The sequence below is a fragment of the Cupressus sempervirens genome, chromosome 6, assembly GCF_028749045.1.
Source record: "Cupressus sempervirens isolate cs-2001-9-10 chromosome 6, ASM2874904v1, whole genome shotgun sequence".
Lineage (NCBI taxonomy): Eukaryota > Viridiplantae > Streptophyta > Pinopsida > Cupressales > Cupressaceae > Cupressus > Cupressus sempervirens.
The window spans coordinates 265,285,766-265,357,854 of NC_143123.1; positions in this window are offsets into that span (position 1 = coordinate 265,285,766).

Here is a 72,089-nt window from a genome sequence, read left to right on the forward strand (position 1 = left end):
CATCTTGTTGTGTGATCTATCTTCGCATGCTTTATATATTCATTAGATTATATCATGTACTTTGTGATTTCATTCATTTCATAAGGATAGATTTCTTTTGTGTCATCTTTCCATGTTTAGTGTATGAGTTTTATTACTCGTGGCTCATTTTGATATGGATTCATCTTCTCCTCTCATTAGGAACCTCAGTGATCCAATTGTTTCTCATAATCCCTATACTTCTATGGAGCATGACTCTTCTCAATCATCTCATGATGAAGATGAGGCTTTGAGGTTTCCTCTTGAACAAGTTGATAAGCTTGCTATTAGGATTGGTAAAATGCATGATTGACTTCTTCAAGAGAATCACAATATTGATACTATTGTTGCTTTTGATGCTCTTAAGATAGTGACATGTAATTATGAACAAGGTGTTAATTTTTTGTGCGGTCTCACTCACCTTGTCCATTTTCATGTTAATCATCTAGTTTAAGCCACATCTAAAATAGGGATGACTCCATCTGTCACTATTCTTGAACCTACCTTGCCTATTTCCACACTTATCTCTATTATTCCTACTTATGTTGCTCCAATTGTGACTACTTATTTTCAACTGTCTAATCCTCCTAAATTAGTAATCCTCGTATTCCTTCTTTGCATGTGAATGTCCCACCTACTTCATTGCCCACTTCACAAACTTTCATACAATAGTGTCCCTTTCATTTATCCTAATCCTTCTACAGTTGTTCCTAGTGTCCCACTCGTAGTTCCTTCTATTCTAGTTAATTCATACATGCTTGCTAGTGTATCAAATGTTTATGTTCCACCTATTTCCTCTAATGATTCCACAATCATTAGTCTTTCTCAAATTGGTTATTCTTTACAACAACAACAACTTGCTTCCTTTACTCGATCTAATTTTAATGTACCTACATCTGATATGGGTAGTCCTTTGTCTTTTGACATTATCCATACTATTGCTCCTCAACAAGCTCATATGACTCACCTTAATACTTATAATGGTAAAAGTGACCATGTGATTCATCTTAAAACTTTCAAAGTTTTATGTAGTGATTATGCTTATGATCACAGGATTTTAGCTAAGTTGTTTGTTCACACGTTTCATGACAAAGCTTTGCAGTAGTATTTCTCTTTGCCATCATATTTTGTTGATTTATTTCATAAAATTGCTAATGCCTTTATCCAAAAATTCTAGATTAACATTGGTCTTTAATATGATACATTTTAGGCAAGGTCCTAAGGAAAAAAATGATTGATTTTATTGGTAGATGTAAGAATTTGCATGCTCATATTTCTCATCATCTGCATTATATTAATTTTTAGCATATGTTTATTGTGAATTTATAAAGAGACATTAGAAATAAGATTCTTCTTACTGGGCTTACTTCATTTTCACAACTTTGTGCAACACTCCATCGTTATCAATTACAAGTGAGTCAATTTGAGAGCACCAATCCAATGACTTTGTACCTGTTGATAAGAGTGATCCCACACCTAATCATGACAAATTACAAAAATCTAACACCTATTTCAAGATTAATAAAGCCGCAAATATAGTATATGAACAATTAGTTAGTGCTTCTTGAGGTGTCGTTGCTTCTTCGTCTATTTTTTAGATGAATCATAAGTTTACTTGTCTTTCTAAATCTTTACATTTTATTATGCGAAGGTTGGTTAGTGCCAATATTATTACATTTTCTCCTATTAGACCACTTCTTTCTTCTACTACATCAAGTCCACACTTTGATCCTAAATCCTTTTGTTAATATCATCATCAACCTGGCCATGATACTAAGGTGTGTTATACTTTGAAACATAAGATACAAAATTTTATTGATTCTAATGCTTTGTCTATTAATAGTCATGATAATAGAAATAAATTTGTGGCACCTCCTAATCAAAACCTTCAAATCTATACCAATCCTTTACCTCAACACGCTACTAATACCATTGTTCAACCTTCTTCTTCTTCTTCTCCTACTCTAAATGTTACTTATGATACTTTAAGGGAAGAGGATGATCATACTATTAATACTATGGAATGTGTATCTCAACCTCCACCTCCATCTAAGAAAAAAGTCTCATCTACATCTAATGATCAACCTAGATGTAAACCTAATTGTAAGTACACTAAAGCCCTTAATTTTTCATTTAATGATTGATATTTTCAAGGCTTTTGATGGTCCTCTTTATATTGCCACTCAGATTGCTAAGTACCCTTCTTATGGGTGTCTTGTTGACCCTACTTCCATGGTTAATGTTATCACTGAGGAACATTTACATGCTAAGAAAATACATCATGATTTATATGATTCAATTGATACTTGGATTCAAACTTGTAATAGTTTCTTATATCCACCTCAAGGTTCCATTTCTTTGTTTGTTGGGCTTTGTGGTAAAGTGGTGAATAACACTTTTTGTCATTCCTAATTTTGATTAGTTACAAGTTAAGCTTGGTTTATATTGGTTGACTTCCATGCAAGCCATTGCTTCTCTTATTTATCAATGCATTGAATTTCCTTGTGATGGTGAGATTGAGATGATCAATCGTAGTCTTTATCATCCTTTTAGGCCTTGACATTACACTACCATTCATTCAATTTGGCCTTATATCTCTACTACAGCTCCTACTCATCCTGATTACCTTTTTCAATCTTATCAAACTCATAAATGTTAAAAGATTGATGAGTTGAGTATGCCTAGGAATATCTCTCAAGGTCATTTGTCTACACCTTCTACACCTATTTCTTTTGATTCTTCTATTTCTAATGGTCAGCCACCTCCTACATCTAATTATCCTTCTAGTGTGGTTCCTCCTTCTAGTGTGACCCCTTCTTCTAGTGTGGTTCCTCCTCTTAGTGTGGTTTTGCCTTCTAGTTCACAACCTGTTTTTCCTCATATTAACTTGGCTATTGATAGTAAGCAACCTATGGTTGTTTATCCTTCTTCCTCTCAACAAATTTATAGCAAGACTATCTTATGCCTTGTGTTGTACTTACCAAAAGTTTGGATCGAGTCCACACTCTTGTTAAAGTGGGGGCTAAATGTACCATCTTAAATTGGAAGCACTTCAATTTAATGATGATTTAGCACCCATTTAATGTGAGATCATCATCTCTTTGCATATCTTCCTGTTTCCTTCCTTTTATTCTCCTTTCTCCTAGGTGGAATTGGGGTAAGACATAATCAATCCCCATTAAAGATACTATTTTCATGGTATAAAGCTCAAGGTAGGATCTAACTACCTAGGTCCTCCCTTTCCTTCATCCAATCACTTTGAAGCTCTTATCCACATTGAAATGGCTATATCTTGGATTATGCACCCTCATTTCTAGGATCCAAGACCTATTTTAGGATCCTAAAGGAATCTCAAGGGTTTTGGGCCCTAGTTGGCAAGGCCAAAGTGCACCCTTGCCAAATAGGGGCACAATTCACCCTTGTTGTCCAATTAGGGATATAAGGTGCCCCTATTTGGGCCCTATTTTGGGTCCAGTACTCAGCTCCTTTGTCTAGATTGTTCTGGGGTATTAACTACTACGTAGGTCAAGCTATAGGAGTTAGTTGATTACAATCCCTTTATAAACCCCTTCATTCACTCCATTTCATCTATCCACAATCTCATGCATACTAGCACTCAAGCATTCAAGTTTCCATGCATTCAAGTCATCAAGCATCCTTCAAGCATCTCCTCCATTGAAGATCAAGGATTCAAGTGTTTAAGCAATTGAAGGAGTTTGTCTTCAAGATCTTCTTCAATCCATTCAAGGTCCTTTATTGTATCTTCTACATCCACTCATCCTCATTCTTGATCCAAATCAATTGGGAAAGAGAGCTCATTGCATTCAATTAAAGAGATCCTACTATTGTAAGGTGAATTTGTAAATTTACTTTACATTTCTGCAATTTAGTTATTTGAATTTAAGGTTAATTCCTAAAGTGGGCTTTGACTAAGGTAAACCCCCCATGGATAATAAAACCCTTTTTATTATAGGATTCAGATCTCAAATTGTCAAACAACTTATAAATTTGGATACCATTTTTTACTTGCTTCAAAATTGTGAAATCAAAATCAACATCGGATATATTTGTACAAGGTTGTAGAGGTAACCCTTGCAAACAAGGTTGTGAAGGCCACCCTTGCAAATGGAAGTCACCATTGCTAGATCATCAAAAAAATTTAACATTTTGAGCCCAAGTTTAACGTTATTTATTAGTTGTAAACAACATGTGAAGCATAAAATCATATCCAAAAGGTATGCCTTCTATCTTCTTTATCATTTCGTCATATCTTTTTGAATTGGGATTAAAAGGATCAATTTTCTCGACTCCCTCTTTGAGTTATGTAACTATGGTTATGTGATGAACTTAAGGTTTGATATCCTCAATTCACATTTCCCTCTTAATAGTGTGTAATTTTTTAACCCTAGGTAAGTAAAGTGCCCACTTAAAATTGGAATTTTTTGACCAGATGGGTGTAGGGAAAATTAGGGATCTAATGCAAATGCATTTGGTTATTACACATTGTTATTGTAGTCTCAAATTTTATTATTTGGTACCTAGATATACTTTAGTGGTCACAATTACCATGATATCATATTCTTGCTTTTCTTAGCCATCTTAGCCAAACATTTGGAAATGGCTCATATCCCTCTTCTTCTCTACCATATTTATTGACCCTTTAGTGAGAATAGGTGTCTTTACCCAATTTCACATGGCATTTATGTAAGAAAATAATGACAACCTGGTCATCACAATCATTTCAAATTGGAATGGATTCTACTATGTCTTGGGTGATCTAAACCTGTGACTTTGAATGGTCAGATTGTGAATTTGAATATTCCTAAAGCCACACATTTACCCACCTCAAAGTCATCATATAATAGTTTTTTTGTCAATTTATGTCATTTTACACTAACTTTAGTTGAATGCATACACATTATATAACTTTCAATCCGCTTATAAGTACAACACACATTGTACATATGTTGCAAACCAAACAAGAGGATTTCAGCCATGATGACATATACAACTATTGTAGTTGTTAGTCTCAGATTGGTTTTGACAATCGAGTGTCAACACACTTAACCAATTCTCAAGATGATGTCAAGTATAATATAGAAGCCAAGCTATAGTGTTTGTTGAGCCATATAATTCAATAGGTGCTGAGTGAACTTTAGGTGTCGAGTGATCTTCAGGTGCCTAGCGAAGTTCAAGTGCCAAGTCACTATAGGTGCTGAGAAAAGTATAGATGCCAAGTGAAACAAAATTGCTATAAGAGTTGAGTGAGACAAAATTCCTATATGTGTCAAGCATCAACAACTAGTAAGTGCCGAGTAACATAAAATCAACATATGAATTTGTACCTTTACAAACTCAGATGTAAACCATTTTTGAAGCTAACATAGGATGAATCTCAAAGGATCTTGAAGATAAGATTGAATCCTTTGCATTACCTATGTAATCAGCATGCAACTAATAAGAAAAATGGAGAAGGCATGCAAACAATAGGAAAAGTGCAAGAAATGAGCAGGAAATGAAGAGTAAATATTGATCATAGATTCATACCTAACTCTAAGTCTTTGAAATCTTTCAAAGGAAGATGAAACCCCATTGTATATGCGTGAGAGAGAAGTGTATGGGTGAATTATAGTGAAGTACAGAAGAGTGAAAAGACTTAGTGAAGAACAAAGCAACATTGTAGAATCTAGTTGATCAAGAATAGAGTATCAGAACTTCGAAGAGTGATATATCAGTTCAAGCAAGGATCAAAGTAGTCAGAGCAGAATAAGGATCTGGAATCAGCAATTGAGGATTGCAAGTCATAAGGTCAAGATTTTCTAATACTCTCTAGCAATTTTATTAGGAATGAAAATCCTATGGACTTAGGTTGGCTTAGCAGCCATTTGTAAATCCTTTAACAGGGTGGCATTCCAAGTGAATGTACTAAAGTCCTTTAACCAGGCCTACTTTTAGCTGGGTAGTTAAATCCTTTATCTAGGTCACTTTTAATAGGGTGTAAAGTCTTGAACAGGACATGCCTTTCACAGGGCAGACCATTGAAAGTGGTCAAACATTGTAACCTTGAACAATTACATATTACTGCAGTGATACTTTGTGGGTGTCATCCCCACAGTAGTTTTACCTTCTCATTTTGGAGGGTTTTTGGGTTACCAAATCTTGTGTTATCTGTTTTCATGCATGTCTTTTACTTTCATGTTTATTAGATGAATTTGATGCATGTGAATGTAATTAGCTAAAAGATAGTTACTTCTGATTCACACACCCCCCCCCCCCCCCCCCTCTCAGAAGTAAATCTTCCCACTTATAAATTCCAACAGTAGTGCTACTAATAGTTTTGTTGATATTTGTAGGAGAGGTTCAATATAGCTCCTTACAAAATTATCAATGTGTAAAAGGACTATGTTGTAACAAATACGACTACTGCATAACTATTGAATTATGCTTCTTTTTGTATGCTATGAAAACTAGTGTGCAAAGAATACAAAGATGAACCAAGCATTCATAAACTAATATCAAATCAACAAATATGATAGATTGCAAAAAAACCAAAACAAGAGAATGCCTCCTTGATGCTTTTGATGTGGTCTAATGATCATGTATGTGTGCTCAAGATTCAAACAATAGATGAAAATTGTGGATGAATTTATGGAAATTTGAGTATAATAATAGTGCTTTGGCTCTCAAAACAATATAATAAGTTTACTCAAAAGATGGATGATTTTTTAAGGATCAAAGGTTCAATTTATAGGCCACGAGTAGAGGAAATGGATGGAGAGCAAGAAGATCACAAGGGAGGATTACGACATAGGGATAAAGGAGCACATGGATTGTGCTTTCTCAAATCCATAACATCATGACAAGTGTTGCAAGGAGAGAGAGTGAGAAGAGATAAGCTTTGTAGAGGGTTAGTTAACTGAATGAGGTGTGAAATAGACTTTTGTATTTAAAGGTGTGAAAGGGAGATGCAACATAAGAGTGGACTCGGGATTGAGTCAGGAAAATGTAAACCTTTCCTTGCTTTGTACAAGTGATCTGGAGAGGGATTTTAGATATGAATAAGGGGGTGATGTGGCTCAGTTAAGATGGTGAGGTGGCTCATTCAAGGGGCTTGATGTGGCTGGTGGATGGATTTATTAGAAAAAAGGCTAGTAGAGGAGTTTAATTAAATAAATAAATAATTTAATTAAAAGGGGAATTACTGGTGCATGAATTGGGATTGGTTGGCTTTTGGGTTGGAGGGTTAGTTTGTGGTTGAGGAATTTAATTAATTAAATAGAGAGGGGATTTGAGATTAAATTAAATGGTTTGTGCATTTATTTAATTTAATGGAGGAAGGGGAATTTAATTAATAAATCAAACTATTGGTTATCGTTTAATTTATTAACTAGACTATAATTAATTAATTAGAGGATAACATCAAATAATTAAATATTTAATATTTAATCAATAATGCCTTAGAAGATGACTAAATGTGATTACTAATTGTGTGATAAGATCCTAGTGTCTACACTTTCGAGGAAAGTCATTTCTATACACGCATGCAAATTTATTGTTGGCATTTTTTTTATCAAACAACTTCTTGAGCATCATTTTAGGCCCAACTAAATTGTTTAGTTATTTTCTTGTTGGCCAATATGTTGGCTTAAAATTTTATGTGTGATAGGTGTCAATCCATGCGAGATAGTCATTTATGCACATAACATATTTTTAATTTGTCTTTGGGTTATACCTTCAATTTTTGAAAGGACAAAATACTTTCTAGAAATATAATAAAGTCGTTGAGCAGATACAAATGCTTCATTTTTGTTCAAAAAATAGTATGCATAAGGGCTAAGAAAGAATTAATTTTGTGATCATGACACAAAATTAGGTGGAATAAGGTGGAAAAGGGTCATTGGGGAGGGAAAACAGAGAAAAGGGGCTCAGAAGGGGTCCTATTTATGGGTTTGGAAGGGTTGAAATGGATCATTTACCTTCATTTTCCCTATAGATTTATTGTGATTTGGAGCTCTAATTTTGATTTGTGAGATGGTTGCATAGGGAGGACTGACTCACCGAGTAGAGATAGTGTGATGCATGCAGGTGCAAGGTTTAGCAGATAGACTGGTAGGCATAAAATTACACTTGTCATTTATGTATTTTTTAATTTATATTTTGCATTCTTGGTCCCGTGAAAAAGCCAAAAGAGAATGTGGAAGGTTGGGTTAGGATGACTGTGTTGTGAGATAACATTTTCGTAGGGATTCTTGGCAAGGGCACATTCCTAATGTGAATCTATCATGGGGATGTATTCCTACCTACAAGAATGCAATCTTGCATATTTAGAGGAAATTGGGAAAAAAGTCAATGTGGTAATAGGTTAGGGTTTTGACCTTGGAAGAAAAAGGGTTAACACATTCCTACCATAAAGTATTTTAGCAGGATCACTTGAGTAAAAAGGTCACTTTAGGATCACAAATTATGAGAATGTGATTAGGGTGTTGACTATGGTAGGATTAGAGTTTGGAGTGTTCATTCCATATTGTATGGTTGTGAGAATGATTGGGCTAGAGGGTGTTGTGGGATCACGTACTCATGCCTGCGAGAACATGGAAGTGACTTTAGTGGATTCTGTTATGGGGTTAGTTAGGTTATAAAATGGATTAGATGGGTATCAGGGAAGTTTTAATTAATGAAACTAATGTGTAGGATAATAGATTGGTATTTTGGATAGCATAGACAAGGATTGACAATGTTATGTTTTGTGGATGTAGCAATTGATAGACACACTTGTGTCACAAGAGAGGCATGCAACAATATTGTGTCCTGTAGAGAATTTCAGAGTGGTCATGTGTGGAGGTTATTAGACTTGGATATCTAATATAGATGCCCCATCAACACATGTACATGGAAATGGTTACTATCCTATGTAAGGGATGGCACTCAGTGACAACTACTTTCCATATCTTAACAAGGGAGATGATATTTACCTTAAAGGATGTGTATAGGTAGTGCAGACCATGTTCTATCTCTTGATACACAAATGAAGAGGGTGTTGAAGAGAAAAGTCTACGCACCAGAGAGAGATTAGTTAATAACAAAGGAAACTTAAAAGGTTCATTCTACGATTCTTCTATTTCATCTCACATAGAGGTGTGTTTGGTTTCCAACTATAAGGTAGTTAGCTCCTAATTTATACGAGGTTATTGCCTCTTATTTTCTATATGGTTGTAACCTTTTAATTTTAATTGGTTTGGTGCCTTGATTGATGTTGTGAGGGGATCATTATCTTATTTGATTTGGTTCCCTAAAATTTGAAGTATTAATGAGGGAGTTTGTGTCTTCTAAAAATCAGTGGCTTCATAACAGATTATAATCATTTGAATATATGGTTTTATTTTACCACTTGATTAAATTTGTGAGAGATCAAGTCTATATAAGAAAGAACATGCAACTTAATGGGCTATCATTATCGAGTCTTTTCAAAGAGTGCATATGTAAAACATGGCATGAGATGTGTGTTAGCATGAAGGATGATTGTATTCCTTTGGAGGATTCTATTAGCATATTTGGAGAGATTATTGAGTGCTTATGTGCCACACTGATGACTTAGTTTTTCATTGATGTCAACATATATGCTTTCTAGTTATGACAGTTAGAGTTACAGAGAGATTTTTAGTCAACATAGTCATAGGTTGTAGAGTTATGTTTTGCAAGATTATATTCATAATTTTGGATATGTATTGATGATGTATATGTGTTCATGGAAATTAATTCAAAGGTTTACATGAGTTATGACACATTTGTTGAAGTCTAGTTATAGGGAACAATTTAATGGTAGTTGAGTTGTATCGATTCAGCAAGGTGAAATCTTGTTTAGTAGGCTTGGATTTCAGTCAAAGACATGTTCATGTTGGTATGTTTGAGGTAGAATATTCTAGTGATGATTTTTGAAGGATAACATGTGGTTTATTCCTTGGAAGCTGACTTTTGATTATATTCTTTTGGGAAGTTGTAATTGTAGTGTAGTGTGTATTATAATATCTTAAAGAGGTCCAATATTATGCATTATGCATTGGGGAAGCCTCAAGGTTGACTCAATTAGTTTTTAGGACTTGGTATAAAAGAAATGTGTTTCTTTGGTTGTAAAGGTACCACATTATGTTGTATTATTGATGCGGTCATAAGATGTGAATTTGATGAGATCAAAGCAAAGGATGATGTCGATGCTGAGTTGACAAATTCAAAGAATTTGTATTGGAAAAGAAGTATTTGTATCATTCATTTCACCCTTGGATATGTTATCCTAATAATTGCTCTGTGAAAATAGGTCTCGAGCAATTTAGACAGTGGGCTTAGTTGGCTTCCTATCAACTCCCAAAAGGGTTGGAATCTTCTAGCATGGCTTCAAATTCTCCCAAAAGGGACTACATGTACTTAGTGTATTTAATTGGCTCCTAAAAGAGTCTTATCCTTTCACAAGGACCTTTTATATTAATGCATCATCTTGTGGGCATCATCCCACTAGAGTTTTCCCCCTGATCAAGGGTTTCCTTAGTTAACATAGATTGTATTTTTGTGCATGTTTGTTAAATTTTGGTTGTTTATTATATTGGTTATATGCTCCAGATTTGGTAAAGTTAATTTAATTTTTTTATGTACACAATTGATCCACCCCCTAATTGTGTTGGTAGAATTTTTTTTCTAACAATAAGTATTAGAGCGTTAGGTCATTAAACATGAAGTTTACTAGATTAAGGAGATCAATGGGGTTCAAGAAAGAAAGTCTAGAATTTGATGAAAATAACTATAACGGTTGGAAGAAGGAAATGAAGATACGTATGCTATGCATGGGAATTAACTTTGGCTAGTGACAAGAGATACAAATAAAATGATTAAAGAAAAATATTTGGGAACATGCTCTGTTGAACAAAGGGAACTATTCATGTTTAAAACGTATACAAGGGAAGCACTATTGCACTACTTGAATTGAAATTTATCGAGGTAAAGAATTTACAACTTGCTCATGAGATTTGGATTAGATTATAAGCTTATTTTGAAGCTGATCAATATAAAAATAAATCTAAATCAAAGAATTGGAAACACATGTTTGATAGTGATAAGATGCAGAAAGATGAATCTATAAGGTCAAATATTAAGAGGATAGCAAAGATTGTTGCAAGAATAAAGAGTTTTGCAAGAACTATTATAGAAGATGAAGTTGTATGGAATATCTTGAAGTAGTTGTCACCTACTTATGAGAATGAGGTAATATCTATTGAATAAATTATTATTGTTACACGTAACTTTAATAAGGAAACTATGTTTGGAAAGCCATGAGCATTTGAGCAAAGATTGAAGAAAACATAGAACCTGCCTAGAACATAAACTACTTTTAGAACAAGTACACAATTGGACAAGAGAACCTTAACTAAAAGTTCAAGGACAAGTAGAGATTATGTTAGACAATGGAAAGCTAAGCAAGAGGAAGACATGATGATAGATGAAGGACTTGCATTGTTTATGAAGAGAGAACCTAAATGTCAGAAAGCTTTTTCTTGTTGGACTTGCAAAGATTTTGGTTATTTTTTATATCAATGTCCTAAGAGAGAAAGGAAGAAAAAACATAAGAAACTTTACAAGTCAAAGATTAAATAATATTGCTTCTTTGTTGATTAGGATGATGAATTTGATCATAAAGCTATAAATTTCCTAGAAAGTGATGATGAAGATGATGAAATTGGATTTGTTGTTATTAAAGAAGAAAGTCTTGAAAAATAAGAGAAAGCATTAGGATCACATGTAGAAAAGAAAACATCTAATTGGATTATAGATAGTGGATGCTTTCATTATATGACTAGAGATATGAATAAATTTGTTGAGTTTATAGTTATGCTGGATGAGTAGTTAGAGTTGGAAACAATGCGCTATGTCCTATTAAATAAAAGTGATATATTACACTTGATGGGAAAACTAACACCGATGATGTCTATTTTCTTGATGGATTGAAACATAATATTTTGAGTGTTGGACGACTTGTTGATAATGGATACTAGTTGTAATTCAATGAGAAGATGTGTATAATAAAAGACAAAGATGACAAATTGATTGGAACATGTATAAGGAGTAAATGTAATGTTTTTCAAATGAATCCTTATACTAAGATGACATGTTTGGTTGCTAAGGTAGATGATAGTTGGTTATGGAATAAGAGATTTTGTCACATAGACTTTGATAACATTGTGAAGATCAGTACAACTAATATAATAAGAGATCTACCTAAGATTGTGAAACCCTCTACCATTGTTTGTAAAGAAAGTGTGATGGCTAAAGAAAATAAGAACTATTTTCCAAGTAAGGTATTTACTATATTAGTAAAGTTGGAGATTGTAAATACAAATTTATGTTGTCTTACAAGAACAAGAACATTCTATAGTGAAAGGCACTTTATTCTTTTCATTGATGATTTTACAAGGATGATGTGGGTAACATTTCTTAAGAGAAATTTGAAGCTTTGAGAGATTCAAGCTATTCAAAAGTAGAGTATAAAATGAATCTCGATTGAAGATTAAATTCTTAAGATCAGGCAGAGGAGAGTTTATATCAAATGATTTTAACTTCTATTATGAGGATAATGAGATTAAAAGATAAATTTTAGCTCTTAAGATGCCACAATATAATGGGTTAGCAAAAAGGAGAAACAAATAAGTTAGTGAGGCATCTAGAGCTATGATTCTTGAAAATAATGTATCACATATCTATTAGAGAAAAGAAATGAATGTTGCAGTATATATAGTGAACAAATTAAAAATTAAAAAAGTAACTGGCAAGACACCCTATGAACTTTGGTTTGGACATACACTTGTTGTGAAACACTTTAGAACCTTTGTATGTAAATGTTATATCAAAAGAGAGGATGATATAGACAATTTTGATCAAAGAGGTGGCGGAGGCATATTTCTTGGATATTCATTAAAAAGAGAGACATATAGATGTTTTAATCAAAGATTGAGGACTATTGGTGAAAGCACTGATGTGAAAGTTGATAAGAAATTTAGAATTCAGGAGATGCTTGATTATGACTTAGATGATGATGCTAATCAAAGGTCTAGCAATCAGAATGAAAAACATGAACTATTTTATGAAATTGATAATAATTTGTAGGCAGGAGAGCCTAGAGAAGAACCAAGAGTGGAAGTTAGAATAGAACAAGGAATACTAGAGCAGAAAACACCAAGGTATGTAGCAAGGAATCACCCTAAATGACAGATCATTAGAAGTGCAAATAAAGGAGTCTTCAAAAGGAATCATGTAATAGATGAACTCTGTTTAATATCACAAGTTGAATCTAAAATTGTAGATAAAGCATCTAAAGATGAATTTTGGACAAAGGTTGTGAAAGAGGAACTTGAGCATATTGAGAAGAACAAGACATGGGAATCAATCCCTAAACCTAAAGACAAACATCATTGACACTAAGTGGGTATTTAGAAACAAGATGAGTGAAAAAGGATAAGTGGCAAGAAAAAAAGAAAGGTTAATATGCAAAGGTTATTCATGTACCATATTAAATTGGAAGCATTCCAATTTAATGAAGGTTTAGCACCTATATAATGTGAAATCATCAATCTCCTTGAAACTCTCCTTTCTTCCCTTTTTTGTCATTTCGCCTAGGTGGAATTGGGGTAATACCTAATAGATCTTCTTTAAAGTTTCTATTTGCATGACATTAAGCTCGAGGTAGGATCTATCCTCCAAGGTCCTCCCTTCCCTTTATCTAACTACTTAGAATATATTATCCACATTGAAATGGCTATATCTTGGACTCTATGCCTGATTTCTGGGGTCCAAGACCTATTTTGGGATCTCAGAGGTTGTGGTTATGATTGTTAGGGATACAATGTACCCCTGATTGGTCCCTATTTTGGGTCCTCTATTTAGGTCATGTGTCTCAGTATTTTCATGGTGTTAATTTCTAGATAGATTGGTTTATAGGTGTTAATAGATTTTTTAAATCTTATGAAAAATGAGCAATAAGGTTTTATGGAAGTCATGTATGTGTCATGTCTAAAATATGAGGGCAAAAACACACAATTTTTTTTTTTAATAATAAGGTTCACTAGGGTTTAAGAGTTGATTTGCAAGAATAGATTCACTACGTTCATCTTAAATTTAACTATGCAAAACAAATTACATTATCTTAGTAGTCTAACATAACTTGTTATGTTTACAGACATAATGATTAACTTTCTTAACAATTAAACTAAATTTACATTTAACCAAAATTTTACTAAACATTAATTAAGAGTGCAACATGTATCGATTTGCAAAAAGAATATCACTAACTACATTTTACTAATCTAATCAAAACTAATTAATATTTATAAACTAAAACTAAACTATGTAACTTACATAACTTTTGATCTAATTAACTTTCTATCGATTAAATTTATTAAGCATTTTAAATTTATAATAATTACTAACTAATATTAAGGAAAACATATAAATTTATTTTCTTAACAAACTCTTAACTATAATAAAAAACTTTATTACTAACATACCAACCCTAAACATATTAATATTAACATCAATAAAATCCAATACTACTAATTTTATAATTTTAACTAAATAACATGATACTAATATTTAGGATGACAAATAAATTAAATTAAAAACTTTAACTAATTTAAATCTTAATAACACAACTAACTTACAATAATTATTAACTAAACAAGACATTAACTAAATTAATTCCTAAAAAGAACCCATCAATTTCTAAACTCAAACAAAATTAATCTATAACATTAATAATATTTATTTCATAACCTCTTAATTAAACTTAAACCAACTTAAAATTTAAACAATTCTTAATTTAAACTAAATTAATGCAAAATTTAATCTTATAATAAACACTAACTAAAAACAAAACTTAACTAAATTTAATACAAATAAAACAACTAACTAAAAATAAATATTAATAAAAAAACAAAACTTAACTAAATTAAACTTACAATAAATATTAACTAATGAGAACCCATTGATTTCTAACATTTAAAACAAACTTTCTTTCAAACAAAACAACTTTATCTACCTACCCCATTAATAACTACTAACACAAAATTAAACTAACTTAAAATTTAAACTAAAACAAAAAAACAAACTAAACTAACTTAAAATTTAAACTAAAACAAAAAAAAAAACTAAACTAATTAAAATTAAAAACTAATCTTAATTTAAAACTAACTTAAACTAAAAACTAATCTTAGATTAAAACCTTTTGAAAAAAATCTAAACAAACACACATTAATACAAACTAAACTACCCCACCCTACTTTATCTACCACCCCCCACGTCACTTTTCAAAACAAGGGAAAAATCATAAATGTTTTAAAGCTTAAAAAAGAACTAACCAACCTAATACTCTTCCCATCCCACCTTACCTTTCACTCACATCAAACTCTATTTCTACACGCATGCCAAAGAGGAAGTAAGCAGGTAAGTTGGGGGAAAGATCTTTTTATTAAAAAAAATCAGTTTTAAATTTTTTAAAACTTTACAAACCACCCTCTTTAATGCCTTATCCCCACGTCAAGTCAAGATGGATAAAAAGCATGGGTAATAAGTTTGTAAAAGTTAATTAGGTAAGGATTTAGATATTTGTTTTACCATATGTGTTTTTCTTTATTTTATTTTTTGTTTTCTTTTATTTATATATCTAAAAAATATAATATTTAATAAGTTTAAAGAAATTTGAGAGTATCTCTAAGATTCGTTGTCTTAAAAGGAGAATTTTAATTTTCTCCATACAAACTCCAGAGAGTTTTTACTCTCGATTTTGTGTATTTTTTTTTCTCTAAGTGTAAACCTTTTTTTTTTGCAAATCATTTTTTTAACAAGAAGGTGAATATATATATATATATATATATATATATATATATATATATATATATATATATATATATATATATATATATATATATATATATTTTTTTTTTTTTTTTCTTTTTTTTTTTCTAAGTGTTGGAATTTTAAGAACAAAAGGCATAAAGATAAATTTTTGTCTATGTATGAATACCAATTTTATCCATTATTCAAAGGAGGGTGTATATATGTGTGTGTGTGTGCGCGCGCGCGCTATTGAATTTTGCTAAAATATAGTTAAGCCAAGAATTGAATAACTTCTTTAAACAACATTGCAAGATTGATTTTGTTTTCAATAATCACGAAAAAGAATCTACGTTCATAACATAATTTTTCGTTGCAACATATATGAAAATTGAATTTTGCATATAACATCATCATCATTCATCTTATTTTTGATATGCACCCACATAACCAAAAAATACAAAAAATTTCATGAGAAGCAATAATACTCAATCACTATTTTATTGGTAAACTGATTCAAAGGCTCAGCCGAGAAAGAACCAGGAAGAAAACCCGGCATCGTTGCCATTACAAAAAAGTTATTAAATACAATTTTCATAGGATTTCAATCCCGAATTTTCAACAATCAAATAAATTTCCTTCATGTCCCTTATCAAGTGATCCATATCATTTTCTACAATACATTGCTAAGCTCGTGGAGGGAACAGAATCTGACCGGGTGACAAACAAGCATGACTAGGAGACAAAATCAAACATGCATATTCATACTAGGTTTTCACAACATGATTCACAATGAATCAAAACTAGGGAAAGGTGGATTTTTCCAACAGGAGATGTCAGACACAACACCAAAATAGATGCCCAATCGGGGCTATAATTCAAGAAGTTCCATTCTTCCATTTTAACATGCCAAAACTCATATGAGGTTTGTGCTGACAGGTAGGGGCCCATAACACCCTACCCTCTCTCCCTCTTCTCGTCCTGAGAAGAGACTCTACACTGTTGGAGTCCAACTAAAAAGACCTTTCCCGAAATTGGCCACTTCCACCCTATCCAAGGATGAGTAATGCCAAAACACCCATACAAGAAAACTTTGAAATTCAAACAAAAACATGAAAGAAAAACATTCAAGAAACATGGTTTCAAACATTCTCCACATACCCAACATACATACAAGCATACAAATAAATAATCCCAATAGCATAAGCATGAAACAAGCATGAAAAATCTGAACAAAGGAGATGAAGAACTCCTACCTTCACAAAGAGGTAATGGTAAATGAACAATTTGAGAAGAGCTTTTCCTTCCTTGCCTTCAATCTTCCAAGACTCCTCTTTAAAAGTAGAGATTGGGTAACAACCAAAACTACTCCAAGAAGGGCCTCTAAATAAGATCCAAACTCAACCACCAAAAAGAGCAATAACTTCCCCCACTCACCTAAAAATCTAGAAGTTTCTAACTCTACCAATCCTAAGGTTAAACACTCGGTGGAGTTGAGGTGATGCAACTCATGATAACCACTTTCAATTTTCGCACAAAGGCAAAAATAGACTTTTTGAGTGGCCTCAAAAGTCAATAAAAGGGGCTTAGGGGGTGGAAAATGCCCCCAACCCATACCCATACCCCTTGGGTATAAAACTTTCATGTTTTAAAACCTTAGGAATTGATTTGGAACAAAACAAAATCTAGGAATAATTTAGGACTATCAAACAACTCCAAAATGCAGATTAAGCACTAATCTGGGTTAGGGGTGACTAAACTCGATTAAGAAACAAATTAGCAAAAAATGACACTAACTTAATCTGACTTAGGTCCAAAGGTTACACAGATAATCCTAACTAGCATGCTGGAATGCATATGCAAATTCACGAGTGTCAAGTGACACTAAAGAACATAGTTACGAAACATTAACATTTACTAATCACGGAAAAATATATTCATACATCTCACAATACAATTAAGTTAGGAACAACAAGGTTTCCACGAATAGCACATAGGGATTAGTTTCGTTCCTCTGTCCAGTTTCTCGGCTAAAATATCCTGCACACTCATTGCACACATCGGTAGTCTCATAAAATCACATGCGCATATGTATATATGTATCAAGAAGTCACATAAATTAAAACATACATCTTTCAAATCAATTAGGGTTTCTTCCATCTTGCTCATATTCTTAATCATTACAATTTTATAAATCAAAGTGTTAATCCTGCATTTACTTACTTTATCAACATACATGTTCAAAAAGCATTAAATAACGAACTCCAATATCTGAAAGCAAACATCACACAACATGAAATAACATAACATAATATGTTCAGTGTATCTAATAGTGTCTCGATGTACATAGTCATAAGTATCAAAATAATAAGGTATCAACTATGCTACGAAGGGTCGGGGCGAGGCCTCACATCCTCCCCCACTAGGCATGGACTTCCTCCTGGAGTTCATAAAAAAGATAAGGGTACTAAGATCGCATCTGCGCTGTATCCTTCCATGAAGCTGTGACCTCATCATAACAATCCCACTAGACCCTAACCTGATCCAGCTCTCGACTTCGAGGAACTAGGGTTTTTCGAGCAATAATATGGATAGGCTCTAGCACTAGCTACCTATCTGACTCCACCCGTAGCCTCGATAACTGTAGCCTGATGCTCAGCTTGGCGGTTGTCAACTGTTGCAAAAACTCTATGGGACCTGCCCATGTCTCCAACTATCGGCTTTGAAAAAGCCCCTCTCTGACCACTGGATGACTGTCCCTGCAGACACTCTCTAGCTATATGACCCATGCCACCACAAGTGTAGCATGGTCCTCGGGTATAAGATCGTGCATCCTGTGATCCAAATTGATGTGGGCATCCTGACCTATTAGACCCACTGTATCCACCCCTGGAAGACTGCTGAGTCTTCTCTGACTTTGGCTATGGGGCATGTACTTTCTGATCCTGTTGTGACTGCCACTACTTGGGCTTGGAGCCCTGATAACCCTATGAGGGATCTTATTGTTGCATCTACTGAGACTGTTGGCCCTTAGAGGACCTTGGTGTATAGTTCTGATTCCCTTTCCAAGGGGGTTTCTACCGGGTAGAGTTTCAGTTCTGAGACCGATCCTGTGACTCCTGCCTACCTTGAGAATCCTTTGCAACTAGTGCTATCTCCACTACCTATCTGAAGGTGGTAGGGAAGACCATACGAACTGGACCTTGAAGTGAGAAATTCATACCCATGATAAAGCGATGCACTCGTAGTTTCTCGTCCTTCATGCATTCAACATAAGGAAGGAGCTCGAGAAACCTACTCTCATACTGAGCTACTGTAAGACCTCTTTGATATAGAGAATGAAACTCCTCTATCTGCTTCTGTCTGAAATGCTCTGACAGGTACCTCTCTCAGAATCTCTCCAAGAATGATTCCCATGTGAGGGTATCCATCCTCACTCCTCCTATAGTCTCCTCCTGATGCCACCAATTGGAGGCATCTCCTCTTAGTTGATGGACTGCTAGATGAGCCTTTAGATTACTCTCATAAGGACATAATCCAAAGCACCACTGTAGGCTCTGTCACCATGCCTCTGCTATTGTCCCCTCAATGGAACCGGTAAATAATAGTGGCCCGAGTCGAATCAATTCCCTAATATCATCTCCTATATGCCTAGGAGGTCTGTCAAGTGGGGGTCCTCTCTGGTGTATTGACATACCCTCATGCTCACCTTGTCCCTCTAATTGTCTTAGTGGGGGACTCCTAGTCCTCTCTCTACCTTCGGGTCCACCTCCTCTGGGTCCCTCTGCTTCTACTACTGGAATCTGTTGACCTAGCTGAACTACAGGTACTACCTTCTATTGGACTACACCGATCAATGTTTGAAGAGCATCCAAAATGTCCTGGTTCAGGTTCGGTGGTGGAGGTGGTAGTGGTGGTGGAGGTGGTCCATCCTCCTATCCTACTCTACCATTTCCAAAGATTTCTTATCCTAACAAGAAGGTTTTTGTATAAATAGTTACTAGTTTCCAAAGATTTCTTATCCTAACAAGAAGGTTTTTGTATAAATAGTTACTAGTTTTTGGTAATTGCCATGGAACTATGAATGTGAATTATCTTTTAGTATATCCCTATATAATTGTGTATAATTGTGTGTTAGAAAGTGAAGTGAAAGAGAAAAAGAAACATACAATTTTATTGTCATATATATGGAGTACGTGGTTCAGTGTTGAAAGCAAAAACTTAAGATTACACACACACACACACACACACACACATGCAACAAAAGCATATAGTTATATATGTATGTGATTTATGAAGATGCATTGTAAAATAAGGCAAAAGGGCTGAAGCCCTAAGCAATTATATTTGCTAATGTAACAAAGAGTTATTGCTCAATACAGATGTCAGGTTCCAAAGGAGTGGTTCTTTTTCCTATAGGAAAACCAAAAGGTTTTGAGGGTTTCCACTCAACACAAAATCTTGCGTCTCTCCCTTTTGTGAGTTGTCTAAAATTGCTCTGATATCTATTTCTTTCTTTTAATGTTTAGTCTATGTATTCAATTATTTTGAATGGTAAATGTGAAATTGGTTGAGATTATTCAAAAGGCATAACAAATATTCTATTCTAATTCATCGTCCCCCCCCCCCCCCGCCCTTAGAACAACCACTACTTCCAACAAGTGGTATCAGAGAGTAGGGTTCCTTCCTAGGTCTACATATAGGGATCATCCAAGGATAGTTTGGAAGTATCAATGACACATGCAAAAGGTGTCTCTCTTACTAGAGCCCCATTATTTGATGACACCAATTATGTTTTTTGGAAGGTCATGATGGAATTTTTTTATAAACTCTCTAGATGTTCACATCTAGGAAGTTGTAATTACAAAACATACTATACCAAAAGGCATACCTATTGATCCTGATGATAAAAACAAGTATGAACTTGATTAAGGAGCCAAATTGTCTATCTTATGTGGTCTCACAAAATACTTGTTTGTCAAAGTCATGCATTGTCAATCTGCTAATGGTATTTGGGTAAAACTAGAAACCATTTATCAAGGTGATAAGAAGGTTAAGGAATCAAAGTTGGTAACTTTGAAAATATTATTTGATAATTTGAAAATGAATGGGATGAAAGTATAATAGGCAAATTCTTAAGGATTGATGAAGTAGTAAATGCTAGAAGGGGATTAGGAGAGAAAATTGAAGAACATGATATTGTCTCAAAGGTAGTAAGAAATGTACTACCTAAATTTGGGAAAAAGTCTCTACTTTGGAAGAGAAGAAAAATTTCTCTAAAACGATTTTACATTAGTTACAAGGAACCTTAGCTGCCCTTGAAATGAGAAACAACAACAATGCTAGTTCTACTTAGAAATAGTCTTCAAGGCTAAAAAACTAGATGAAAGTGATTTTGATATAACAAATGCTCTTGAAGCATTGCTAGTTAGAAAATTGAAAAATAATTATCAAGTACATTTTTTTTCAAAGTGTCCCTATTGTTGAGCTATCATTTCAAACGATGCTTTAATGACACAAATTCTTTCAAACTTCTCTCTTGAAAAGCTAATCTAGGATCAATTCCAAGGTTCCGAGAAATCTCGTGACCTACTAAAATCCACTTAGTTGAAGATAAATGTGTTTGTTCATAAGGAGGCCTTTGGTAGTTTGACCAATTTTGGATAAGTTGTTAAATCTACTTGCTGCTTCAAAAATTAACCAAAAAAGAGATATGTTTTTGGTACTTTTTGTTTTATAAATAAATGAAATCTAAAAATGCAACTATATGAATTCCGAATTTAACCAAGTGTTAGAAAAGAAAATAACAAAGATAAGGTAATGAGAGATGAAAGAAAATAACATGAAAGGAAAATTCCCAATGGACATAAACTACAGTAACAACATGTATGCAAGTTAAATCATCTAAAATATTAGGTAGGAAACCAATAAAAATAGGAGCAATGCTTCCTCTAATCCACTGATGCAATCATCGATGGAAACTTAGTAAAAACTGAAAGATGTTTCACTTCTCATCAAATCGCAAGGCCATTCATGTGAGACAAGAAGCAATGTAGGAACAATAGGGTGATCTCTTCTCCAACTCAGTATGTCAATGGAATTTGTCAACATGTGACAAACACTAGAACTAAAAGATTGCACAATCAAATCAACATAACAAAACCATTGGCTCCATTATTACCATGAACAAGAATCCACAAAAATAACACACTCCAACAAGAATAACTACACTCATAATGAGAGCACCAATAACATATATTATTACATCAAAAAAATGGCATAGAATGCATGTTACATTGCTAAATTTATAAGAAATCATCTCCTCAATTTGTGTTGAGAGTGAGAGATTTCTTAATGCAAACATATGGTTCTAAACTAATTAAAAAAATCTAATTATATACAAATTGACTCTCCAAATGGTGCTAAGTAGGACTTCACCCTTATTTTTATCAATTAATGGGTGCATGAGCCTTTACATGACTTAAAAATAATGAAAGAAGAAGGAAGTTGTAAGAGGATTTGGGAGTCACTAGAAGCTCTAAAAATGGAAGCTTGGGCTTCTCTATGCATTTGTAGGAGTTAAACTACCGTTAGAATGTGTTTTCGATGCATGGAAAGCTCTAAATTAGCAATTGGCAGTTAACTGTCAGTGTACTATCACTTCTTCAAAATTGCGGTACACCTTTGGAATAACACATCTTGCACACCTTGGTAGAAAGTTCAAAAAATCCAAAACTTTCCCAATTGTCAAAACTAAAATTATAGCTTCTAAGTTTTCTTCCCCTTTATGTTAGAGTTATGTTTGGATGTTTTCTCTCGAATTTCTCTATAATATTTGTCACTTGCGTAGCATCTGACAAATCCAAAGCTTCATACTTATCTTTTACTACAAGCCAGTAATTACTAACTTCTGTATGCGTGGCTACAAAATCCTCAAGTTTAGTGTCCAACTCCAATAGTACCTCTTTTTTTTTGAATGCTTGTCTGATATCTTCTTTTGACGAAGCATCTTCAAAGGTTTTTTGTAATTGTTGGACAACTAATTGCACTAAAATGAGTTTTTCCTATGACTCATCTTCAAAAATGTCAAGGCAAGCATTGTTGTAATACTTCTCAGCTTCCAAAATTTGCTCTTGTGTTTGATCCTTCAACTTTTATATCCCCTCATGTAATGTCTCCATTACTTTCTTATTAGTCATAATTTTCTCTATCCAATCCTCCAATTTATCAAGCTCTTCTACCGAGTACACCTCCATGAGCATATGATACCTTTGACCTTTTATTGATTGAAGTGCTTGAAGGTATTTTCCCAAGGTATGTACCTCATCCATAAGCCCAAAATCTTGGTTCAGTATAGATACCAGTTTATCTGCACTAGACTAAATATGGTATAACGGGTTTAAATTAGCTTGTATAATTTGTACACCTTTATCCTCAAAATTGTCATGCCATTTCTTACATGCTCACAAAAATGAATCTATTTGTACACTCCCTTTATCTCTCCTTTCTAATGCCACAATAAGAGTGATCTCTGGATTATCCAAGTCAATGGGGCCCACAAATCCATGCAAATAGCCTCTCAAAAGGTTATTTTGCTTCCTCAACACCAATTTTGACTCATACCTATCCACATGCTTGAAAACATCTTTCACGCTCATAGTGGTTAAAACTTTAGTAGTGTCTACTGTGGGCTTTCCTAATAGGACCTCCTTGATCTGGTAATCAATAGGAGTCAAATCCTCAACATCAACATGTGGAGGGGGGATGGCAATATGTGCAAACAAGTCCTAATCTTGGTTCTTCATTATGAAGGCCAATGGTTGTGCATCACACATAGGTGGCTCAAGCTTCTTGATAGCTTCTACTAGCTCATCCATTCCCTCCTTTGTATTCAAGTTCAACTGCCTCTTTTGCTAGACCATAACTACCTCTTTAGCCAAGCTGGTGTAGCGCCCATGGGAGACATGTATTTGGTTAAAGAGGAGGTTTTCACTATTGGCCCTTTTCCCTTATCACTCCTTGTTGCAGTCTTCTCCTTTTGAGAGAGATCTATATTGGGAATTCCTGTATCCATTGTATCCAAAGTCCTTGTCTCTGTATCCTGAGAAGTTTTCTGAGGTTCTTTAGGTATCTGTCCCTCCTTTGATCCTTCATTAGCCAACCTCTATTCTAGCTCTTCTTGATATACTACTTGTTCTTGTTCTTCAGTGACAGGAGGGAGAGGAGTGGTTGAACCTTTGTCCAAGAAAGACAAGTCCTAAAATGGTAGTGGTGGTGTACCTAAAGACCCTTGTGGTAGATGTGGCATTTGGTTCTAATCTTCTCCTAGAGGTTGGTTCATAGGTGTATCTCGCATGTTATCACCCACCATTTCAGTTCCCATGGGCGTAAAATCAAAATAAAAAATGTTGAAGGCATCTGTTTCTTTCCCTTCTTGGTCATCAATCCACTCTACTACTCATCTTTAGAAATGGTAACCTGAATAGGTTCCTTAGGAATGGATGATGGCATTATGATTGAGCTTCCTCTTCTCTCTTCTACTATAGCCTTGGCTAAATGAGTCCTCTGACTCAAGGAGAGATTATCTTCTTCTTCTTCATCATTCACCTCAGGGATGGTTTTAGGCACCTAAGGGATGGGAATAACTTTCTTCTGTAACTTTCTCCTTCATGTCCTTCTCATAGTAGGCCTAACCTTAGCCTTCTTACTAGCTAAAGGAGTGGCTTCTTCCTCTTGACCAGGTGGTGACACCTCTTGTGCTTCTTGTTCTAGTTCCTATTCCAGTTTAGGCGGGGGCACTTGTCTAGTCTCTTGATCTTGAGCTGCTTGCTCGTCTTGAGGCTCTACTTCTGCTGAATCTTGCTGAGGTTGTTAAGATGGCTGGGAATTATCAATTTGTTCACTACCCTTTGTTTAACTCTTTCTTTTATTCTTTCCCTTATCCACCCTAAAATACTCAACTTCCCTCTAATGTTGATGAACTATTTCAAGTCAAACTGGGGATTAAGTAGAGAAAGTTGGTACTATAACTTTGATACCTTTAATTGGACATGTTGTGGCTTGGAAGATAACTACCTAAGGAACTGGGCTAAGCTTCAAAGGCTTGTTGATCCATTCCCTCAATTGGATTATGTGCCTTGCCCTATGACTTAAATTTGCATTCTCATCTCTATCTATATGGGCATTCATGATCGGCTTATCATATATCTTGTTGTGGTTATACAAGGGATCCAAGACATCTTGAGTGTCTTGTTGAACAACCTTGAGTGAGACCTTTATTTTAAGGTGCTTCATGCCAGATATAAAGTCATGCTACAATAACCCCTTATTCAAATATCATAGTCATTTATCATGTTCATCCAATGATCTTCTATGGCATCTTTGTGCACAAATTACTTTCCTACGAAATGTTGAACTCTACTAATATTATCAAAATAAGGATGAGGGGAGTTGTAATCTTCTAAGTGATATTGATCCCATTTTGAATCAAAAGTCATGATATCCTATTTTTGTTTGACCTCAAATGCACCTATGGTGATTGGCCATACCCATGTCTACTTATGTTGTTTCCCCACTCTATTATATGCAAATGTGAGTTGTCGAGTTATCTCTAATAGAATGATTCTATTTGATAGATATCTTAGTTTTTTTAGATTCACCATTATACCAACTACCCTTAGTTAAGTGAATGTTTTAAACTGGATGTAATAGGCACCGATCTCTGTGATCCTTATAGTTACCTCTACTAACATCCTCTTAGCATAATCACCCTCTATGAATCAAATGATTGCAAATATGAAAGCATCATTCACTATTCAATATTCATTTCTCTGATCTAAGAGCTTCTTCTTTACCGAGGGTATACCACATAAGGTCATGCATTAACATCTTGCATGCTCCCCTTCTTATAAAGACCTAGGTAATCCGTCGTTCTAGCCACTAGTAAATACACCATGTATGATGTCATATTGAATCTTGGATCATCTTATACTCCTATGAGTTGCTCATGCAGATTATCACTGAGGATAGTAGCCCACTCTATTGGTGTTTTGGTCATTTTGATTGTATCTATGAAATGGACCATCCAAATATTAAGATGTCCAACTGTTGGTAAGTCCCATGACCAACTTAAAAGAACAATAACATATCCAATGTCATCCTCCATATATCCTCGAGTCATGTCTACCTTTCTAGCTCTACATCCCACAGGTGTTCTATCAATAAAAAATGAAGATTGTATCATTTATGAAGTTACCTTTTCATTATCCCTATACCATCTTTCTGCTTGGTCATAGGTTATCTTCACATATTGATCATATCCTAGGAGATGGAATAATTTCTCAATATTCCTAGGTCTGAGGTCTAGGACTATCTCCCTTGTAATGCTCTTTACCACCTTCTCTTCAGGTACATAACTCTCTGCTAATGCCATGATAAGTTTAGAGCTCTGCACAGATGTGGGATGTGATGCAACATTTACTAATCCTGATTTGATCATTGCTAACACCATGGTAGACCTCTCTTTAGCTTTGTTGGATATTGTGAGGAAAGCATTCCAATCAATACGGCCAAGTTTAGTGTCTTTAATCTTTGAATGTTCATCATGAAAACGTGATTTCTTTGGTGCACCTTGAAACTTGAATACAACAGGCTTTGTAGCAATCTTCTTTGTAAGTAAGGATGATGAGGATGCCATTTTATCTATACACAAGAGAAAAAATAGTCCAAAAAACTAAAAATTAAACCCTAAACAAACCCTAATTACCAAAAAATAAAACCCAGAACACTAAAACCACTTAAAATCCCCCTTAATAGCTCTGGAAAGCAATTTAGTGCACCTTGATAGGTGCACTAGGTGCGCTTAATGACTCTTACATAGTCATTTTGTGTGTAATTGTGCACCTGCATAGGTGCACACCCTGATTGGATGTGCACATGCACATATACGCTATGTGCGATAAAGAGGGACTAACAAATGTGATAAGGGTGCAACCTATGCACCTTGATGGGGTGTGAATGTGTGTACCCTTGTAATACATTTAATGTCTTAAGGCACAAAAGATGGTACGAAGATGTGCACCTTGACAACGTGTGCACCTGCACACCATTGTCTCTAATGTTCTGTGTTTGTGTAGAAAGGTGCGCATGTGTGCACCTTTCCTTAGTTAGCTTTTTAGCTTTTTAGGTGTTAGTAAAGGTGCACACATGCACACCTTGAATAGGTGTGCATGTGTGCACCTTTGGTGACTAATGTTTAGTGTCGTTTGTAGGTGCAAGTTTGGAGTGTACCTTGAAGGGTGCAGATGTGAAGTCTTCTGGGGCACAGAGAAAATAATGAGAAGAGGGGAGGGGGTCCTAGGCTTTTATAGGCTTGAGGCAGTGTGCACCCTTTGGAGGTGCATAACTACACGTGCACATCTCCAAAGGGATATAGAAGCGCACTTGTGTACCTATGGTATTTGCACATGCGCGCTAGTGCACATTTTGGCACAAAAATCACCCTTTTCTTCAAAATTCTCAGTTCTGGCACCAAATTTTCTCAGTTAGAGGACAAGGGCTAGATCTTGACTCTAGGTGGAGTTCCAAAAATGACCCAAGCCCCAGACTAGGGGTCTGGGAGACCAAAAAATTATGCTAGGGGATCCCCATTTCTAGGAGAAATGGGGCGTGCATTGTGAAACAACAACACCTATGTTAGATGGTAATATTTTCTCATGGGTAGTCAATTTGAGCTTCATTCAGATCATCAGAGCTTGCAATATATCTTCTCTTAGCCAAACCTCAATGCTAGGAAGAGAACATGGATGAATTTCTTATGTGAATATGATTTTGATGTTCACTATAGCAAGGGGAAAGAGAATGTAGTTGCAACTCCCTTGAGTAGGATACATTATGAGCTATCTTCTATGACTACTTGCATAGGTTTGAGAGGGCATATTTTACACCATTTTCTTGAGGATAATTTATATGTAGAGGTTTGTCAGATAGTTCATTCTCAGAGGTCCCTAGAAGGGAAGTATGTAGATTAAGGTCTAGAGATTGATGGACTTTTACGTTACAGAGGACAAGTTATGTACCTTCTACCACTGATTTGCGTAAGTTCATCATCTTAAGGCTCATTGAGCACCATATGTAGCACAACCTAGTGTTAAGAAGTTACATGCAGATTTGAGGAAGTTGTACTTTTGGCCAGGCATGAGATTACAGATTACCAATATTGTAGCCAGATGTCTTGAGTGCTAGACAGTGAAGGTAGAGCATCATCTTCTAGGTGGACTCTTGCAACCATATGAGATACTTGAGTGGAAGTGGGGTGTGATATCTATGGACTTCATTGTTGGTTTTCCTATGTCCTCTCATTGCCATGATGTTATCTTGTTGATAGTTGATACATTGAGCAAAGCTGCCCACTTTTCACTAGCTCGTACTACTTTCACAACACCAACAATTGCACAGGAATTCTTGTGAGATATTGTCAAACTTCATGGCATTCTTTGTAAGATAACTTATGATAGAGATTCTTTGTTTACTTATTCATTTTGGAGTGAGCTTTAGAAATATTTGGCTACTAGACTTAATTTTAGTACAACATATCACCCTCAGACAGATGGGTAGATAAAGAAGGTGAATCAAGTGCTAGAAGATATGTTGCAGATGTATGTAATAGACCATCAGGTCAAATGGGAAGAATACCTACATGTGGTAGAGTTTTTCTATAATAATGGGCATCAATCTTCTATAGGTATGCCACCTTATCAAACATTGTATAGTAGACCTTGTAGGACTCTGTTGAGTTGGGATAGGATTGAGGATAGAGTATCTATTGGACCATAGTTGGTCAGGGATATGGAGCAATATGTAGATTTGACCAGATGGGGTCTGAGAGAGGCTAGGGATAGATAGAAAAAGTATGCAGATGCCAAGAGGGTTGACAAGGAGTACATGGTAGGAGACAAAGTGTTCTTGAGAGTGTGTCCACTTAAGAGCCCAATCCATTTTGGAAAAGGCTCTAAGTTGGAACCTCAATTTGTTGGAACTTTTGAGATTTTGGAGATGAGAGGACTAGTTTCCTCTTATTTAGCCTTGCCACCTAGCCTGTCATGCATCCATGGTGTGTTTCATGTTTCAATATTGAGGAAGTATGTTTATGACAAGTTTCACATTAAAGATTGGGATGCTGTATAAGTAGAGTAAAACACACAACTAGCACTAGAGCCCATTCATATTTTGGGCTGATAGACCCTTGCTCTTCAAGCCAAAGATCTAGACCAGGTTAGAGTCCAATGGGATTGTTATGATGAGGTCACGACTTCATGTGAAGACACAATACAAATGAGAGCATAATACATGTACCTTTTTTATGAACTCTAGGAGGATGTTCATGCCTTGGGGGGAGAATGTGAGGCCTCACCTTGGCCCATCATAACATAACATAGTAGTTTATTTACATTTTAGATACTATATATTTTGAGACCTTGTTATATGTTGGACTTATTTTGGACTGTTATTTAAACTATTTGATACTATGGGACACTTTACTTTTATGATGATTAGGACTTATTATGATGATTGCTGATTATTTATGTTGAAGTAGATGTTGCTTATTTTATTGATGGATATGGAATCATGTTTCTAATACTAATGTTAGATGAAAATTATATCATGTATAGTTTGATGATGCACACTAGATTAGATACAAAAAAATGTTATTGGAATTTGATTGAGAAAAAAGGTTTATGTGATGATTCAGTTATGAGTATAGAATTGATTTAGGGTGTATACATGTATGTGATTTATTTATCTTGGACTACTGATATGCGGTTTAAGTGTGCAGGAAATAACTATGGTAAAATCAAAGGACCAAGAGTATACCTTTGTATTAATTGAGAATGCCAAGGTTAGATATAATGAAGAGATCTGAACCTCGTTGTTAAGTATTTTACTTTGGGAACATAATGTGAATGAGTGTTTTATTTTAGATTCATTTTGTAAAAAATGATTTTCCACTCATAATGTAAAGTGCATATTGTTGATAACAATTATTCAATTGTATATTGTCATTGATGTTACACAAATGTTATACTCTAACCAAGCACTACTAGTTGGAACTGAGTTTAGAAGACTCCAGTATCAGTCGAGCATAAGTTCAGAAGAAGAAAATTTTAGGGATTCTTGTGTAAACCAAGCCATGTTGGTTACCAAAGGAATTTAGTGTAAACTAAGTCAGGTCAATTAGCAAGGAGCTTAGTGGTAACTGAGTGACCCAGTTTTCAATTTTATTCGATCTATAATAGATTAGTTTTATCTATTAGTTTGTTTATGCAAGCCAACTCAGTGGATGTTATTTCTTTGAAATGGTATTCAAGCCAACTTGAAATTGGATTTGATATATATGAAAGGTCAAGATGTGGATTGGGATATGAAAAAGTGGAGAAGAAGATAAGATGTGAATAAAGAAGGATATCTGATTTAGAGCAAAGTATCCAAGGAGCTGCAAATAATATTTTGATTAGGGAGGATCCAAAGGATAAGTCAGAATAGTGATCTGAATCTACAATTTAGTTGCTCTGTCAATCAGGTTAATCATATTACTCTCTAGCAATTGTAGCAATGAAGAAATCTCTTAACAAAGTTGATTTAACAATCATTTTATAAATCATCTAAGTAGGTGACATTTCTAGATTTAAGTGTCTTAATACCTCTAACAGGGCCACTCCTAACAAGGTGATTCAAATCCTTTAACAAGGTCACACCTAACAATGTGTTTTGTAACCTTTAACATGGTTGGCTCCTAATAGGGTTCACTTTAGAAGAGTGAAAAGTTGGAATTAGTTACATTGGTGGTTTTCCCAAATTGGGTTTCCATGTTAAATCTTGGTTTCTCATGTGTTCATTTTATTTTCTTATTGCTTTTATCTTTCTTCAACTAAGTTACTAAAGGTTAATACACATCATTATCTTAAGATTGCTTTGTTAACCGAGTTATAGTGAATATTTCGTTCTAACCAACCTGTGAGTTAAAAGGAAGTTTGTATTGACATCTAAGGTATTTGGAATTGTTTTAGTCATAACTAATTCACCCCTCCCCTCTTAGTTACTCCTCTTATATTTCCAAAAATTGGTATCATAGCTCTTAGTGCTTACAAGAAAGGTTTCAAGGACCTAAGCTAAAGATCAAGATGTCTTAAATAATAAAGATTCCTAAGTTGAATAGAGATAAGTTCAAAGCACAACATGAACTCATGAAGCTACTTTTGGGAACCATTGGAGATACAAGCCTAAAATTCCTAGAGAACTAGTATGTGTCACCTCCCGATCCTTTAATCATGGATCAGATGGTAGATAAAAATAATCACAACACAATGACGATTGGCATTGCTTCTGCTCTCAATTATGTTGAATTTGATGAAGTCAAAGATTGTCCTACTGCTCATGAAATGTGGAAAAAGCTACAAAATATCTATGGAGGGGATGACAATGTGAGGAGAGCCAAAGGATTAAGTCTAAGAGGCCAATACGATCAAATGAAGATGAGAGAAGATGAAAACATGGCAAAATATAATGAGAGAATCAAAGCAAGTGTAAGTGCAATCAAAGCTTTATTTTGGTTTGTTATTTAGACTATTTGATACTATGGGATACTTTATTTTTATGATGATTAGGACTTATAATGGTGATTGGTAATTATTTATGCTGATGTACATGTTGCTTATTTTATTGATGGATATGGAATCATGTTTCAAATACTAATGTTAGATGAAAATTATATCATGTATAGTTTGATGATGCACATTGGATTAGATATAGAAAACTGTTATTGGAATTTGATTGAGAAAAAGGTTTATGTGATGATTTAGTTATGAACATAAATTTTATTTAGGGTGTATACATGTATGTGATTTATTTATCTTGGACTATTGTATGTGATTTAAGTGCGTAGGAAATAACCATGGTAAAATCAGAGAACCAAGACTATACCTTTGTATTAATTGAGAATGCCAAGGTTAGATATAATGGAGAGATCTTAACCTCATTGTTAAGTATTTTACTTTGGGAACATAATGTGAATGAGTATTTTAGATTAGATTCATTTCGTGAAAATTTATTTTCCACTCGTAATGTGAAGTGTATATTTAATAGTGTCACTTGACACTTGATGTTATGTGTATAAGTGGGAAGTCAAATTGAGATATTGGCAAAAGACACCAAACTTAATTTTAACCAATTATAAATGTTTAAGTTATATCATGTTGCATAATGTTGTCATATGAAGGCCTTAATTTGACTAAATTAGGACTTCAAGTTTAGGGTGACTTTAGAGGGCTTTATTAGAGTCCTAGAGTGTCCTTTTAGTGAAATTAACTTACCTACATGTTAGTACTATATTTAGGGATTTAATTTTGACCTTACTTAAGTTTTAATCACTTTTTAACCCTTTTAAAATCTAATTTATCAAGTATTTTGAAATTTGAAGAATTCATACTCAACTTCCCACCTTATCTCTAGTTAGATGGAGTTTCAGTCAAGTAGGAAGTCTTAGGTGGAGTTTAAATGTTTTCTCTCATTCATGACGAGAGGAAAAGTAGGAGTTTAGATTCCTATTAGAGGGGAATTTGAAAACGGAGTTATTGTTCACCCACTCTCTAGTTTTAGAGATTTTTATGGTCTGGAGATTGAAGCAAGGAAGGATAGAGGGTTATTCTCAAATTTTTCATTTTCCATAGCTTGGAGAAAGGTTGGAGCTTTTGCTATGTTTGAGGAATTATGTATTATACTATTTTTCCTATATACATGTTGTGTAAATTTTTTTGCAGATGCATATGTGTATTGTTTATTATCCATGTTGTGTGTTGTTGAATTTCTATTGCTCTCTTTTTACTTTGATCTTGAAAGTATGATGTTTATGGGTGTGGAAGGACATCACTTGCCCTTGGGAGTGAAGCAGTGGCCTTTAGGCGAAGGGGTTAGTTGGGCCTTTCCTTGAGTGCAGAGTCTCTTCCCTCAAAGGAAGAGGGACAAACATGAAGCATGGGCTTCATGTTCCAATACACCGTTTTACACTTTGGGGGTGATAAATTGGAGAATTTATGTAAGAGATGGTATTTTTTTCATGTGCCTTGTGAAGGAAAATTAGATTTTTGTATTTGGCTTCTCCTCTCAGTTTAGGCACACCTTCACCCTTCTTATTGGTTGCTATTGTAACCTACTATGTAAGCTCAAAATGGGAGTTAAATGTTGTATCCTATAATTATTATATTGTGTGTTTGTGCTTGATTGTTACCCAGTTGGTCTTGGTTCTCCAAGCTTGGTGGGTGGTCTCACAGAAACCTAGGTTGGGAGGTGAGCTCTCCATGGTTCTTTGTTGTTTCTACAAGTTCCAGGATGGTTTTTTGTTGAAGAAAAAGCTTGGAATATTGCATACTATGTTGATGTTTTCTAGATAAAATAAAATGAGTCCTTGTAAAGATGTTGTATTGCAAAAGATCATATGCTGATCCTTATTGTTGTAATTGTGATTTGATGAGATGTTTTCAAAAGAAATTGTAATATTAGAAGTAAAATCCATTCTTGTATATGCATATTCCCTAAGAATGATTTCTTGAAAAATGATCAAAAGTATTGAAAGTTTATCCCTTTGTATTCAAATGATAATTGAAAATGAGTTTGACTGAATTCTTTATATGTTTAATAAATTTGATAGTCTGTACTATGTGTGTGTCTTTTTCAAATATTGGGCATGAAAGTGTCCCAATGTTGATCAAGATGAAAATGAAGAAAAATTTGAAATTTTTTTCAAAAAGAAACCCTGGAATCATAACAAAAGATTTAAAAACTTCAAAAGGAAGAGTCTCTTGTCAAAAGAAGACTCAAATGATTCAGGTGAGGAAGGAGAAACATTGTTTATCGGTGAAATAATAAATGTTCAAAAACTAGAATCTACTCAATCAAAAGCTTCAATTGATTCAAATAAAGACATTGATCTTGAAGAGGAGCTTCTTCACTCTCTTCAATAAATAAAGAGATTAAAGAAACTAATCTCTACTCATGAAAAAAAAGGCTTTACAAGTTGAATTGGATGGAGCAAGTCAACTTATTGAAAATCAAAAGGCTTATTAAATGAAAAGGATAAGAAACTTATTTTATCACAAAAACAAATTGTTCAATCTAATTCAAGGTCTAAAACAATTTAAAAGGAGAATCTTTAAAACATATTTCAAATTATCTCTTCAAAGGTTATTGTTTCAATTGTAACATGTTTGGTCATAAGGCATATAAGTCCATGATGGCTTAGAATGAATCAATATAAGGCTTTAAGAAAGTAATTAGATGTTTTGAGTGTTACCACTATGGACACTTTGAAAATACATGCAAACTAAATTTAAATCCTAAACAAGTATGGAAACCTATACATATGAATGTTGAAAATTCTTTAATTGTGGAAACAACCCTATTTTCTCATAAACCAACCACTTGGTTTATGGAAAATGGTTGTTCTCACCATATGATTGGTAGAAAAAACAAGTTTAAAACCGTAGAAGACTTTGACGAAGGGTTTGTCAGATTTGAAGATAATTTAGGTGCTTATATTATGGGTCATGGCTCAATCACTCTTAATAAAGACACTCATATTCATGATGTATGCCATGTAAAAGGTCTAAAACATAGTATTCTATGTGCAAGTCACAAATGTGATAGAAGGTATTCTATTTCCTTTGATGCTAAGGGATGTTTTATCAAAAATAAAAAGGATAAAGTTATATGTAGTGGTTTGAGAACAAGAGGAAATATTTTGAAGGATTTAAGCAGTACAAATCCACAAAACCCGAAGAACACCTGCATGCAAGAACCTATCACAAAGAAGAAAAGACAAAGAGAAGGCAAATGTTTGGCTCTAAAAATATGAAAGAATATATTATCAAACTGAAGAAATGAATGAAATTTACAATTGATCAATCCTTATAGAAGGAGATCATAAAACCTATAGGGGAAACCCTAAGAGGTAAATGACATCTAATAATTAATTATTAAATGGGAATGCATGTCCATAAAGAGAAATCTTAAGAAGGGAGTAAAGGTAATTTAATAAATTAAATTAAATTAACCCTTTACTCTAACACCCCCCACTTAAGATAAGAAACAATGCAGCTACAAACAATGCATGAAAAGATAAGGAAACTACAATGCTAAAAGAAAACTTCGGTCCTAGACACAAGGCCTAATGAGGTACCCAATCACAAACAAATTTTTATGAAATAGAGAAATAGGAAAAACCACATGGGAAAAACCCTACTCCAAAAAGAGATAGAAAGAAAATGTACATATGATACGTCTCAAGAGACTCTCTCAAAACCATAAGTACAATGAAACCCCTCATGATAGAGGATCGAGACACTGTAGCCCCCCTAGAATGGTAGAACTCATGTGTTGATGAACAAACCAATGTGGCTCCAATCTGAAAGAAATAAAGGCACTGGACAAGAAGGGTGAAACCCCTGAATGTAAGGTGAAGCTAGAAGTCCTAGATGATGCTCAAAGGAGAATATATGATAATCCTGAAATGGAATCTCCAATGGAGGTGGGATAATAGGTATGTTGAATCTATCATTTAAGAGGAGGTGCTTGTCCTTTGATATATCCTCAACAACTATAGTAGGTGGCTCAATGACTAGAGCTACAATGGTAGGAAATGTTGAAGAGTAATCATGTGCAATAGATGGAGTCTGAATAGGAGGTGGATAAGTCACAATACTAGTCTTAGGAATAACACATAATTTCAAGTGACCCAACTTCACCTTAGTAGTTCTCTCATGAAGAAGGAGAGCGAGTCTCTGATAGTGGAGATGGTGGACCAAGATGAGAGAAAGAGTATAAGTGGGAAGAATGATCATCAATCCCTATAGAAATAACATTGCATGTCTCACTATCTCTAATGTGCACTAAATCTTGTGTAAACTCAACTATCTTCCCTTTCCCACTGTGTATAATCTGATAAATTGAAAGAAGGTTAGAGGGCAAAGCTGGAACACATAGTACATCATGAAATATACCATCATCAGTCTCAATATAACCTTTCCCACATACAATCATATCATTGTTTTCCCCCATCAAAATGTATGGAGTAGGAAAAGCCTCAAAAGAAGAGAACAAATCCTAAGAAGATGCCATATGGTGTGAAGCACTTGAATCTAGTAACCATCTAGAAGAATGTGAAGTAGTAGTTGCACATAGTGCATGACCCTTTCCTATGTCTTTACCATCTGACTAAAATGATGATGATGAAGAAGATCTGTGAGAAGTAGAAGGAATATCAATGTTGCTCTTCTGAAGGAGAGCTGTCAAATCTGAAACCTATTTGTCATAGCCATTTAACTTCTTCTCATAACAATGTGACTCATCATGATCAGGGTTATTACAATAAGCACACTTCTATCCATCTAGATTTGGTTTATCCCCCTTAGGAGGAGGTGAGTCTGCTGTGATGTGAGGGATAGAATCAATCTAAGACTTTGTAGGATGTGAATTCTATTTCTTATCCTTCTTTCTAGAAGATGTTGGAGCTACAAATGCATAAGTCTATGAGCTATGAGAGAATCTAACTGAGAGAGCTAAGCTTTATCTTGAGTTAAATGATCACAAGAAACCTCAAAGGATGGCATAGTAAATCTAGTACCCAAATCATTCATGGTGGAATGAAAGGTAGAAGCAAAAATCTAAAAATTTCCATGAAGCTTAGAAAGAATCAAGTAAATGCGCTCAATGCCAGTCTTGGTTTTCTCACAACCCTGTAATAAAGATCTCTATTGTTTGAACTTCATCAAGAAGTCCTCAATGGAAGGAATATAATCTGATACAAGAGAAGTAAGCTCTGCCTCAATCTAAAGTGCCCTAAACTCATCCATTGTACCAAACAAGCCACCAAGCTTGGTCCACATAGCTAGAGGAGTATTGCACCCATCAAGATGAAACTGTAGACTATCATATACCTATAAATTAATCAACCTCATTGCCTCATCCATCTTGATCTTGTGCTACATGACCTCAAATGGCCTCTATAAAATTGGTTGCACTGCATCTAAACAAGACCTTAAGCCTTTTGACTGGAGAAGTTGTGTCATTGGAGACTTCCATGTGTGATAGTTATGAGGGGTTAGAAGTTCTAGATAAGAAGAGGTCTTGACCATTGTTTTAGAAGGTGTTAGATTTTTTTTTGAAAAATTTATAGTTAACTAATGTAAATAACATAAACAATAATACAAAACAATCTCCACAATGTAAAAATTGAACCCCAGATGCTAGAAGGAATGCATAGAAAAGAAAAGAGAAAAAATGATCCAGTTTAAGAATCATATGTACCTTTAAAAAATAATGCTGGAAATAATAGAGAATTTGGATGGTGCTCGAGAAGATCTTTTCGACACTTTTTTCAGATCAGAAAATAGAGCTAAAACGAGCGATAGAAAGCATCATTTGACTTCGAGAGAAAAATAGGTACCAATCTGGTAGAAATTTCAACAATACCTTCTTTATCATGTCCATCTCGAAATCAACATTTTGACAATATTTTGTTTTCCCAAAAACACCTCTTTATGCTCAAGTTAGAGCTAAAAATTTGACAAGGCCTCTAGAAAGCAAAAAAAATTGTGCAAACCCCCAAAAATTTGAAAAAGGGGCTAAAAAATGGCTTGAGGCCCCCCACGTGATCATAGGCTAGTGGGCTGAGTAGATCTTAGGCAAGGCAACCAACTACGATGGTGTGCAGGTGTAGCTAAGCTCTAGTGGCTGACATAACCATGAAGGCAGATTGGTGGTGCAACGACAACCAAGTGAGTGTTGACCACTAGCAGTTAACGAAAAACCACAAGAGGTTTTATAACCACTGCAATATTTTTAATATTGGTTGTAGTAATTTTAATCAATTTTTTTTACAATTAAAAAAAATTCCACCTCTTTTTGCATGCCAAGGGTTGTATGACCCTAATAGGCAATTTGCTTTTGCCTTAGAATGCAAAGTTGGCCAAAATTGACAAATTTAATATAAAAATTGGGGCTTTGATGTGCTATGAATCCAACTATGATGTCCATGTGGACTCAAAGAGATTTGATTTTTAGAGAACACCCTATTTTCACAAAAAATATTGAAAAATAACCAAATTTATTTCAACAAACCCTAATTCTTGCTTTCTTAAAAAATTGAACTAGTTGCAACAGATCCGACTCTAGTACCATGAAGGATTTGAGCAATACTAATCCACAAAACCTAAAGAACACCTACATGCAAGAACCTGTCACAGTGAAGAAAAGATAAAGAGAAGGTAAGGGTTTGGCTCTAAAAATATGAAAGAACATATTATCAGACTAAAGGAATGAATGATTTTTTACAATTGATCGATCCTTATAGAAGGATATCGTAAAACCTAAAAGGGAAACCCTAAGAGGTAAATGACATTTAATAATTAATTTTTAATTATTAAATGGGAATGCATGTGCATAAAGGGAAATATTAAGAAGGGAGTAAAGGTAATTTAATAGATTAATCCTTTACTCTAACATATTTAATATCTAATTGATTCAACTATTCAAGAATCATGTTTAATCAATACTTGTCTTGTGAGTCAAGTTGAAGAAAATTGGATATGGCATAAAAGATTAGGACATTTAAATTTTAATAATCTTGTTAGGACCAGCAAGAAAAAAAAGGTTAGAGGTCTGCCCCTAATCAATAAACCAATAAAATTTTGTGAAGAATGTGTAAAAAGCAAGAAAACAAAAACATCTTTTAAAACTAAGGAATATCTATCAAATATATTAGCAGAACTTGTGCATAATGGTCTATGTGGTCCAACCAAAACTCCATCCTTGAATGGTGAAAAATACTTTATGTTGTTTGTGCATGATTACTCAAGAATGGTTTGGGTAACTTTTTTGAAGCAAAAATTTGAAGCATTTGAACGCTTCAAAATATTCAGAAAAATGGTAAAAAGGGAAACTAATCTAAAGTTAAAATGTCTAAGATTAGATCGAGGTGGAGAGTTCACCTCTCAGGAATTTATTGAATGTTGTAGAAGCATGGTTTCAAGAGGCAATATTCAACCTCCCATACACTGCAACAATATAGTGTTATGGAAAGAAAAAAGAGAACAATTTAAGAAATAGCTCGTACAATGCTGAATGAAATTGCCTAATAAATTCTAGAAACAAGTTGTTCATACAACTGTATATATCTTAACAGGGCTCAAATTAGAGTAAGGACTACTTACACTACTTATGAACTATGAAATGGTAAAATTGCTAATGCTAAAACTTATAAAATATTTTATTGTAAATGTTTTATAAAAAAGGATAATGATTCCTTAGAGAGTTTCAATTCAAGATATGATGAAGCATCTTCTTAGGATATTCTATACATAACAAATCTTTTAAATGTTATAGTAAAAGGATAAATAAAATCATAGAAGCCATACATGTGGTATTTGATGAAAGTTCTTTGTTGAATAATAATAATGTAAAATATATTAAAGAAGATTCCCTTCAAAGAATGGAACACATTTATGATGATCAAGAATGAGATGACGTTGATTCATAAATACTCGAATCAAATGAAGAAGAAAATTGCTCAACTCCTAAAGTGACTAATCTAAAAAATCTTTCTAGAATCATTGCCAAGAGACATCCCGAGTCTTAGGTTATAGGAGATAAAGAGGTTGGAACCTTAACTAGAAGAAAAGATAAAATTGATGAACATGCTCATGTTATAGAACATTTCTACTTAATATCTAATTTTGAACCTAAAAGTGTGGTTGAAGTGGTCATAAATCCTTGCTGGTTGAATGCTATGCAAGATGAGATCAATCAAATTGAGAGATATAAAACATGGGAACTTGTTCCTAGCCTGATGTTAAAAATGTCATAGAAGGAAAATGGGCATTTCATAATAAATTGAATGAAGTTGAAAACATTGTGAGAAATAAAGCTAAGTTTGAATGTAAAGGTTATGCACAATAGGAATACGTTAATTTTGGTGAAACTTTGTATTAGTCACAAGAATGGAATCAATTAGAATATTTCTTTCATATGCTAGCTATAATAAATTTATTGTTTATCAGATGGATGTTAAAACAACGTTTTTAAATGGTTATCTTGAGGAGGAAGTCTATATGGAACAACTAGAAGGTTTTGAATCTTCTAAAAAATCATACTTTGTATATCACTTTAAAAAGACATTATATGGCTTAAAATAAGCTCCTAGAGCTTGGTATTCTAGGCTAGATAAAAATCTTATTACTAATGGATTTACTTGCGGTGGTTTAGACAACAATTTATACACTAAAGTCGTTAATGATGACATTTTTGCTATTGAGATTTATGTTGATGATATAGTTTTTGGTTCCACAAATAATGATTTGTCAAAATAGTTTTTAAACATCATGGAATTCAAGTTCGAAATGTCTCTTTTGGATGAATTGACATTCTTTCTTGTTTGCAAATTTCACATCTTGAACATGGCTTGTTTCTATCCCAAACAAAATAAGCTAAGGAAATGATAAATGTAGGAGTTGATGAAATCCAACTTCGCAACCGCCAAGATCACCTACATGCAAAATAACCCGTTGAAGGAAAACCAAGAAGGAAGAGTTGGAGCTTGGAAAAACCCTAAACGGACATGAGAGAGAAAATATTGCAAAATAATAAAATTGTATTTACAATGAGAATGTGTTGTGTTTACAATGAGAGAGACCACTTATAAAGGCCTCAAGGAAGCTTGTAGAACAAGTTGGAAAGTGGTAGAAGATAAGGTTGACAACTAAGCACTCTTCCACAAAAAGGTGGAACATGCTAGAAGGGAACAAACTCTCGTGTTGTCAACAACTCATCACTACATGCATTAAATACTAAATATTAAATAAATGCATTAACCTAAGTAAGCTTAAGTAAATAGAATAAATAATAATTAATTAATCTAACACCCCCCCTTAAGTGCAACTTAGGGGAATGCCTTAAGCTCACAAAACTAAGATGAAATGCAGAATGGGTCCTGACAACGAGGCCATGTTAGGTACCCATGTACAATGCAAAGAGATGCAACCTCTGTAAACAGGGAAAGAGAGAAAACCATGTGGGAAAAACCCTCCCCCAAAAAGAGGTAAGAACCTAGTAAAGAACTGAAGAAGCCTCCAACCAAGGGAATGTCCCCTAAAATAGGCACAAGGAGTGATCATGAAGAGCATCACTGAAGCAAGAAGAAGTCACAAAATTTTCCATAAAAAAGAAACTATTGATCTGAAGAACCTCCATGGAAGAAGAAGGCATGAACCAAGCATGTCAATATGGTAGATGATCCATCTCACCAAAATGCATAGGTAACCAGCCACTGCAATCGCCTTGTATATAGGATCAACCACTGAATACATAGTTCACACTATCAAAGCATCGAACCATAGATGCATTAGAACAACAACATAACTCCCCTTAATGTAGATGGGGTGAGATGACAGGCAACTGAGAAGGTGGGCCAAAAATCTCCTACAGATGAACCAAGAACAATGAGAGAGGAAGAGGTACAAACACTTATAAAGACACGGTTACAATGACGTTGCATGGGGCTAATGTCATGGAAGGGACACTCACTTGACAAAGGGAGAAGGCCTAAAACAACAAACGACTATCCCCCCCATGGTGCTTTATAAAAATAGTGCATGTACAACTGAATCAAAAATAATGTTCATGAACCCGAAATGCAAAAGTGACACTTTATCTTAGTGCGTATACAAAAGTGCTTACAAATGATGTCTACAATGATCAAAACAAGGAAAAAGCTGACACAAAAGAAAGTACAGTCTAAAACAAAAGAAACCATGCTAGGAAAATGATCCTCGGACCTGAAACACCCAAGATATCCACCATATAGAAAGAACACCAAAAACATGATAGAAAGAGCATGGGCTAAAATCTAAGGAAAAATACTACATTTCTAAAAAGGTGACAAAACTAGCTTTCCAAAAATATAATGTTTTTAAAAAACTGACATGGGGCGCAAAAGATATGCAAGTCAGAGTCAAAAACACAACTTCGGACTTCAACTTAAAAAAGGCAATAAAATTGCATCAAAACCTAAAAATACCTATACTAATGTCTCCTCTTGGAACTAGCTTTCCAGTGCTTCTTTCAGATTGGAAAAATACCTCCATATGCTCAAGTTATGGCCAAAAAACTAAAGGTGGGTCAAAATGACTTTGGAGAGGTGCAAGAGGCACATGATGTAGTGCTGACGTCATATTGACATCAGCATTTCACGAGCTTAAAATTGACGGCTTGAAGGCTATCGTAGCAAAAAAAGGGTGCCACATGGTAGGTCACGTGGCACATGCTGATGTGGTAGGGGTGACATGGTAGGGTCCACGTATCAAAATGCCACATGGCACCTATGCCACATGTCACCCCCGCAATGGTTGAAATTACAGCTAATTGTGCTAGAATTTGCAGAGGTGGTGCTGATGTAGACAAGAGGTGTGGAGGTGGTGGAACCTGGGTACAATGGCTAAAACTAACGGAGGAACTAGGCATAGTGGTGGGATCTGGTGGCAACACTTGCAGAGAGTGTTGGAGGCACTGCTTGGAGGGAGTAGTGACTGGGGACTACGGTGCTGCTGCGATGGCTTGGCGGCTGCGCAGTTGGCTGCGGTGGCCTACGAGCTGAGTGTGGGTGGCACTGCAGTGGCCCCACGGTGGCGTGGCGGCAGTCGGTTGCTTTTTATAATTATTTATTTATTTTTTAATACCCTGTGTTCGTACGACCGTACAGAAAAGCCGTCCAACTAATTTATTTTCTTCCTCCTGGACCCCTGTCTCCAAAATTGACAAGTTTTATATGAACCCTAACTATAAACGACCTTTTGGATCCAATGGCAGCATCCGTTTGGGTCCAAAGTGCTTCAAAAAAAATGCTCTTCCCTCAGATTGAAGAAAAATGCACAAACAAACTAGGGTTTGTGACTTCAAATCAAGGCCTCAAAAAACCTTCAACGAAGTAGTAGCAGGGAGGCTCTGATACCATGTAGGAGTTGATGAAATCCAACTTCGCAGCCGCTAAGATCACCTACATGCAAAATAACCTATTGAAGGGAAACCAAGAAGGAAGAGGTGGAGCTTGGAAAAACCCTAAACGAACATGACAGAGAAAATATTGCAAACCAATAAAATTGTATTTACAATGAGAGAGAGACTGCTTATAAAGGCCTCAAGGAAGCTTGTAGAACAAGCTGGAAAGTGGTAGAAGATAAGGTTGACAACTAAGCACTCTTCCATAAAAAGGTTGAACATGCTAGAAGGGAACAAACTCTCGTTTTGTCAACAACTCATCACTACATGCATTAAATACTAAATATTAAATAAATGCATTAACCTAAGTAAGCTTAAGTAAATAGAATAAATAAATAATTATTTACTCTAATAAAAAAGAAGTTTGATATGACTGATTGTAAACCAGTCAGCATTCCCATGGAAACTAGTTGTAAATTAGATTGATAGTTTGTTATATTTCACAGCTTCTAGGCCTAATCTTATCCAAGTTGTATGTATAGTATCTTGGTTTCAATATGCTCCAAAACAATCTCATATATATATATATATATATATATATATATATATATATATATATCCATGATTGATAGTTTGTCATATTTCATAGCTTCTAGGCCTAATCTTATCCAAGTTGTATGTATAGTATCTTGGTTTCAATATGCTCCAAAACAATCTCATATTAATGTTGTTAAATGAATTTTCAAATACATTCAAGGAACCCTTTATTTTGGTTTATGGTTCCCCTATAGTAATTATTTTACCTTGTGTGGTTATACATATGCAGATTAGGGTGGGTTTGATGATAAAAGGAGCACTAGTGGTGTTGCATTCTTTCTTGGTGACTGATTGGTTGCCTAGCATAACAAAAAGCAAGAGTGTGTTACTTTCTCTACTTGTGAATTTGAATATGTTGCTACTATAACATGTTGTATGCAACTAATATGGATGACATATCAACTTTCTAATTTGGGTATATAGGTATCCTGGCCTATTTCTGTTATGTGTGACAATATGAGTGTTATTCTATTGTGTAAAAATCTAGTTTTGCATTCTAGATCCACTTCATTTCTAGAGAGATAAAGTATTTGACAATGAATTTCTATTGGTGTATGTTCCTACTCAAGAAAAAGTAGAAGATGTTTTTACACAAGCCTTCCCTAGAGACACTTTTGAACAACTCCACAATAATCTCATATTAATGTTATTAAAAGAATTTCAAATACATTTGAGGAACCCTTTATTTTGGTTTTTGGTGTCCCCAAAGTAATGATCTTACCTTTCTTGGTTATGCAAATGTAGATTGGGTTGGTTTTGATCATAAAAGGAGCACTAATGGTGCTACATTTTTTCTTAGTGACCATTAAAAGAATTTCAAATACATTTGAAATACATTTGAGGAACCCTTTATTTTGGTTTGTGGTGTCCCCATAGTAATTATCTTACCTTGCTTGGTTATGCAAATGTAGATTGGTGTGGTTTTGATCATAAAAGGAGCACTAATGGTGCTACATTCTTTCTCAGTGACCATTTGGTTGCCTGACATAGCAAAAAGCAAGAGTGTGTTACTCTCTCTACTTGTGAATCTGAATATGTTTATGCTACAACATGTTGTAGTCAACTAATCTAGACAATGTGTCAACTATCTGATTTGGGTATACAGGTATCCTATCCCATCTCTATTGTGTGTGACAATATGAGTGTTATTTAATTATGTAAAAATCTAGTTTTGCATTCTAGAACCAAACATGTGGCTATCAAACTTCATTTCTCAAGAGATAAAGTGTTTCATAATGAATTTTAGTTGGTGTATGTTCCTAGTTAGGCACAAGTAGAACATATTTTTACAAAAGCCTTCCCCAGAGACACTTTTGAGCAACTCCAAAGAAATCTCATATTAATGTTGTTAAAAGATTTTTCAAATACATTTGAGGAACCCTTTATTTTGGTTTTTGGTTCCCCATAGTAATTATTTTACCTTTTTTGGTTATATAAATGCAAATTGGGTTGGTTCTGATGATAAAAGGAGCACTAGTGGTTGTGCATTCTTTCTTGGTAATCGATTGGTTACTTGGCACAACAAAAAGCAAGAATGTGTTACTCTCTCTACTTGTGAATTTGAATATGTTATTGCTACAACATGTTTTACTCAACTAATTTGGATGACATATCAACTATCTAATTTGGGTATATAGGTATCCTAGCCTATTTCTATTATGTGTCACAATATGAGTACTATTCAGTTGTGTAAAAATCTAGTTCTGCATTCTAGAACCAAACATGTGGCTATCAAACTTCATTTCTTGCAAAATAAAGTGTTTGGAAATGAATTTCAGTTGGTGTATGTTCCTACTCAAGCACAACTAGCAGATATTTTTACAAAAGCCTTCCCTAGAGATACTTTTAAACATCTCCACACCAAATTGGGAGTCTTCTCTCAATCTTTGTTGTAATGATTTTCTCAATATGGGGGAGTCTATTTGTAAGTTTATGCTCCTACACTTAGTCAATTTTTTTATATCTCAAAAACCAATTCTTTTGTGTCCTTGGTGCAAAATTGGGGAGAAAAAAATTACATTGCTCCTTCAGTATTTTGGTATATATTTCAGTACATTTAGTTCAGTGATCTTTATCTGTGATAGAGTTTGATGGTTTTCTATGATAGAGTTTGGTGGTTTTGTTGATTATGATATTTCTTGATGTTTGATTGATAGTAGGAAAAATTATTACAGTTTTGATGGTTACAGGATGAACAAGTATATGAGGTAGTTTAGTTATAGGATGAACAAATAAAGGAGGTAGTTGGTAGAGGTATACATATTTCACTTATATGGCATTTTCATTTGTTATATTTGATGCATCATTTCATGTATAAATGATTCTCTTTTTTATCATATATACATATGAGTATATCTTCAACTCATTTGTTTTAGCATATACTTATTTGTGTATCTGACAAACATTCATTTATATTTGCACATATTATGATGTATGAAATGAAGCAAATGATTTTTCCTCAAGGACAATGGGGGAGTTTGTTGAGTACATTTTTTTCCTTGATGCAAATATTTGACTAATAAGTAAAAGTGGGAGTATAATATTCAAACATAAAATAAATACCGACTTGGACAACGAGTAGTTGTCATACTTATTTGGTTGCTCAAACTGCACATAGTTGTGATTTTGGAAACACATATCGTTTAATTCTTAACTTAGCATCGAGTCTTGTCTCAAACCATGGTTAAACTTGTTTATCAAGTGTGGAGACTATAATGCCACTTGGCAAAAATGAATAGTTGGAACTCAAAGTTTTTGTAAACTAGTTATTATAAACATAAGATGATCTTTTTCTTTAAAATATATCTTATTCTTCATGTGAAAGGTTTTGATGATCAAACCCTAACCACCATGATAGAATGTTGTTTTTCTAGTTTGCATCATGTTTTAAGCTGGAGGCATTTTGGGTCTTTAATATGTTAAAAGAAAGAATGAACAAATATAAAGAACAATATTTTTACTAGATCAGTCTTTAAGGTAAATCATTACTTTTGTAACATCATCGAAGTATTATTGACAAGAATTTTTTTTTTTTTTTATTGTGGTTATTCTTCATATGATGTATGTGAGTTCAAAGAGGTTAAGAGAATTTAGAGATGGATTTTGAGTCTTTTCAGCATAAAAAATAGTCCATCATCAAAAGAGGTTTTGATCTTTAAAAAAAGAAAAGGGACATCATGTATGCTTTATGTGGTTCCTCTTTTGTGAACTTGAAAAGAGGTGTTGAAGAGTTTGTTTCTAAAACTTAGCATTATTTCTTTTTTTAAAGAAATGAAATGTTCATTCCATTTTGTTTCTTTCAAATAGAAGACTTTCTTTGGAAAGAAAAAAAAGTTATGGCTATTGAATTGGTTAAAGTTGCATAATTGTATTTAAGGGTTTGGTACATTAAAGTAAAAATGTTCTTGTCCTTTGGTTTTTACTTAAAGAAATGATAATACTTGGCATGATGAAATTCAATTTAATATGTTTGAAACAACCAATGTGACTAGAAGCAAAGAATTTTTTTATATATGTTGGTAAAACCATTGGTAGAAGTAAAATACTTATAATATGTGGTTTATGACAATTATCATAAAATTGTTATATTGTGATAGTTCTGAGATGGTGTTAATAGTTTTTTTAAATCTTATGGAGAATGAAAACCAAGGTTTTATGGAAGTCATGTATGTTGAATCAGTTGCTTCAAGAGTACATTCTTAATAGGAAGAATACTTCAATTAATAGTTCAGTTGTTGAAACTAATTGTGACACAATAATTGTTAGTAACTTATTTAAAAATGAACTTTTTCTCAAGACTATAATCAAGGCATAAGTTATGAATATTGTTTTATATACTTGATTATGGATCAACCAATTTTTATGATCCAAATATACAATTGTTAATGTAAAATCATTTGTATATGGTTGGTTATATTTCCAAAGATTTCTTTCAATGTGTTTGATTGTGGCGATTCTTCATACAACTTCTGCAAGTTCAAAGAGGTTAAGAGAAACTAGAGATGGATTTTGAGTCTATTCAATATTAAAAAAATAGGGCATCATCAAAAGAGGTGTTGGTCTTTGCTTTTTCTTTTTTAAATGGGACATCTAGTATGCTTTATGTGGTTCCTCTTTTGTGAACTTGAAAAGAGGGTTTGAAGAGTTTGTTTCTAAATCTTAACCATTCATTTTTTTTTTTAAAGAAACGAAATGTTCATTCCATATTATTTCTTTTAAAAATATCTCTTTCTTTTGAAAGAAAAACATAACGTTGTCACTATAGATTTGGATGAAGTTTCCTATTTATGTTTAAGGGTTTGATGCATTAAAGCAAAAATATTCTTGTCCTTTGTTTTTTGCTTAAAGAAATGATAATTCTTGGCATGATGGAATTCAGACTTATATGTTTGAAATAACCACTATGACATGAAAATAGAGGAAACTTTTATATATGTTGGACATACCACTGGTAGAAGTAAAAGACTTATAATATGTGGTTTTTGACAGTTATCGTAAAACTGTTATATTGCAACTGTTCTTAGATGGCGTTAACATTTTTTTAAAATCTTATGGAAAATGAACAACAATGTTATATTGAAGTCATATATGCTTATTCAGTTGCTTCAAAAGCACATTCTTAACAGGAAGAATATTTTCATTAATAGTTGAGTTGTTGGAACTAATTGTGACACAATGGTTGTTAGTAACTTATTAAAAAATGAACTTTGTCAAAGACTATAACTGAGGCAGAAGTTATGAATATTGTTTTATATACTTGATTATAGATCAAACAATTTTTATAATCCAAATATAAATTTTTTTATATGTAAAATTATTTGTATATGGCTGAATCTATTTCCAAAGAATTCTTATCCTAACAAGAAGGTTTTTGTATAAACAATTACTAGTTTTTAGTAACTTTCATGGAACTGTGAATGTAAATTATCTTTCAGTAAATCCCTATATAAGGGAGTATAACTGTGTGTTAGAAAGTGAAGTGAAAGAGAAAGAGAAACATGCAATTATATTGTCTTATATATGGAGTGCATGGTTCAATATTGAAAGCAAAAAATTAAGATTCTATATATGTAGGTGTATGTAACAAAAGCATATAGTTATATATGTATGCACTTTAGGAAGATGCATTGTAAAAGAAGGCAAAAGGGTTGAAGCCCTAAGCACTTATAACTATTCATGTAATGAAGAGTTAGTGCTCAATATAGATGATAGGTTCCAACAAAGTGGTTTTATTTTCCTATGAAAAAACTGAAAGGTTTTGAGGGTTTCCTAATCAACACAAAATCTTGTGCCTTTCCCCTTTTGTGAGTTGTCTAAAATTGCTCTGATATCTATTTCTTTCTTTTCATGTTTAGTCTGTGTATTCAATTATTTTGAATGGTAAATGTGAAATTAGTTTAGATAATTCAAAAGGCATAACAAATCTGCTATTATGATTCACCCCCCTCTTAGAACAACCACTACTTCCAACAAGTGGTATCGGAGCGTAGGGTGCCTTCCTAGGTTTGCTTATAGGGATTATATAGGGATAGTTTGGAAGTATCAATGACACATGCTAAAGGTGCCTCTCTCACTAAAAACCAATTATTTGATGGTAATGATCATGTTTTTTGGAAGGTCATGACAAAAGCCTTTAATATTCTCTAGATGTTTGTATGGGGGAAGTTGTAATTATAAAATACACTGTACCAAAAATTATACCTATTGATCTTGATGATAAAACTAAGTATGAACTTCATCAAATAGCCAAATTTTCTATTTTATGTGGTCTCACAAAAGACTTGTTTGTCAAAGTCATGTATTCTCAATTTGCCCATGATATTTGGGTAAAACCAGAAACCATTTATCAAGGTGATGAGAAGGTTAAGGAATCAAAGTTGATAACTTTGAAAACGCAGTTTGATAATTTGAAAATGAATGATGATGAAAGTATAACAACCTACATCTTAAGGATTGGTGAAGTAGTAAATGCTAGAAGGGGATTAGGAGAGAAAATTGAAGAACATGATATTGTCTCAAAGGTAGTAAGGACTATACTGCCTAAATTTGAAACAAAAATATCTACTTTGGAAGAGAACAAAATCTTCTCCAAAATGACTTTACATCATTACAAGGAACCTTAACTACCTATGAAATGAGAATCAACAATAATATTGGTTCTACTCCAAAAGAAATAACCTTCAAGGCTGAAAACTATATGAAAGTAATTCAAATATAATATATGCCCTTGAAGCATTATTGGTTAGAAAGAAAAAAAGAAAAAAAAAGCAAGCCCTAAATATTTTAACTATAGACAATTAGGAAATTTTGTTGCAAAGTTTCCCTATGTTGATCAAGATGAAAATGATGAAAAATCTGAAAAGTCTTTCAATAAGAAACCCCTGAATCAAAATAGAACATTTGAAAACTTTAAAAAGTAGAGTCTCTTGTCAAAAGAAGACTCAAATGATCTAGGTGACGAAGGAGAAACATTGTTTATTATTGAAATAATAAATGTTCAAAAACCAGAATCTACTCAATTAGAATCTTCACCTGATTCAGATGAAGACATTGATCTTGAAGAGGATCTTCTTCGCTCTCTTCAAGAAATAAAGAGATTAAAGAAACTAATATCTACTCATGAAAAAGAAAATCAGGCTTTACTAGCTGAATTGGATAATGCAAGTCGACATATTGAAAATAAAAAGGTTTTATTAGATGAAAAGGAAAAGAAACTAATTTTATTGCAAAAACATATTTATCAATTTGATTCAAGGTCTAAACCAGTTGAAAAAGGAGAATTTTCAAAATAGGTTTCACATTATCTCTTCAAAAGTTATTGTTTTAATTGTAACCTATTTGGTCATAAGGCATATAAGTAAAATATGGCTCACAATGAATCAATATATGGCTTAAAAAAAGTACTATGATGTTTAAAGTGTTATCACTATGGACCCTTTGCAAAGCAATGTAATCTGAATTTAAATCCTAAACAAGTATGGAAACATATACATATGAATGTTGAAAAACCTTTAATTGTGGAAACAACCGTATTTGTTCATAAACCTGCTACTTGGGTTTCAACAATGATTGTTCTCACCATATTACTGGTAGCAAAAACAATTTTAAAAACCTAGAAGACTTTGATGGAGGGTTTGTCAAATGTGGTGATAACTCAGGTGCTTATATTACAGGTCATGGCTTAATCACTCTTAATAAAGACACTCCTATTCATGATGCATACTATGTACAAGGTCTAAAACCTAATCTTCTAAGTGTGAGTCAAATATGTGATAGAAAGTATTCTATTTACTTTGATGCTAAGGGATATTCTATAAAAAAAAGAGATAAAGTTATTGCTAATAGTTTGAGAACAAGAGTAAATATTTACAATTTAATTGATTCAACAACTCAAGAACCATATTTAATAATACTAGTCTTACAAGTCAAATTGAAAAAAATTGGCTATGGAATAAAAGATTAGGATATTTAAATTTTGATAATCTTGCTAGGATTAATAAGAACAATAAGGTTACTGGTCTGCCCTTAATCATTAAACTAGCAAAAGTTTGTGAAGAATATGTAAAAGGAAAGCACACAAAAACATCTTTTAAAACCAAGGAATATCTATCAAATAGACTACTAGAACTTCTGCATACTGATATATGTTGTCCAACGAAAACTCCATCCTTGAATGGTGAAAATACTTTATGCTATTTGTGGACAATTACTCAAGAATGATTTGGGTAACTTTTTTGAAGCAAATATCTAAAGCATTTCAATGCTTCAAAATATTCAGAAAAATGGTAGAAAGGGAAACTGATCTAAAGTTGAAATGTCTGAGATCAGATTGAGGTGGAGAGTTCACTTCTTAAGAATTCATTGAATATTGTGAGAAACATGGTATCATGAGTCAGTATTCAACTGCTTGTACACCACAACAAAATGGTGTAGTGAAAAGAAAAAGAAGAAAAGTTAAGGAAATGATTTGAACAATGCTAAATGAAGCCAAATGGCCTGATAAATTATGGAAATAAGTTATTCATACAATTGTATATATCTTAAACAAGTTGATGAGGCCAATTATTGCCTCTATTTTATATTAATTTTAATACTGCTAGGACATTTGTGAACTCATAACCAGTTGAACTTATGATAAAGTCCAGATAGAACTGTTAAACCATGGGTAGATAGTTATGTAATATTTTTCCAATATTATACATATAATGCAATGTTTCATATAACCATCAGAATTTGTGTTCTAATATCTAGTTTGAGTTTGATTATGCTTATTTGCATCAATATTTCTGCATCGCAACTAACTTGCTAGGAAAGGTAGAAGCTAGAGAGTGGTCACTACATCCAAGAAGGAGCATCAAGGCCCAGCTGCGAAAGAGGAATCATTATGACACTAGAAGACATGACTACTACAAAGGAGGAGCCATTATTCTAAGAATGTTGGGATGAAGTGTTACTATATTCTCTCTGCATTTACTATTGTGTTGAATTGGTCACCCAAACTTTATTGCTTATTTTGTGGGTTGTTATATTTCCCTCTTCTTCTCTAGTGGATCTTCAATTAGTTTTTTTAATTTTCTATTTTACAATAAGTGTTGATCCTCTATTTATAGGGATTGGATAGATAGTTTGAAAAGGTTGAAAAGTTTATGGAAAAATGTTGTTCTATCTTGTAGCGAGTTATCTGCAGTTTTATGTATTGTTCTTATGTAAGGAGTTTTTGAAATATAATGAGGTAATTCTTGGTTTACATTCTGTGTTAGTAGATTAGAAAAAGCCAACAAAGGGGGGCCACTTGGGAGGTGGATTAGATTAGAGTAGTGTAGATTTACTTCTAGTATTTCCAGTATTTTAGATAGAAGTTACAATTTCTTCCTGTAGCATCGTACTTTGTGAATGTACCTGTAGTGTCTGCAAGAGTAGTTATAGTGGATGGTCTGGGTTGAAATATAGGTTAGCATAGAGTTGCATTTCTACCATTCATTTCAATAAGGAGTTAAGAGTTTTACTTTCCATTAGCATAAGCATAATGACCCTTCAAGGAACCTAGTGCACATACCGTACTGACCATTTCAAGTATACATCCTTGGGTTGACAAATTAAATGCACCTCATGGTGGGAGAAGTAATCCTTAGATTGAATAAACTATTCCTAAGTAAGGCTTTGGGCATTATTATCACACATCTATTGTGAGGCAGACCATTTTTGGCGCTATGACCCAGGGGTGGTGTCAAGATAGGAACATCTTTTTGAGTCATAGTATTTTTTACAACTACTTTTTTAAAAAAATAGAGATTCGCAGTCCTAAAAATTGCTTCACAAGTGTGAAGAATTCAATTGCATGCATCTAGGAGGAAGATGATGACATGAATATGGAAGATTTCTTCCACAAGGGTCTGTTAATTTGAATGACGAAGTTGAAGAGGTTGAGTTGCCTTTTGAGGATGCAAGTCTTGATTTTTCTACAACATCTTCCTCTAGAGCAAAATCTTTGGATATAAGTGGTCTTCAAGATTTTTCTAAAATATTAGCCAACTTTCTTAATAGTTCTGGTCCATATCCACCTGTTGTTAACAATCCTGTAGCTAGTGCTCCTTTTTAGTAGCAACCCCATAACCTCTAGTAATGGCACACCCTACTTTTCCATTTCCTCTCTCGAGCCTCATAAACAATGCTAATCTCAAAAATATACCCACAACTACTCTTCTAAAGTTTTATGGCCTTCTAACTAAGGATCTTGATACTTTCTTGTTTGAGTTTGACATACTTTATCGTAGCTTTGACTATAACACTAATGCCCACAAGCTCAAGTTATTTCCAACAACACTAAAAGAATCAGCCTTACGATGGTTCATGGGCTTAATATCCAATGCAACAGGGACCTCAGATGAAATGTAGACTCTGTTACTAGAGAAATACAAAGATTACTGCAAGGGGAGTGATCCAAGGGGAGATGACATTTTTAGAATGTCACAAAAGGAGGACAAAACATTGGAAGACTACGTTTCACATTTTTTTACACACTGCAGAAGAACCCCTAGCATGTACTGGTAGAGGATTTACAGAAACTAGTCTTCTTGAGAGGGGTAAACGATAATTATCTAGAAGCATTAGACTTGATGGCTGGTGGAGATATATATCAATCTTCTTGGGATGACCTCAAGAAAATCTCTCTTAACTACTCAAGGTCAAATGTGAAGAAAGGCAGAGGGTACCGATCTACAGTCACTAAAGGGATTAGTCAGGGCATTTCAAAGCTTGAGATATCTAATTTACTCTTAGATTTCAAGAAGGACATCATAAATGATGTCACTACATATCTTAACACCATGACTGCAAAGAAGAAGCATGTAAAAGTTGAATCAAGATTGGCAGAGTACTATCCTCACTGCCATAAACAAAAGCAAGACTACACATGTAAGCTAGTAGCCAACCTGGAGAATCAATATTTTCCAACTAAGTACATGAAGATAGATGGGGACAATGATCAAGTGTTCTTCATTGCTCAATGTCGACCATGGGCTTCAAGACAAGGTATGCCTCAAGATCCTCTATAATTTTCAAATCCTTGCAATAATCAATGGCAAAACTAAAGTCATTAGAATCCTTATCAGTACTCCCAACCTCCCTGGAAAAACTAGAAAAACAACCAGTGGCCTAATCAACAAAGCAATCAATGGCAAAACCAACAAAACAACCAGTGCCCTAATCAATAAAATAACTAGTGGCAAAATCAATAGAATCAATGGCAACCACCATAAGCAAATTGGCATCAAAATAACCAATAGAGGGGGCCTCCATAGTGGCCTAACCAAAATTTTGGTAACCCACAACTACCACCTCTAGTGCAACCACCTGCAATAATGCCACTTCCTACACCAAATAATGCTAATCCTAAGCCAACCCAATTGCCTGCTCAATCTTAGCCAAATCCAAACAATAAGTAACAATCTCAGTAAACATACACTACTAATACTCAATAGTTCCCTAATTATTCACTAGAGATATCTGATATCCATTTGAGATTTGGTAAAACTCTACCTACACTAGAATATCCTATTATCACGAAAGTTGCAGACACTCTTGCAACAACACTTCCAGAAGCTACACTGCCAAATACCAACTCGCCAACTGATGTACCTAGCAGGATTACTAACCACACCTTAGTGAATCCTCCCTTTCCATATAGGCTAAATAAAGAGAAATCTATATTCCAATAGGAAGAGACATTTGATATTGTTGAGCAGTTGAAAAACATGCACATCCAAATCCCTTTGTTTCAAGCTATCAATGACATCCCTCTTTATGGAAAGGTTATTAAGGAAGCATGCCTTAAGAAGCTAGGGTAGGAGAAGAAAGATCCTCAAACAATCCATGTTGTTGGGCAATTAGTAGATATCATGTTAGGGAAGGTAGTGATACCAAAGTATTCAAATCTTGGTAGTCTAGTAGTTAATCTGATTATAAATGGGCAGGCTATGAAAAATGCTTTAGTTGATTTGGGAGCAGAAACAAATGTAATGAGTAAAGATACAATGCATAGGTTATGCATAGAAGGCTTAAGGACAACTCCCACAATGTTACAACTTGCTAATAGTTCAATTGTCACTCTAAATGGTCTCATAGAAGATATGATAGTGACTTTAGATTCATGGGAATACCCTATTGATTTTATCATCCTATCACCTAAATTAAAACTTGATAGCTATCTTGTCATATTAGGGAGATCCTGGTTAGCCACCACTCATGCTAAAATCAATTACAAATTAGACAATATGACAATTTCAAATGGTCAAGCCATAAGGAAGCTAGTGCTATATCCACCTCCCCAACCCCAGTTAGGCTTGGGAAATCTATTTGGCCAAATTTAGGGGACAAAGAGGAAGAGTTGAATTCTATAGCCCAACTCATGATGTTGCAGAGACACTCTTTTCTAAAAATGCAGGAGGAAAATGTTGTAATATAGAGCATTCTTACCAAGGAATGTATAGTGGCTAGAGATATTGCTAAGAGTTTTGTCTTAAAGCTATGTATCTATAAAAACCGTGTCTACCCAACAAGCCTTGAGATAATTGATCAATTACTGCCAAGTGAAGTAGCTACAAGTCTAATACCAAAAGTGTCAATGGTAGAGTTAAAAACTATTGTGGAACTTTTTGCTGGTCATAATTTCCATGTAAACAACAAGTTGTCCTAATCACAATTGGGATTGTTAACCAAGCTCCTCAATCAACATGAGAAAGCCTTTTCTTGGGATTATAGGGATATGGTAGGAATGAGCCCTAAAATTTGCACCCATAGGATCTACATTAGTGATGGAAGGTTTCCACTCTGTTAGCCTTAGAGGAGAATAAATCCATCATTACATGGGATAGTTAAGACTGAGTTACAAAAGTTGTTGGATGTTGGATTCATCTATCCAATCTCTGATAGCAAATGGGTATCACCATTAGTTATTGTACCTAAGGAAGGAGGTAAGTGGTGGATATGTGTATATTAGAGAGAGTTAAATAATGCCACAAAGAAGGATCACTTTCCTTTGCCCTTTATTGACCAAGTTTTGGATACTTCGGTTGGAAAAAATACTTCTCGTTTCTAGATGGATACAGTGGTTACAATTAGATAAGTATTGCTCCAGAAGATTAAAAAGAAGACCGCATTTACATGTCCTTGGGGTACCTATGCTTATTTGGTATTACCATTTGGCTTATGCAATGCACCAGCTACTTTTCAGAGAGCTATAATCAACATCTTTGCTGACATATCACATGATTGCATGGAGATATACATGGACGACTTCACTACGTTTGGTGTCACATTTGAGAAAGCCCTGAAGAACTTGGAGAAAGTACTAGTCTAATGTGAAGAACACAACCTATCTATCAATAGTTAGAAATAATTTCTAATGATGTAGAAAGGCAAGGTCTTGGGACATTTTATCTCTAAAGCTAGAATCCACATAGACCCTACAAAAATAGAGGTAATTCTCACACTCCCTATTCCCACAAAACAAAAAGAAGTCATATATTTCCTAAGACATGCTGTCTAGTATAGGAGGTTTATCCAAAATTTTACTCAAATAGCTAGTCCTCTATATACTTTTCTTACCAAAGAGGTTGAATTTGCTTGGACAAAGGAATGTGGTGACTCCTTCTGGCAGCTCAAGTCACTGTTGACAATTGCACCAATACTTAGGGGTCCTGATTAGACTTTGCCTTTTCAAATACATATAGATGCTTCTAACTATGTCATTGGTGTAGTCCCAAGACAAAAATATTAACACCATAAAAATGTAATCTACTATATCAGTAAGAGCCTTCATGGACTAGAGTTAAACAATACAGTGACTAAAAAAGAACTATTAGCAGTAGTCTGACATTATGTAACTAGTTATTCCATATTTCTTCATAGTAACCATGCAACAATTAAGTATCACATGAATAAACCTACCATCACAAGAAGGTTATCAAGATGGCTACTTCTTGTATAGGAATTTGATATCACAATCATTGAAAAACCTGGAAAAGCAAATGTGGTAGCTGATTATCTATCCAAAATCCACCATGATGAAGAAGATACTACTTTGATAGATGATACATTTCTAGATGAGCATTTATTTCAAATTTCTATCCAAACCCCATGGTATGTAGATATAGCTAATTACATTGTAGCTAACAAAATGTCCACACATTTCTCTTACAAGGATAGGAGGCTACTTGTAGAGAAAAGCTTCTATTTCTCTTGGATTGATAATGCACTATTTTACACTGGACCTAATCAAGTTACGTGTATGAGAAGATGAGACATATGATATTCTACATGCATGTCATAATGAACCATGTGGGGGGCACTTTGCAGCAAAAAGAACAACGTTGAAGATTTTAACAACTAGTTACTATTGCCTACACTTCATAAAGATGCAACTAGTTATACATGAAAGTGTGATAAATGTTAGTGGATGGACCAACCAACAAGATTAGATGAAATGCCTCTCAATCCATAGGTGGTGGTAACACCATTTGATAAATGGGGCATGGACTTCATCGGTCTAATAGATCCTCCATCCAATGGGAAATTATACATCCTCGTATGCACTAACTACTTGAAAAAATGGGTCAAAGTCAAAGCCATGAAGCATGCCTGTGACCATAAAGTTTTCAATTTCTATATGAAGAAATCTTTACTTGATATGGCATACCCAGAGAACTTGTTCTGACCAGGGTGCTCAATTCACTTCCAATTTGATAAGATAACTCATGAAGGAATATAATATTAGAGATCAGAAATCAAGCCCCTATCATCCTCAAACTAATGGACAAGAAGAAGTTACAAATCAAGAGATAAAAGCCATCTTGACAAAGACAATTCATTTGCACCGCAGAAATTGGAGCAACAGACTACCAGAAATTGTCTGGGCATATCGAACAACATGGAAGACCACTACAGGTTTCACACTATTCAAACTGTTGTATGGAAAAGCAACAATGCTACCCATTGAATTTGAACACAAAAAATTAAGAACAATGCTAGAGTTAAACATTGATCTTCCTGCAGCACAAAGAGAGTGCTTACTGCATCTTAATTCTTTGGATGAAATGCGCAAGTCTGCCTTGGAACACAAATACAGAACCAAAGGAAACAATGGCACAACTCCCACATTAAGAGTAAGCAATTTCAAGTTGGAGATTGGGCATTACTTTATGATTCTAGATTCAAAGAAATACCAAGAAAGCTATAGACACGATGCCTGGATCCCTATGAAATAAGCCATGTATTTGTAAATGGAGCAGTCCAATTAGCCATAATTGATCCATTACACTTCAAGTTATTAGTCAATAGACTTTGGTTAAAGTTGTATCACAAGCCCCAAATGAAAGAAGACTTCTTGCAATAATTTCAACAACCAATTTCAAACGAACAACAGGTAACACTTCCTACAATAGAGGGTGCCAACCTTCTTCCTGCACCTCTTCAATAAGAATTCCTTTGAGCATGCCCATAATTAAAACTTTATGTTTATATAAAGTTCAAATTCTCCATTCACTTTCTAAATTCTTCTTTTTCAACTCATTTAATTTCTTTCTCTACCACCCACCCACCTTCCACATTATCATTTTTCTATGCTTTCAATAATATGGCGAGTCCGTTGACATATGCTGTTGCTACCATTCTTCCTCTCTCGCCACCTTTATCTGACATGTGCAATGTTCAAATTGACAGGTATAAGCTTTTCAATTTTTTTTCAATTTTAGCACATCGATTTAGTTGGTTATATCTACTACTGCATTAAATATATTGTTGTGACATTACGCTAGTTCTGTACCTTGTGCCAAGTATGTCAAGTGAAGACACTTATCCATGTTTTGTAGGGGATAGGGAAGGTTACTAATTCTCAATGACATTTCTATTTACTCATTAAAGATCCTCAAATATGTACCTTCCCTTTGTTTTATTAAAATCTAGTTGCCATACTATGCAAGTGTCAAGTGTTGTACCTTTATTCCCAAATAATCCCTCATTGTTAGACTAAGATGTGACTTGAATTAAATTTTGAAGCGATAAATGTGGTTGGCTAGGATATTTCTTGAAATTAATAGAGTTTGATGAAGAAGCAACTATTGAATTTAAAAATACATTTGAGGAAGGTGAAGTAACAGTATGGTGATTGATAGTTGTTGCCACAGAGGAACGAATAACAGAAGTAACCGGGATGCCAATAGTAGGGGAACACTACCCCAATGAGCATAATGCCAGATAGACTAGGACCCAATTTTCCCTACCTGGTGACCCTCCATTGGAGATTACTAAGTAGGGGTGCAAAAAAATGTCCATTCCTCTGCCATACAATGAGTTGGCCATTCATATTATCAGGTATTTTACCTATGAAGGAAGATTTTCTAATTTTCACACAGATCATTTTAAATTACTTAGCTATGCAAGGCATAATCTTCCAGTAAATATCCATAATTTCTTGTTCAATATGTTATGCATTAGTGTTGAGGAAACCCAGAAAAGAAAGGACAATTTTGTTACTCATCATGCCCTAATTAAATTACTCATAGAAAGATCCCTTAGGGATGTCTCTCCTATGTCATGGGCACAATTTGTCCAGCATAAAACCTTGTAGCCTCAGATTGCCCCTAATGTGCAGCCTACCCAAGATAATGCAGTCTCTATTGACACAACTATTAAGCAAGGCACCCAAGGTGTAGAAATTGAAAATGTGCCTTTACCCACTCAAATAAGCAATGCACCTATTTTTCCTAGGAAGAAAGAAAACAAAAGTTACAAGAAGAAACTTTGGTTCCCACAACAAAAAAACAAAACCCTACAGTCTCAAAATGAAAGAAAATAAAGTTGGTTCTTGCAGTAGCTACTCCTATAGAAAAGACATTGAAGAGGGTTAGCAAGAAAAAGTTTGTGGTGCTTGAAGAAACCCCTGTGCAAAGAAGCCCTAGAATGAGAGGAAAAATTTCTAAAGTGCCCTCAGAAACTTAGACCACTTCACCTAAACAATCTGATGAAGAACCTCCAATACAAATTATCCTAGATGATTCCCCTAGTCAACCTAAAATTCTAGACATTCCTCAATGAAAAATGTAAACCTGAGATGAATGAATACCAAAATGATTCCCTAGTAAGCCAGTAGAATACCCCAAGCTGTGAAGAAGAAGAAGACCCAATAACGCACCAACTGGCTTGTTTAGAAACTGCCCTAGTTTCCTATAAGAAAACATGGTTAATAAGCTTCTTGGAACACTCATGGAGGGAATAGAGGAAGAAAAATAACTAGGAGGAAGAAAGTGACCCGATTACCTTACAAATGCTTCTTTTTCAACTATATAATAAACATGTGTTAAAACCAATCCTATGGGAAGAAGAGAAAAATAAAATGAAGAAGGTAATAATAAACAAAGGTGAAGAAATTGCAGAATTAAAAGAGCAATTGGCGAGACAGAAGAAAAAGAAGGATCATGCCCTTAAGCTGGCTAGCCAAATAAATACTTATAGGCTGCCACTTATGATCTATGCCATCTATTTAAAAGAACAATTCCTCTTTTTCCAATTGATGATGACCCTCAAAGATATAGATACAGAATTCAGATCAGCTCAAAAATTTTATGGCTTGTACCAGACCCTTCCATCATGGAAAAAAAATCTACTCTATGAATTGTATATGCATAATTTCATTATCCCTATAGAAACTCAATGGAACCCTCTACTTTATATAGGGGATATACACCTTAGGGCCCCAATGACTTGGATGCACAATGAGGCCAACTATGATAAATAACTAAACAATTATAAAGAACATAACCCCTACCATTAAGAGCAGAAAGCAATACACCAGAATAAATCCTTAGGGATTGGTTCAGACTAACCTATGGAGGTGTTCACAAGGAAATAAGAAAACAAATGTTCGAAGCTAGAACAAAAGTGCATGCAGAGTATGACAACATGACTTACTTTTTCTTTCAAAGAGCCATGGCCAGTGTTAGAAGTAGATGGAGTAGACTACTTGAGGGACTCAGAAGGTTAGCCCTATCAACCTTGAGGCAACCCTTCATTGTACACCAAAATACATGCAACTAGGAAGGCAAATTAGACAAGAATTCTGGTGTCCATTAATGATGTAGCCACCCATGCTCCTTTGGCCCTTATATGACATCAACTCTAAATGACTTGATAGGTTGTAGGAGGATCATAGGAGAGAAGTCTAGAAAAGAACAAGAGGATGCTACTACACTTTCAAGAGTCACCAGTGAGTGAGGATTGAGGTTGGAGACTTTTGATCAATTTCTAGAAGATGCAATGCTTGAGGACAAGCATTAAAATTACCAGGGGGTAGATGATGAGTCCAATTATTGCCTCTATTTTATATTAATTTTAATACTCTATTTTTAATACTGCTAGGACGTTTGTGAACTCATAACCAGTTGAACTTATGATAAAGTCCAAATAGAACTGTTAAACCATGGGTAGATAGTTATGCCATATTTTTCCAATATTATACATATAATACAATATTTCATATAACCATTAGAATGTGTGTTCTAATATTTGGATTTAGTTTTATTATGCTTATTTGCATAAATATTTTTGCATCGCAACTAACTTGCTAGGAAAGGAAGAAGCTGGAGAGTGGTCGATAGCATTCAAGAAGGAGCGTCAAGGCCCAAGTGTGACAGAGGAATTATTATGGCACCAAAAGAAATGACCACTACAAAGGAGGAGCCATTATTCTAGGAATGCAGGGATGAAATGTTGCTATATTCCCTCTACATTTACTATTGTGCTGAATTGGTCGCCCAAACTTTATTGCTTATTCCGTGGGGTGTTATATTTCCCTCTTCTTCTCTGGTAAATCTTTAGTCAGTTTGTTTTGTCTTCTATTTTAGAATAAGTGTCAATCCTCTATTTATAAGGATTGGATCTATAGTTTGAAAAGGTTGGAAAAGTTTATGGAAAGACGTTTTTGTATCTTGTAGCGAGTTATCTGTAGTTTTATGTATTGTTCTTATGTAAGGAGTTTTTGAAATATAATGAAGTAATTCTTGGTTTACATTCTGTGTTAGTAGATTAATAGAAGCCAACCAAGGGGGCCCACTTGGGAGGTGGATTAGATTAGACTAGTGTAGATTTACTTCCAGCATTTTTAGTATTTTAGATAGAAGTTATAGTTTCTTCCTACAACATTGTACTTTGTGAATGTTCCTACAACATTTGCAATAGTAGTTATAGTGGATGGTCTAGGTTGAAATATAGGTTAGCATAGAGTTGCATTTCCAACATTCATTTTAGTAAGGAGTTAAGTGTTTTACTTTCCATCGGCATAAGCATAATGACTCTTCAAGGAATCAAGTGCACATGCAGTGTTGACCATTTCAAGTATACGTCCCTGTGTTGACAAATTAAATGCACCTCATGGTGGGAGAAGTAATCCTTAGATTGAATAAAATATTCCTAAGTAAGGCTTTGAGCATTATTATCACACACCTATTGTGAAGTGGACCACAAGCCTCAAATCAGAGTAAATACTGTTTATAGTCCTTATGAACCATGGAATGATAAAAGTACCAATGTTAAGAATTTTAAAATCTTTTCTTGTAAATGTTTTATAAAAAAAGGATGATTATTCCTAAGAGAATTTCAATTCAAGATTTGATGGAGGGGTATCTTCCTAGGATATTCTACAAATAGCAAAGATTTCAAATGTTATAATAAAAAGGCTAAATAAAATCATAGAAGCCATGCATGTGGTATTTGATGAAATCTCTTTGTTGAATAGTAATAATGTAAAAGATATTGAAGAAGATTCCCTTCAAAGAATAAAACACATTTATGATGATCAAGAATCAGATGATGCCAATTCAAAAATACCTAAATCAAATGAACAAAAAAATTGTTCAACTCCTTAAGTGACTAATCTAAAAACTCCTTCTAGAATCATTGCCAAGAGACATCTCAAGTCTTAGGCTATAGGAGATAAGTAGGCTGGAATTTAACTAGAAGAAAAGCTAAAATTGATGAACATGCTCATATTATAAAACATTTTATGCTTAATATAAGATTTTGAACCTTAAATTATGGCTGAAGAACTCATAGATCCTTGCTAGTTGAATACTATGCAAGATGAAATCAATCAAATTAAGAAAAATGGTTAGAGTACCAAACCATTTTCTTATTAGTTAAATCCTATTGATTTAATTATTAAGCCACTTATTAGCTCTAGTTTACTTAAGCTAAAATTTGGGCATATAATAATTAATTCTTTTATTAATTATTATCATGCAACCTACCTATTAGGGTTTTGATCTTCTTTTATAAGGATTGATCTCTTTGTAATTTATTGATTCACTTTTGATAATAGCAATTTCTCTTTTTTCTCATCAAGAATGTCTCATCTGTGGATTTGGGAATTCCAACCTTCATAGCTTTTGCTTCTTTCATTCTGTGAGAGGTGTTTGCATGCAGGTGATTCTTAGGAGCTATGGGGTTGATCTTTCATCAACTTCAACATGGTATCAAAGCTCTAGATCTTCATGCCCTGTTCTATTTATGAGAGCATTAGCTTGGCTTTCAGATTTGCGCTCTTTCTTTTAGAGGGTTTTATTTTTAGAGTTTTTTTTTTTTTTTTTTTTTTTTTTTTTTTTTGTATTGGATTTGGGGGTCACCTTTTTTCAGTGCACTTTGAGCTCAAACAAACCTCACCGTTGAGCTCAGAGCGCCTAAAAACCCTTGTTTTCATCTAAAATTTGTCTTTTTTGGACGCAGTTGGAATCTAAGGCAAAACATTATTGCTCCTAGATTAGGCATGTTTCTCAATGTGATAATTTTATATTTTTGGCATGAAAATTGAGATTTTTTGGCTCAAAAATTGAAATTCTTTGACATGGAAATTAGAATTTTTGGCATGCAAATTGAGATTTTTTGACATGATAATCAAGATTTTTGGCACGTGAATCGAGTTAGTTTTTGGTGCAGACTTGTACGCTTCTTGAGTTAGTTTTGGTACAAAACTAACACATTTCCTAACATGATTTCTATACTAGCAGACAAGTATTCTGAGGTATTTTGGCACAGATCTCAAGGAAATATTTTTTTATTTTGCTCTTCCAGCTCTTTTTTGACCCACATGTAGTGTTTTGGCTGTGACTTGCTCATCCAGACTCCATTGTGATGGTGCAGTTTATTTGGACTTTTGATGCTATTTGGTTTCTAACTTATGTAGTCAAAGTCAGAGGTTCTATTTTTGCACTCTGATAGACATATCTTGTGACATTCTATTTTCCAGATTCTGCTCCAGGCACATCCCATTCTTTATTTTTCTTTTTTGCATTCTAGTGGATATCTTGGTTGTTTTAGGTTTGAAGATCAATTGCATTGCTTTATATGTTTTTTCATGGGTTGTACTATCTCTTGTATCAACCTTATGTCTCTTTTGATCTTTGTTGATACCCTTTTGTAATATTTTTGCAAATGTACTAAGATAAAGTGTCATTCTATTGCATTTTAAGATCTTACACATCTTTGTGTTTTGTTATACTTGCACAAGATTATAAAGTGTTTGGGGGGTTTCATGTTGGCCATATTTTCCATATTCCTTTATCAAGTGAGTGTTCCTTCCACAATATTAGCCTCATGATGTGATGATGACACATGTCATTATAGGTGTTTGTACTTCTTTTGCACTCTCGATGTTCCTAGTTCTTCTTTTTGTCGGAGATATTGCATTCAATTTTAGTGTTTATGTCTTACCTCTTAACATTATAGGGGAGTTATGTTGGTTCTGTTTCTTTCTTGGTTTGATGGATTGAGCTATGTATTCAGTATTTGATCCTACGTACTAGGTGATTACAATGGTTGGATACCTATGCATTTTGGTGAGATGGATCATTTACCATATAAACATTCTTTTATACCTATTTTTGGAGGCCATGAAGATACCTTCCATCTTCAATTGATCAGCTATTCAGACTTAGTCTTCTCTACTTGGTCATGTTCTATACAGTGGAGGCTCTTTAGATCAGTAGTTTGGCAATATTTGCAGCTTCATGCTTTAGTGGTGTTCTTCATGCTCATCTTTTGTTCCTATTTTTTTGGGACATTCTCTAGTTTGGAGGCTTCTTCAATCCTTTACTAATTCTTTTCAACATTATTTTCATCTCTTTTTGGAGTAGGGTTTTTCCCATGTGGTTTTCTCTATTTCTCCTATTTTTAGAGATTTGGTTGTGCTTGGGTATCTCATCAGGCTTTGTTGCCGGGACCTAAATTTACTTTCACTAGTAGTTTTTAGATTTTTAGCTACTTCCTAAGTTTATCTTTGGGGGGGGTGGTTTAGATTAATAAATTATTTTCTTATTAATTAAATCATATTGATTTAATTATTAAGTCACTTATTATCTCTAGTTTACTTAAATGAAACTTTGGGCATATAATAATTAATTCTTTTATTAATTATTATCATGCAACCTAGGTTAGTTACCTGTTAGGGTTTTGATCTCCTTTTATAAGGATTGATCTCTTTGTAATTTATTGATTCACTTTTGAATAATAGAAATTTCTATTTTTTCTCATCAAGAATATCTCATCTGTGGATATGGGAATTCCAACTTCTATAGCTTTTCCTTCTCTCATTTTGTGATAGGTGTTTGCATGCAGGTGATTCTTGGGAGCTGTGGGGTTGATCTTTCATCAACTTAAACAAATAAAACATGGGAAATTGTTCCTAGACCTAATGACAAAAATATCATAGGCAAAAAATGGTTGTTTCGCAATAAACTAAATCAAAATGAAAAAGTTGTGAGAAATAAAGCTAGGTTTGTATGAAGGTTATACACAATATGAAGGCATTGATTTTGGTGAAACCTTTGCACTAGTTGCAAGAATGGAATCAATTAGAATATCTTGTTGCATATTCTAGCTATTATAAATTTATTATTTATTAGATGGATGTTAAAACAACATTTTTAAATGGTCATCTTGAGGGGGAACTCTATATGGAACAACTAGAAGGCTTTTGAATCTTCTAAAAAACTAGACTTTGTATATCACCTTATAAAGGCATTATATGGCTTAAAACAAGCTCCTAGAGCTTGGTATTCTAGGTTGGATAAACATCTTATTGCTAATGAATTTACACATGGTGGTGTAGATAACACTTTATACACTAAAGTTGTTAATGATGACATTTTTGCTATTGAGATTTATGTTGATGATATAGTTTTTGGTTCCACAAATAATGATTTTTCAAAGTAATTTTTAAACATCATGGAATCAAAGTTTGAAATGTCTCTTTTAGATAAACTGACATCTTTTCTTGGTTTGCAAATTTCACATCTTCAACATGGCTTGTTTCTACCCCAAACAAAATAAGCTAAGGAAATGACAAAGAAGTTTGGTATGACTGATTGTAAACTAGTTAGTACTCCTATAGAAACAAGTTGTAAATTAGATAAAAGTGATGATTCTCTAACAGATAATCAATCATAATGTAGATACATGTTTAAGAGTTTGTTATATCTAACAATTTCTAGCCCTGATCTTATGCGAGCTGTATGTTTGGTATCTTAGTCTCAATCTGCTCCAAAACAATCTCATCTTACTACTATTAAAAGATTTTTCAAATACATTCAAGGAACCCTTGACTTTGGATTGTAGCATCCCTATAGTAATTATTTTACCTTTATTGGTTATAAAGATGGAGATTGGTGTGGTTCAGATGATAAAAGAGAGTACTAGTGGTGTTGTATTATTTCTTGGTGATTGGTTGGTTCCTTGGCATAGCAAAAAGCAAGAGTATGTTACTCTCTCTACTTGTGAATCTGAATATGTTGTTGCTATAACATACTAGACTCAACTAATCTAGATGGCATATCGACTATCTAATTTTGGCATACAGGTCTCCAAGCCTATATCTATTATGTGTGACAATATGAGTGCTATTTATTTGAGTAAAAATATGGTTCTACATTGTAGAACTAAACATGTGGCTATCAAAATTCATTTCATGAGAGATAAAGTGCTTGACAATGAATTTTAGTTGGTGTATGTTCCTACTTAGGCACAAGCAATAGATATTTTTACAAAAGCTTTCCTTAGAGACACTTTTGAACAACTCTGCGCTAGATTGGTAGTCTTTTCTTAATCTTTATTGCAATGCTTTTCTCCATATAGAGGAGTCTATTTGTAGGTTTATGCTCCTACACTCAATCAAATTTTTGTCTCAAAAAGAAATTCTTTTGTGTCCTTGATACAAAATGGGGGAGAAAATGTTTGCATTTCTCATTCAGTATTTTGATATATATTTCAGTACACTTAGTTCAGTGATCCCAATCTATGATAGAGTTTGATGGTTTTGTTGATTCTGACATTTCTTGATGTTCTAATAGGTAGTAGGTACAATTATTACAATTGTGATGGTTACAAGTTGAATAGGTACAAGAGGTAGTTTGGTTACAAGATGAGCAGGTACATGAGGCAGTTTATAGAGATATATAGATTTCACTTATATGACATTTTCATTTGTTATATTTGATGCATCATTTCATGTATAAATAAAAGTCATGTTTATCATATAGATAGATGTGTATATATTCAAATAATTTGTTTATACACATATACTTATTTATGTATGTGAAAAATATTCATGTATATTTTCACATATTATGATGTATGAAATGAAGAAAATGATTTTGCATCAAGGAAAATTGGGGAGTTTGTTGAACACATTTTTGACCTTGATGCAAATATTTGACTAACAGGTAAAAGTGAGAGTATAATAATAAAAAGTAAAATAAATATTCCCTTAGACAATAGGTAGTTGAAGTACTTATTTGGTTGCTTGGACTACACAGTTGCGATTGTGGAAATACATATCATTTAATTCTTACCTTAGCATAGAGTCTTGTCTCAAACCATTGTTACAATTATTCCTCAAGTGTGGAGACTATAATGCCACTTGGAGAAAATGTATGGATGAAACTCAAAGTTTTTGTAAATTGGTTTTGTAAAACATAAGATTTTTTTCTTCACATAACATCTTATTCTTCATTTGAAAGGTTTTGATGTTCAAACCCTAGCCCTATCTTGGAATGTTGTTTTGCTAGTTTGCATCATGTTTTAAGCTTGAGGCATTTTGGGTCTTTAATATGTTGAAAGACAATGTCAATAGATGTAAATGGCCATATTTTTATGGATCATTCTATAAGGTAAATTTTTATCTTTGTAACACTATTGAAGTAGTATTGACAAACAATATTTCATTTCTTTAAAAAGATATGGTTTATATGGTGAATCATTCAATGTGTTTGATTGTCGTGATTCTTCACACGACTTCTATGAGTTCAAAGAGGTTAAGAGAAATTAGAGATGGATTTCAAGTCTTTTCAACATAAAAAAATAGAGCATCATCAAAAGAGGTTTTGGTCTTTGTTATTAAAAAAAGGGGCATCATTTATGTTTTATGCAATTCCTCCTTTGTGAACTTGAAAAGAGGGTTTGAAAAGTTCATTTCTAAAATTTAAGCATTCTTTGTTTTTGAAAGAAATGAAATGTTCATTCCATTTGATTTATTTTAAAAAGAAGGCTTTCTTTTGAAATAAAAATAGAAAGTTGTGGCTATTGACTTGGTTGAAGTTTCATATTTGTGTTTAAGGGTTTGATGTGTTAGAGCAGAAATGTTATTTTCCTTTGTTTTTTTCTTAAAGAAATGATAACACTTGGCATGATGGAATTCAAATTTATATGTTTGAAATAACCACTATGATTGGAAACAAAGGAAACTTTTATATATGTTAGACATACCACTGGTAGAAGTAAAATACTTATATTATGTGGTTTCTAACACTTATCATAAAAATGTTATACTACGACAGTTCAGAGATGGTGTTAAGATTTTTTTTAAATCTTATGGAAAATGAACAAAAGAGTTATATGGAATTCATATATGTTGACTCAGTTGCTTCAAAAGCACATTCTTAATAGGAATAAGACTTTCATTAACAATTCAGTTGTTGGAACTAATTGTGACAAAGTGTTTGTTAGTAACTTATTTAAAAATGATCTTTGTTCAAGACCATAATTGAGGCATAAGTAATGAAGACTTTTCTATATACTTGACTATGGATTAAACAATTTTTATGATCCAAATATACAAAGGTTTATGTAAAATCATTTGTATCTAGCCAATTTTGTTTCCAGAGATTTCTTATTCTAACAAGAAGGTTTTTGTATAAACACTTAGTAGTTTCTGGTAACTATCATCAAATTGTGAATGTAAATTATCTTTTAGTACATCCCTATATAAGGGAGTATGACTGTGTTAGAAAGTGAAGTCAAAGAGAAAAAGAAACATACAGTTATATTGTCATATATATGGAGTACATGGTTCAGTGTTGAAAGCAAAAACTTAAGATTGTATATATGTAGGTGTATGCAACAAAAGCACATAGTTATATATATATATGTATATGTATATGTATATGTATATATGTATATGTATATATATGTATATATACATATACATATATGTGTATACATATATATACATATACATATACATATATATATATATATATATACATATATGTACATGTACATGTATGTATATGTACATGTACATGTATGTATATGTACATGTACATATACATACATGTACATGTACATACATGTACATGTACATATGTATATATATGTGTGTGTGTGTGTGTGTATATGTATATGTATATATATGTATATACATATATATATATGTGTGTGTGTGTGTGTATATATATGTATATGTATATATATACATATATATACATATACATATATATACACACACACACACATATATATATGTGTATATGTATATGTATGTATATGTATATGTATGTATATGTATATGTACATATATGTTAATGTATATGTATGTATATGTATATATACATATATATACATTAACATATATGTACATATACATATATGTACATAGACATATATACATATATACATATATATATACATACATATATACATATATGTATATATATATATATACATATATGTATATATATATGTATATATATATATACATATATATATACATATATATATATATATACATATATATATATATATATATATATATATACATATATATATATATATATATATCTATATATATATATATATATGAAATTTGTGAAGATGCATTGTAAAACAAGGTAAAAGGGTTGGGGCCCTAAGTAGTTGTAGTTACTGATGTAATGAAGAGTTGTTGCTCAATAAAGATGATAGGTTCCAAGGGAGTGGTTTTTTTCCTATGAGAAAACTGAAAGGTTTTGAGGGTTTCCCACTCAACAAAAAATCTTGTGTCTCTCCATTTGTGAGTTGTCTAATTTTTTTATGATATCTATTACTTTCTTTTCATGTTTAGTCTGTGTATTCAATTATTTTGAATAGTAAATGTAAAATTGGTTGAGATAATTCAAAAGGCATAACAAATTTTATATTCTAATTCACCACCCCGTCTTAGAGCAACCACGACGTCTAACAGGGTCACCCTTGATCATCTAGATCGACCTTGACAGATTGCCAAATAATTTTTGGGTTTTTTTTTTCGTAGCACAATTTTTGGCCTAGATTTTACAATTCTCATCCATTCTGATTAGTACAATAAGCATAAATCATGCTTTAAGAGGTGTTTCTTCTAAATTATTTATTCTTTCATCATATTTACTCATGTTTATCTCTAGCTTGCTATCTCATCTAGGGTTTTCAAGGATTTGGTTATCTTTTCCCCATTCTTCCTAAACCTAGTTCACATTAGTGCTCCTTTCTTGTTTGGGTTAGCACTGATATTCTTAGATCTAGTTCTTTAAAATTGTAAGTGAAAGGACTTATCTCCTTGATTCCCCCCTTTCTATTTATGTGTGTGTGGAGTTATGTGATGAGCTTAGGCTTTGCATCCTTGATTCACATTTCCACACTTACATTTATTGGTGTACTTGTTTGAGTCAACACTTTCTTTTATGGTGTTAGATTCTTCTTTACATTTCATTGTATCTTTGCTTTCTTTATATCTTTCTTAGACTATATTGTATGCTTTGTGATATAGTTCATATCATAAGATTAGATTTATTTTCTATCTTATTGCCTTGTGTGCTGTATGAGCTTTACTACTTTGAGTCCTAATTATAGTATTTCTATTAGGAGAAATCATAGTCACATGCCTATTTTTTTAATCTAAATTCCACTTCTCCTCACCTTAGGAGCCTTAGTGAGCCTATGGTTTCTCATGATCCTAATGTTGGAAACTACAATTGGAACAATTGTTATGTTGTCATTGATGTCAAATCTTATTGGTGAGATAGTTTGCTATCTGATTTGAGTATCATATCTAGATGATTGATGAAGATGATTTGAGAAGTTGGTCATAACAAAAGAACCTAAAGGAAAGGTTGAGTTATGGGAAGAAACTACAATGGACACTTGGTTAGTTAGACTTTGACAAGCTAAAGTGGTTGTTTAATCAAACTACAAGTGAAGAAGATAGTTGTACTGAACCCTTGAAGAAGTGATCAAAGATTGACCAAATTCATAGGCTTGACCAAGCAACAGAACATAAGATTAAGGAACTTGAAGTTTGTGTTGAGTGATGCTAGTGTTGATCAAGCCACAATATGTGCCAAGAAGAAATAGTGTTGATTGAGCATGAATATTGACTGAGTGTCAATATATGTGCCAAACAGAAAGTTAGTAGTGACTGAGTAACCCAGTGATGACCAAGTGTTAGAACATAGTGTTGGACGAGGGACATCATTATGACAGTTTATGAGGAAGTCATGATTTTCAGTCGATAGAGTTGATTTCTTAGAATACGTAAAGTATTTTGAAGATAAGGATGGATGACCTAGAACATTTAAATCAAGGGAAACCATATTTGCGTGTTTCTATGCAAGAATTCAAGAAAAAATTTGGGGAAGTTTCTAGAAGAGAAAATAAAGAGATGAAATGTTGGAAGAACTCGATGAATCCGACCTAACCCTAAGATCTATGATGGTTTTTAAGCAGAAAAAGATTAGAATTAC